At 38.0% G+C, this 72,089-nt stretch overlaps 2 protein-coding genes, 2 long non-coding RNA genes and 1 pseudogene across 4 annotated transcripts; 4 read left to right on the plus strand and 1 right to left on the minus strand.

Moving 5' to 3' along the window:
- The first annotated feature begins 1,115 nt into the window (after positions 1-1,115).
- LOC107780655 (uncharacterized) lies at positions 1,116-14,163 on the plus strand. The gene is made up of 2 exons (XR_001646875.2): positions 1,116-1,812; positions 13,861-14,163. It is a non-coding gene; the product is annotated as an uncharacterized LOC107780655 (long non-coding RNA).
- A 14,588-nt stretch (positions 14,164-28,751) lies between these two features.
- On the minus strand, positions 28,752-29,499 carry LOC107811274 (non-specific lipid-transfer protein 1-like). Its single transcript, XM_016636173.2, has 2 exons — positions 29,072-29,499; positions 28,752-28,963 (listed from the first exon to the last, which is right to left on the minus strand). The coding sequence occupies exons 1-2, from the start codon at positions 29,407-29,409 to the stop codon at positions 28,954-28,956; spliced, it is 348 nt and encodes a 115-aa protein (XP_016491659.1). The 5' UTR covers positions 29,410-29,499; the 3' UTR covers positions 28,752-28,953.
- A 1,820-nt stretch (positions 29,500-31,319) lies between these two features.
- LOC142182556 (uncharacterized) lies at positions 31,320-31,836 on the plus strand. Its single transcript, XR_012711364.1, has 2 exons — positions 31,320-31,595; positions 31,669-31,836. It is a non-coding gene; the product is annotated as an uncharacterized LOC142182556 (long non-coding RNA).
- Positions 31,837-34,173: 2,337 nt separating this feature from the next.
- On the plus strand, positions 34,174-34,922 carry LOC107811267 (non-specific lipid-transfer protein 1-like). Its single transcript, XM_016636164.2, has 2 exons — positions 34,174-34,597; positions 34,706-34,922. The coding sequence occupies exons 1-2, from the start codon at positions 34,260-34,262 to the stop codon at positions 34,713-34,715; spliced, it is 348 nt and encodes a 115-aa protein (XP_016491650.1). The 5' UTR covers positions 34,174-34,259; the 3' UTR covers positions 34,716-34,922.
- A 13,238-nt stretch (positions 34,923-48,160) lies between these two features.
- On the plus strand, positions 48,161-48,676 carry LOC107823300 (non-specific lipid-transfer protein 1-like; annotated as a pseudogene).
- The last annotated feature ends 23,413 nt before the right edge of the window (positions 48,677-72,089 follow it).

Raw genomic sequence — 72,089 nt, forward strand, 5'->3', positions numbered from 1 at the left:
AGTATAGAGCTTTGTGACAAATAACTCACGAATTTTTTCTAGTGAAAACGGGGGCAGAAAACTTAGTTCATTTTGTTTTAGTGTCTGAGCAGGTTTTACCTCGAGGCACAAGATTCGAGATAATCAAAAGAAGAAATCTCAATTCACAATAAAGAAAAGAAAAAGAAAAAGAAGTGAATCCAAAATGCAGAAGCGGATGAAAAGATGTGGACTGCTCAAGATATGACTGAAGTCACGACCATTGCATATCTTGTTTTGATAAGAAGAAGCCATAGAAGGATTAATTAGCACCTGCAGCTAGCAAGTATCAAGATTTAGATCATAGTTTGTGTGAGGAACAAGTCAAGACTCAAGATCAAGTTTTAGAAGACTTATAGATAGGAATCTTGTAACTCATAGCTGATAAGCTTGTTTAGTTTCTTTTGATTTTGATGTAATAACAGGACCATGGACCGGAGCCTCGGCGAAACTTCAGTCGACTCTCCAACTCATCATTTTATCATTCTCCTTGAACTACACATAATCTGATTCCCTTTTGAATAATGTTATGGCCAAAAATTAGTCATATCACTCACTTTATCTTTGCCCAAAAAAATTTCATGTTTCCGAGCAAAGAGGGGCAGTTGTGAGCACATAATTTTTGCCCAATAATATGAAATTACTCCTAAAAAACTTCAAAAATAGCTTTAATTATTTTATATAATTTTAAGAATTTTTCTATACCTTATTTGATTTGTTTTATGCATATTTGTGTTTGGTATATTTTTAGTAGCATTTTAAATCCTAGAAAAAAAAATATTTTAATCTTTACATTTTAGATTTTAATTGCATAATTAATTGCATTTGTAAAAATACTAAAATATGAAAAATACATTAGTCGCTTTGTCGTTATTTTGCTTTCTTGGAATTAATTATTTAGGTAATTAGTTAGTTAGTCAATCACTAAACAAGCTAACTTTGCAATAAGCTTTTAAATGTCATGTAGTTAATTAGTCAAAATCAAGAAGAGAGGAAAGGGTCGTCTGCCCCATATTCTGAATTGGGCCAAGTGCAGCGGCCCAATTATCCTTGCGACCGAAGCCCTAGACCCTCACTCTTTAAAAGGGGGATCTGAAAAAGCAGAGGGAGAGATTAAAAAAACTAGAGCTCTACTACTAAAAAAACGTTGTGAATCAATTTCTTCCTCTAAGAACAAAAACAACGCAGTTGCTCCTTCTTCCTCAAAAACGATAGCAGTATCTAACTATTTTACAACCATGAAAGAATCACTAAACTCATCCCAAAATAGTCCATAAACCAGCCATTTTTCCACACCAAAACCCTAGCGAAAATCAGTCCAAAATATAAGCTAAAAAGCAACCAAAACCCAGCTGTGAAATCACCCTCATATACCCCAAATTCCAACTCCAAATTACCCCAAAAACATAGAGAAATCACCCCAAAACAGCCCTAAATGTAGCTGAAAAACGCCACCCATCTCCAGCCCATTTTCAGACATGAAAAGCTAAAACTTCAGCTATAAAAAATAGCGACTGAAATCGTTAGAACTCCCATCAAAAAGCAGCTGCAACCTCAACCATTTTTATCCCAAAAACCACCTCGGAACACAATTGAAAAACATCACAAAAACTAGCAGAAAAATCTCATTCTCGGTTGTTAAAAATCTGAGTGAAAATAGTCCTGGAAAAGTCCTCAACAAAGTATTGGTTCGAGATTCCGGCGTACGATCAGATGTCGATAACCATCTCAGATTCGTTCGAGACTTTGTTCAAAGTTGGTTTCCAAATAATAAAGAAAGTTTGCTACATAAAGGTTCATTCTCTTTTACTTTATTGTTAATAATGTTATGTTAATAGTGTGTGAAGTCATTTCTTGTTGTTTTGTGCCTCTAGTTCATTATTCTTTCAGTTGAAATAAACATTGGTTGTTTTGCTATTGTTAGTTCAATTTACGGACTCTTAGAGAATTAATGAGTACGCATTTCTTAATCAAAGCTAAATGGACTGCATGACAAGTTTTAGAATTAATTTTACTTTTTGTTCTATTTTAGATAATAATCTGCTCACAATTAAAATATTTTATTAATCTTTCTAGATGCAAGGTTTTGTTTTGAGTTGATTTAACCAAATAATGAGTTTATTGAATCACTGTAACGTTGGACTGCTTATTACTTTTATTCATGAGATTGTGATGTAATTTTGTTTAAGAAAAAATGTACATAATATGGGATATTGGATTGGATTTGGTTGAGCCATGATTTGGTTCTGACTTATGAGGAGAGTTGGTCTTTGGGATATAAGAAAAGAAAGAATTTGGGCAAAAAAAAATTATTCTCATCTGGCCATAAATAACATAGTTGGATCATCTTTCTTTAAGCTAACTACTTTTCTATACACAAAGATTCTTTCCCTCCATAACAATTCCATAATACTCTTTGTCTTACAATAATCTCAAAGATTAGGAAAATAATTCATATGTGTAGAATGCTTTAGGCGCATTCTAATCTATTATTGTGATTGTGTACAGGTTTATGTGACATAATTATGATTCTCAAAATAAATCAAAGTACGTGATCGCGCGACTTTGACCAAACAATTATAATAATTAATAATGTATTATTTATTGTGTATATGTACGCGTAATATAATTTTAATGCACTTAATAAAAACGGAATTACACGCATATGATCTGTTTCAAAGGTTAAATCCATAACGCTGTAATTAAAATAAGCAAGATGTAAAATACACATAGGTTCTAAAATGCGTAATGAAACAATTAATTAAGCCAAGTTATGATTAAAGCAACCTTGCTAAAATCACGGAACTCAGGAGCAGTATTTTAAAAGGTGGGGGCGTAAAGCGAGGCATTTTACATATGTCTTAGCGAGGCATAATCCCCGAGGCACAGGGCGTAAGCCCCATAGGTATTTAATTTTTGTTAAAATAATATAATTACACTAAATATTTATAAACAGGTAAAATTACATAAAAATTGAAGAAAATTAAAAATATGTAATATATATATATATATATATATATATATATATATATATATATATATATATATATATCTGTGTGTGTGTGTGTGTGTGTGTGTGTGTGTGTATATTAATGAAAACAATCTATTATATGCTACTTAAAGTACAAGTAACTTAAGTGTGATGATCCGGCCAGTCGTCTCATGAGTTACCATTCTATTTCCTACAATTTCTGCTTCTTTATGCTTCGTTATCCGTGTTTTATGGTATCGGTTTGGTCGGATCGAGTCCGGAATTATTTCGGTAAGGTTTGAGACAATTAGTCTCTTTTAAGGGAGTTTAAGTTGGAAAAAGGTCAACCGGATGTTGACTTATGTGTTAGAGGGCTTGGATGTGAGTTCCGATGGTTCGGTTAGCTTCGGTAGGTGATTTGTGGTTTAGGAGTGCGATCGGAATGAATTTTGGAAGTCCGTAGTGGATGTAGGCTTGAATTGGCGAAGTTGATATTTTGGTGATTCCGGTTGATAGGCCAGATTTTGATATAGGGGTTGGAATGGAATTCTGATAGTTGCAGTAGCTCTGTCGTGTCATTTGGGATGTGTATGTAAATTTTCAGGTCATGCAGACGTGATTTAGTTGGGTTTTGATCAAAAACGGAATTCGGAAGATTTTAGAAACTCAGGCTTGAATCCGAGATGTTTTAATTGATTTGATGTTGTTTGAAGTGTTTTGATGATTGAAACAAGTTTGTATAAGGTATTAGGTTATGTTTGGGCTTTTGGTTGAGGTTCCGGGGGCCTCGGGGTGATTTCGAAAGGTTAACGGGAAGGTTTGAGACTTGTGAAAGTGCAATACTTTGCTGCTTCTGGTGTTTTCGCACCTGCGGTTTGGGGGACCACAGGTGCAGCGCTGCACGTGCGGAAGAGAAGACGCAGATGCGGTTTTTCAAGGGATTTGTCAGGAGCCGCAGGTGCGGGAGATGAACCGCAGAAGCGGGGTGTTGAGATTTTTCCAGGAACCGCAGATGCGGTGTGGGATCGCACCTGTAGAGTCGCAGGTGCGGATGGACTATCGCAGATGAGATTTTGAGACTTTAAGTGATTTCCGCAGAAGCGGAGGCATGACCACAAATACGGTACCGTAGAAGCGGTTGGAGAGTCGCAGATGCGAAAATGCCTGGGCAGAACATATAAATTATTCCATTTCGCGAAATTGAGTTATTTCACCATTTTTGGACTTCGGCTTGGAGCTTTTTGGGCGATTTGGAAGAGGGATTTCAAGGGAACTTTGTAAGGTAAGGATGTTTGGACCTAAAACACATCTCTATGGTAGTATCTCATGTATTAAGGCTGTAATTAAGGGAATTAAAGGGGCTAAAAATGGAGGATTAGGGTTTGAGTTTAAGAGGCCTTAAATTGAGGATTTGAGAGGTCATTTGGACTCCGATTTTAGAGTTCTTGATATGCATAGACTCGTGGAGAGACGAGGAATCTATTGATGTAAAAATTTATGAATTTTGAGACATGGGCCCGGGGTCGGGTTTTGGTAATTTCGGGATTTTTGTTACTTTTCGATGTTTTCGCTAGGGCTTTGTTCCCTTAGCATATTTTGATGTCATGATTCTGATTTTGACTAGATTCGACGCGAGTTGAGGCCGATTCGAGGGGCAAAGGCATCGCGGAGTAGTATTTTCACTGGTTTGAGATAAGTAACCATTGTAAATATGGAAATGAGGGTACGAAACCCCGGCATTTGACTTGTTTTTGATAAATGCGGTAGCGCACATGCTAGGTGATGAGCGGGTGGGAGTGCACCAGTAGGGATTGTGACTTGGTCCGTCCCGTAGTGACTATTAAGCCGCGTATTTGATTTGGAAATATTATGTTATTCTGTATTTTGGATATTTATACCGTATTATGGATTGTATGTCATGTTTGGGGCCTTGTGCCGATCTGTAGCAACCCTTACGGGCATTTTGACCATTTTTCCTCACTTTACTTGCTAAAAGCATATCCTCAGTCATGTTTTACCTGTTTAAATGTTAAAAACTGGTTTTATCACTTTACTCTTATTTTTGAGGATTGTTCGGGTTGAGATCCCTAATTTCTATTGATGTGCCCGAGAGGTTGTGAGGTTAAGGACTTAGAGAGGTTGAGAACCCAATTGTGAGGATACTTATATATTTATATGTGAGGAATGGATCGGGCTGCACGCCATAGCAACACTTATATGGATCAGGTTGTATGTCGCAATGATATATATATTACATCGGGTTGTACGCCGCAGCGATATGATGCTTGGGCTGTAGGTGCCCCTCCAGAGTCTACACACCCCCAGTGAGCGTAGTCGACTATCATATATGGATCAGGCTGCACGCCGCAGCGGTTACTATGATTTCTATTATTTTGAGATACTAATGAGCCGAATGCTTAGAGTGAGTACTGTGTGACGAGAGTTGAGTCATGAGTGACTGAGAGACTGCCCGAGGGGCCATATTCTGAGTGATTCCTTTCCTGAGGGGCCCTGTTATGATGTTCCCACTGTTTTCACTCTTCTTTTAAATTAGCCTATGTTGGATATATTGCTAAGTAACTGATTTCAATGTTTTAAACTAGAAATGATGATTTTGTGACAGAATTAATTTTAAAGTTATATATTTTTTGAACTGCTCGCCACGGCTTTTAGTCCATTATTTACTTTAGTTACTTACTGAGTTGGCGTACTCACGTTACTCCCTGCACCTTGCGTGCAGATCAAGGTGCTTGAGCGGCCAAGTGAGAATCTTCAACTAATTCAGTTTCTATCGGGGATTTCTAGGTAGCTGCATGGCGTTCGCAGCCCTGTTTTCTCCCTTCTATCATGTTAGTTTTTGCATTTTCTAGATTATTGATGTATTAGGTATTCAGACTTGTATTAGAGGCTCTAGACTTGTGATACCAGATTGTTGGGGTTGTGTAGTTTATCTTTATTTAGACTTCTGCATATTTTCTATCGTTTTAAACGTTTATTATGAAATCAGTATTTAAAACCTGTGTTGAAAATGGTTTATTACTAAAGGAAATAGGTTGTGGTTAGTTGATTGGTTGGCTTGCCTAGTGATGTGATAGGCGTCATCACGACCGGTACTTGGGGTTGTGATAAGTTGGTCGTGACAAGTTGGTATTAGAGCCTAGGTTACATAGGTCTCGGGAGTCATGAGCTGGTTTAGTAGAGTCTCGCGGATCGGTACGGAGACATTTGTATTTATCCTCGAGAGGCTACAGAACCTTTAGGAAAAGCTTCATATTCCTGAAATTCTTGTCGTGCGGATCTGTTTGTTTGAGTACTAAACTTCTGTTATTTCATTCTCTCACAGATGGTGAGGACACATGCTACCGGATAGGGGGGAAACTGCCAGTACCACCCACTGGGGCCACCAGAGGTCGAGGTTGCAGTCGGGGCCGTGGCAGGGGCAGAGCAGCTAGAGTAGCACCGACAGATCCACCAGTTGCCCCAGTTCTGGACCAGGTCCCAGTTGTAGACGCTATAGCAGCACCAGTTCAGGCACCAGTTGTGCCTATTGTGATTCCAGGTCTTCTGGAGGCTTTAGCTTAGATCTTATTAGTGTGTACCGATTTGTCTCAGGCGGTCTCAGCTACTACGGCCGCAGCTACTTCCCAAATTAGGAAAGGCACCCAGACTTCCGTTGCTCGCACACCTGAGCAGGTTGTGTAGGGACTCCAAACACCGAGGGAACCTCCAGCCCAGCCGATTGTACCAGCTCAGGAGTTTGTGGTACCAGTTATGTTGGATGATGAGCAGTGTCGACTTGAGAGGTTTGGTAGACTCTAGCCTCCATCATTCAGCAGTACAGAGGGCGAGGATGTCCAGGGTTTCTTGGATAAGTGCCAGCGGATGCTTCGTACAACAGGGATTCTTGAGACTAGTGGTGTGGCATTTAACACCTTTTAGTTTTTTGAGGCTTCCTTCAGGCGTATGAGAGGCGTAGGCATGTTGGTGCAGCGCCCCTTACTTGGCAGCAGTTCTCTATTCTCTTCCTGGAGAAGTATGTACCGCGGTCGCGCCGAGAGGAGCTGCGCAGGCAGTTTGAGCAGCTGCGTCAGGGGGAGATGACTGTGACGTAGTATGAGATGTAGTTCTCTGAGTTAGCTCGTCATGTGATTTGGATGGTTCCCACAGATCGAGAGAGGATTAGGAGGTTTGTTGATGGCCTCACATACCAGCTTCGGATTCTCATGACTAGGGAGAGGGTGACAGGTGCTACCTTCGAGGAGGTTGTTGATATCGCCCGTGAGATTGAGTTGGTTCAACGTCATGAGCGAGAGGAGAGGGAGGCCAAGAGGCCTCGGGGATCTGGTAGCTTTAGCAGTGCTCCCTCGGGGGTTCAATTCCAGAAGGGCGGAGGTCGTTCATTCAAGCAGGCCCATTCAGCTTGCCCATGTTACCGTGGAGCATCATCAGGTCATGGTTTTCATAGTTCTCATTTGGTCCACTCATCACTTATAGCCCTTCCAGCTTAGAGCTCATCTTGTGCTCTATCAGTCCAGGGTTCTTCCATGTCAGGTCATTCTACTGGTCATTCCGATGTCAGGGGTTCCCTTCAGTCCCCATCTCCAGCACCGAGGAGTTGTTATGAGTGTGGAGAGTTTGGACATATGAGAAGGCAGTGTGCACATCTTTATGATAGTCAATCTTAGTAGAGGGGTCAGCCCTCGACTTTTGTTCCAGTTACTTCACCACCCATCCAGCCAGCTAGGGGTGGAGGTCAGGCAGCCAGGGGTCTCCCTAGAGGGGGAGGTCGATCAGGTAGTGGTCAGGCTCATTTCTATGCCATCCCAGGTAGACTAGATGTTACTGCTTCAGATGCCATGATTTCAGGTATTGTTTCAGTCTGCCACAGAGATACCTCTGTATTATTTGAGCTCGGTTCCACCTTTTCTTATGTGTCATCATACTTTTCCCTTTATTTGGATATGCCCCGTGAGTCTCTTGTTTCACCTGTTCATGTATCTACTCCAGTGGGCGATAATATTGTTGTAGACTGTGTGTACCGGTCGTGTGTGGTGACTATTGGGGGTCTAGATACCCGAGTGGACCTTTTACTATTATGTATGGTAGATTTTGATATCATTTAGGTCATGGATTGGCTATCTCTGTATCGTGCTATTCTGGACTGTCATGCTAAGATAGTCACATTGGCTATTCCGAGTGTGCCACGGATACAGTAGCGAGGCTTGACTAATTATGTTCTTAGTAGATGGATCTCTTTCTTGAAGGTCCAACGTATGGTTGGGAAGGGTTGTATTTCATATCTAACGTTTGTGAGGGATGTCGGAGCTAAGACTCCCAGTATTGATTTTGTTCCAGTTGTGAGGGATTTTCCCGATGTGTTTCCCGTAGACCTGCCGGGCATACCATCGAACAGGGACATTGATTTTGGTATTGACCTGGTGTCGGACACTCAGCCCATTTCTATTCCTCCGTATCGTATGGCACCAGCAGAGTTGAAGGAGTTAAAAGAGCAGCTTCAGGAACTCCTTGATAAGGGGTTCATTCGGTCTAGTGTGTTACCTTGGGGTGCGCCGGTTCTTTGTAAAGAAGAAGGATGGCACAATGAGGATGTGTATTGATTATAAGCAATTGAACAAGGTAACAATTAAGAACAAATATCCTTTGACTCGCATTGATGATTTATTCGACCAGCTTCAGGGAGCGAGAGTTCTCTCCAAGATTGATCTTCGTTCAGGCTATCACCAGTTGAAGATCAGGGATTCGGATATTCTTAAGACGACTTTCAGGACCCGTTATGGTCACTATGAGTTCTTGGTGATGTCCTTTGGGCTGACCAATGCCCCAGCAGTGTTCATGCATTTGATGAACAGCGTGTTCTGGCCTTATCTTGATTTGTTTGTCATAGTCTTCATTGATGATATTCTGGTGTATTCACGTAGTCAGGAGGAGCACACGGAGCATTTGAGAGTTGTATTGCATATATTGAGAGAGGAGAAGCTTTATGCAAAATTCTCCAAGTGTGAGTTTTGGCTCGGTTTAGTAGCCTTCTTGGGGCATGTAGTGTCCAGCGAGGGTATTTGGGTTGATCCGAAGAAGATAGAGGCGGTTCAGAGTTGGCCCAAACCATCCTCAGCCACAGAGATTTGCAGCTTTATTGGCTTGGCAGGCTATTATCGCCGGTTTGTTCAGGGATTCTCATCCATTGCATCGCCCTTGACCAAGTTGACTTAGAAGGGTGTTTCATTTGTATGGTCGGACGAGTGTGAGGAGAGCTTTCAGAAGCTCAAGACAGCTTTGACCACAGCTCCAGTGTTGGTTTTTCCATCAGCTTCAGGTTCATATATATTGTGATGCTTCGGGAGTTGGGATTGGTTTTATGTTGATGCATGAGGGTAGAGTTATTGCTTATGCTTCTCTTCAGTTGAAGCCCCATGAGAGGAACTACCCCGTTCATAATTTGGAGTTGGATGTCATAGTTCACGTATTGAAGATTTGGAGGCATTACTTGTATGGCATATCTTGTGAGGTGTTCACTAATCATCGCAGTCTTCAGCATTTGTTCAAGCAAAATGATCTTAATTTGAGGCAGCGTAGATGGTTGGAGTTGCTTAAGGATTATGATATCACTATATTGTACCATTCGGGAAAGGCGAATGTGGTAGCTGATGCTTTGGCCGAAAGGCAGTGAGTATGGGGAGTTTGGCATATATTCCAGTTGGGGAGAGACCTTTTGTAGTTGATGTTCAGGCCTTGGCCAATCGGTTCGTGAGGTTAGATATTTCGGAGCCCAGTCGGGTATTGGCTTGTGTGGTTTCTCAGTTTTCCTTATATGATCGCATCAGAGAGCGCCAGTATGATGATCCGTATTTGCTTATCCTTAGAGACAGAGTTCAGCATGATGATGCTAGGGATGTGACCATTGGTAATGATGGGGTGTTTGTGATGCAGGGCTGGATTTGCATGCCCAATGTGGAGGGACTTCGGGAGTTGATTCTGGAGGAGGCCCATAGCTCACGGTATTCCATTCATCCGGGTGCCGCGAAGATGTATTAGGATTTGAGGCAGCACTATTTGTGGAGAAGGATGAAGAAAGATATTGTGGGATTTGTAGCTCGGTGTCTCAATTGTCAGCAGGTGAAATATGAGCATCAGAGACCTGGTGGCTTGCTTCAGTAGATGGATATTCTAGAGTGGAAGTGGGAGAGAGTCACAATGGATTTTGTAGTCGGACTTCCACGGACTTTGAAGAAGTTCGATGCTATTTGGGTGATTGTGGATCGGCTGATCAAGTCCATGCACTTCATTCCTGTGTGTGCTACCTATTCTTCAGAGCGGTTGGCAGGGATATATATCAGGGAGATTGTTCGTTTGCATGGTATCCCAGTTTCCATCATTTCAGATAGAGGTACTCGGTTTACTTCGCAGTTTTTGAGGGCCATGCAGAGAGAGTTGGGTAAGCACTATTCAGATATTGGAGGACATGTTGCGTGCTTGTGTCATTGATTTCGGAGGATCATGGGATGAGTTCCCACCACTTGCAGAGTTTGCTTATAACAACAGCTACGAGTCGAGTATTTAGATGGCTCCATATGAGGCTTTATATGGGAGGCGGTGTAGATCTCCAGTTGGTTGGTTCGAGCCCGGTGAGGCTAGGCTATTGGGGACTGATTTGGTACAGGATGCCTTGGAAAAGGAGAAAGTGATTCGGGAGAGGCTTCGTACAGCACAATCGAGGCAAAAGAGTTATGTTGATAGGAAGGTTCGAGATGTGTCCTACATGGTTGGAGAGAAGGTTCTGTTGAAGGTTTCACCCATGAAGGGTGTTATGAGATTTGGAAAGAAAGGGAAATTGAGTACGCGGTTTATTGGGCCTTTTGAGGTGCTTCGAAGGATTGGGGAGGTGGCTTGTGAGCTTGCTTTGCCGCCCAGCTTGTCGAGTGTGCACCCGGTATTTCAAGTTTCTATGCTCCGAAAGTATATTAGGGATCTGTCTTATGTTCTAGATTTCAGCACGGTCCAATTGGACGGTGATTTGACCTATGATGTGGAGCCAGTAGCTATTTTGGGTCGGCAGGTTCGAAAGTTAAGGTCAAAGGATATAGCTTCAGTGAAAGTACAGTGGAGAGGTCGGCCCATGGAGGAGGCTACCTGGGAGACCGAGCGGGAGATGCGGAGCAGATATCCTCACCTGTTTGAGGCTTCAGGTATGTTTCTTAATTCATTCGCGGACGAATGTTGAAACATAAGTTGGGGAGGATGTGATGACCCGGCCAGTCGTCTCATGAGTTACCACTTTGTTTCCCCCAATTTTTGCTTCTTTATGCTTCTTTATCCATGTTTTATGGTATCGGGTTGGTCGGATCGAATTCGGAATGATTTTGGTAAGGTTTGAGACACTTAGTCTCTTCTAAGGGAGTTTAAATTGGAAAAATGTCAACCGGATGTTGACTTATGTGTTAAAGGGCTCGAATGTGAGTTCTGGTGGTTCAGTCCACTTCGGGAGGTGATTTGTGTCTTAGGAGCGTGATCGGAATGAATTTTCGATGTATGTAGTAGATTTAGGCTTGAATTGGCGAAGTTGATATTTTGGCGATTTCCGGTTGATAGGCAAGATTTTGATATAGGGGTCGGAATGGAATTCTGAGAGTTGCAGTAGCTCCGTCGTGTCATTTGGGATGTGTGTGTAAATTTTCAGGTCATTGGGATGTGGTTTGGTTGGATTTTGATCAAAAACAGAATTTGGAAGATTTTAGAAACTTAGGCTTGAATACGAGGTGTTTTAATTGATTTGACGTAGTTTGAAGAGTTTTGATGATTAGAACAAGTTTGTATAAGGTATTGGGTTATGTTTGTGCTTTTGGTTGAGGTCTCGGGGGCCTCGAGGTGATTTCGGAAGGTTAACGGGAAGGTTTGAGACTTGTGAATGTGCAAAACTTTGTTGCTTCTAGTGTTTTCGCACCTGCGGTTTGGGCGACCGCAGGTGCGGTGCCTCACGTGCGGAAGAGGAGCTGCAGAAGCGGTTTTTCAAGGGATTCGTCAGGAGCCACAGATGCGGTTGATGGTCCGCATCTGCGAAGCTGCATGTGCGGGAGATGAACCGCCGAAGCGGGGTGTTGTGACTTTACCAGGAACCGCAGATGCGGTGTGGGACCGCACCTGCAGAGTCACAGGTGCGGATGGACTATCGCAGATGCGATTTTAAGACTTTAAGTGATTTCCGCAGAAGCAGAGGCATGACCGCAAATACGGTACCGCAGAAGCGGTTGGAGAGTCGCAGATGCGAAAATGCCGAGGCAAAACATATAAGTTATTCCATTTCGCGAAATTGAGTTATTTCACCATTTTTGTGCATCGGCTTGGAGCTTTTTGGGCGATTTGGAAGAGGGATTTCAAGGTAACTTCGTAAGGTAAGGATGTTTGGACCTAAAACATATTTCTATGGTAGTATCTCATGGATTAAGGTTGTAATTAAAGGAATTAAAGGGGCTAAAAATGGAGGATTAGGGCTTGAGTTTAAGAGGCCTTAAATTGAGGATTTGAGGGGTCATTTGGACTCCGATTTTATTGTTCTTGATATGCATAGACTCGTGGGGAGACGAGGAATCTATTGATGTAAAAATTTCTGAATTTCGAGATGTGGGACCGGGGGTTGGGTTTTGGTAATTTCGGGATTTTTGGTACTTTTCGATTGTTTTCGCTTGGGCTTCGTTCCCTTAGCATATTTTGATGTCGTGATTCTGATTTTGACTAGATTCGACGTGATTGTAGGCTGATTCGAGGGGCAAAGGCATCGCGGAGTATTATTTTCACCGGTTTGAGGTAAGTAACCATTATAAATCTGGAACTGAGGGTATGAAACCCTAGTATTTGACTTATTTTTGATAAATGTGGTGGCGCACATGCTAGGTGACTAGTGTGTGGGCGTGCACCGGTAGAGATTGTGACTTGGTCCATCCCGTAACGACTATTAAGCCACGTATTTGATTTGAAAATATTATGTTATTTCGTATTTTGGATATTTATACCGTATTATGGGTTGTATACCATGTTTGGGGCCTTGTGCCGACCTGTAGCAACCCTTAGGGGCATTTTGACCGTTTTTCCTCGCTTTACTTGCTAAAAGAATATCCTTAATCATGTTTTACCTATTTAAATGTTAAAAACTGGTTTTATCACTTTACTCTTAATTGTGAGGATTGTTCGGGCTAAGATCCCTAATTTCTATTAATGTGCCCGAGAGGCTATGAGGTTAAGGACTTAGAGAGGTTGAGAACCCAATTGTGAGGATACTTATATATTTATATGTGAGGTATGGATCGGGTTGCACGCCATAGCAACACTTATATGGATCGGGTTGTATGTCGCAGCGATATATATATATTATATCGGGTTGTACGCTGCAGCGATATGATGCTTGGGCTGTAGGTGCCCCTCCAGAGGTCTACACACCCCCAGTGAGCGTAGTCGACTATCATATATGGATCAGGCTGCACGCCGCAGCGGTTACTATGATTTCTATTATTATGAGATACTAATGAGCCGAGTGCTAAGAGTGAGTACCGTGTGACGAGAGTTGAGTCACGAGTAACTGAGAGGCTGTCCGAGGGGCCATATATTTAGTGATTCCTTACCCAAGGGGCCCTGTTATGATGTTCCCACTGTTTTCACTCTTCTTTTAAATAAGCCTATGTTGGATATATTGCTAAGTAACTGATTTCAATGTTTAAAACTAGAAATGATGATTTTGTGACAGAACTGATTTTAAAGTTATATAATTTTTTGAACTGCTCGTCACTGCTTTCAGTCCATTATTTATTTTAGTTACTTACTGAGTTGGCGTACTCACGTTACTCCTTGCACCTTGTGTGCAGATCCAGGTGCCCGAGCGGCCGAGTGAGCATCTTCAGCTGATTCTGTTTCTGTCGGGGATTTCGAGGTAGCTGCATGGCATTCGCAGCCCTGTCTTCTCCCTTCTATCATGTTATTTTCTGCATTTTCTAGACTATTCATGTATTAGGTATTCAGACTTGTATTAGAGGCTCTAGACTCGTGACACCAGATTGTTGGGACTTGTAGTTTATCATTATTTAGACTTCCGCATATTTTCTGTCGTTTTAAACATTTATTATGAAACTAGTATTTAAAATCTATGTGGAAAATGGTTTATTACTAAAGGAAATGGGTTGTGGTTAGTTGATTGGTTGGCTTGCCTAGTAATGTGATAGGCGTCATCACGGCCGGTACTTGGGGTCATGACATTGTGTCTAAAAGAATAAAGTTTTTTACATGGAGGAACAAAAAGGATGATTAACCTGCAATTTGAACTTTGAACTTGTTGATATGAAGTAGAGTGTAATTCTCTTTGTCTTTGTAAAAAAAATATCTGTTGCTTTTGGGAGATATTAGCAGACTAGCAGACAATATAAAGAATTGTAAAATACCATGAATTAGGGCTTCAATCAATAAAAAAAATTGACTTTTAAATTTAATATATTTCAGTTCTTTTTTAAAACTTGTGAGTAATTATCAAGCTGACTTTTGAGAATTTGGGTATTATATGAAGGACTTATTCAACAAATTTTGTTTAATTTGAAAAAGTCTTTGGGGCTTATGCCTCACTAAAAAAACACGCCTCGAACGCCCGGGCGTACGCCCCGAACACCCGACTATACGCCCCGAAGACCCGGGCGTAGGCCTCTTGAGAATTTCGCCCCACACCATTGCCTCAGGGGTTTTTGGTGCGCCTCGCCCCAGGGCTCGCCCCGAAAATGCTTTTTAAAACACTGCTCGGGAGTGCCTCACACTTTCTCCCAGGTTACAGAATTCCTTATCCGGTCTTTTATATTTTACGGACTGTAAAATAGAGTCAAATTTTTTCGATTTGGGATTTTAAAATAAACCGGTGACTTGAGACACCATAAAATCATTCCAAGTGGAGACTCTAATTAAATAAATAATCTCATTTCGAATAATGTCACTTTAATTGAAAAAACTCCCTATTCTTTGAAAAAAGGAGGTGTGACTCTTACATGTATTAATCTACCATCACCTGCTTTATTTAACATTGTTAATACTTGTTCCACCTATTACTTGTTAATTGCTCTCATATGCTTTAGTTGAAGTTATTGTCTTGTTACTTCTTTAATTGTTCAATTATTTACTTAAAGTTGTTGATTTCATGAAATATTTTCTTGTTGAGTTATTGATGTTGAAGTTGTAAAAGTCGTGATCACATTGAGGCTAGGTTGTTATTTGTTGAATAACCATTCTTGTTGAGTTATTCACTTTCAGTTGCTATTATTGAGATTCTTATATATATTGTGGTTGAGTCATGGGTTATTTGTTATGGAAATTTATATTGTTGATTCTTTTGGCAAGTTATGGCATTTGGGCACTTGAGGTGCGAGTTGTGATATGTTGTGATATTAATATACATGTAGTGGTATAAGGCAAGGGGTTGATACGCATGCGGTGAGATAATGTGGGCTTGATACGCGTGTTTGTAGTAGAGGAACTACTTGAAACCACGTGGTGTGATAAGGTTGGCTAAACGAGGGTAGCTATTTTGGGAAAAATAATTTTCAAAACTAAATGTAAGACTCCCGCGGTGATATAAGGAAAGACTATGATTGTGATTGTGACATGAGATTACGAGGCAGTACCCCGATTGTGATTCTTGTTGTTATCTATCATTTAACTCACTTGTATTTGTACGCATTGTTTTCTTGATGTTCTTATTATGTGTTCCTTCCTTGTTGTCTTTATTGCTTTAAATTCAGGTGTAGCTTATCTTGTTGTAGTTATTTATTGCCTTATTTTTCTCTTTTCCATTATTATATTGTACTATACTTGTTCAGCTTATTTTCTTATCCTAGTATGGGTCTCGACCTGGCCTCGTTACTACTCTACCGAGATTAGACTTGATACTTAGTGGGTACCGTTGTGGTGTACTTATATTAATCTTCTGCACGTTTTTGTGCAGATTCAAGTACCTCGACCCAAGCTAGGCACCAGTGAGTTGAGATTTAGTTCAGAGACTTCAAGGTATACCTGCCCGGCGTTTGCAGGTCTGGGAGTCACCCTCTATCTTTATTTATCTACTGCTTACTCTTTATTTAGACAATGATGTATTAGGGATTTTACGATACATTCGTGTAGAGCTTATGACTCAGTTTCACCAGATTTTGGGAATTATTGCCAGCGGTATTGTTGAGTCCTTTTATGATAGCTAGATGGTTTAAAATTGAAGTTATTATTATTTCTGTTATTTTTCCATTCACGTTGGGCTTACTTAATCTTAGAAACTAGGTGTTATTCTTCGGTGGGGAATTGGGGTCGTGACACTCTCCTTAATTATCAAGCTGGAAGAGCTTTTCATTTAGCAAAGTTACGTTGTTTCATCAGAAAATCCTAGCCCACAATTCGATGTTTGTTAATGAGAGTGTCGTTTCGTAAATATATTCTTCTTCTTATTTTTTAAAATTTCATTGAACCATTCACAATCTTTTGATTTCTCTTGGCAGGTGTTGATTATAACAGGGCTTATTCACATAAGCAGAAGTAATCAGTGATGGAGGTAGGATTTTCGCTAAGGGTTATTCAGGGGACCGGGGAGGTCGACGAGGATGTCACACATCATATAGGGGTAGGGTGGATGAAGTGGAGGTTAGCAACGGGAGTCTTTTGTGACAAGAAAGTGTCACTGTTACTAAAAGGTAAGTTTTACAGAGCAGTGGTTAGGCCTGCTATATTGTATGGGATCGAGTGTTGGCCGATTAAAAATTCACACATCCAGAAGATGAAAGTAGCAGAGATGAGGATGCTGAGGTGGATCTGCGGGCATACAAGGATGGACAAGATTAGGAATGAAGTTATTCGAGATAAGGTGGGTGGGGCCCCCATGGAGGACAAGATGCGGGAAGCAAGACTCATATGGTTCGGACACATTCAGAGGAGGAGCACTGATGCGCTAGTGAGGAGGTGTGAGCGACTGGCTGTGGTGGGCATGAGGAGAGGTAGAGGGAGACCTAAGAAGTATTGGGGGGAGGTGATTAGGCAGGACCTAGCACGACTTAGGATTTCTGAGGACATGGCCCTTGACAGGGAATTGTGGAGGTCGAGCATTAAGGTTGTAGGTTAGGGGGAAGTCTGTGAGTATTACTACAACGCACTAGAGTAACACTAGCCATTTAGGAGTTAGTCTTAGGAGGCTACTGATCAGCTACGGATGTAGGGCTTGTGTCGGTTGGATATTAGTATACCTTACATCCTTCTCTCCATCCTTTTTCGTATTTCCTATATTTCTTATATTGTTGTTATTCTGTTATTTTATATTATGTATTTTATGTTATTTATTATGACTCTATTGATAGTACTAATATATTGTCTCTTTGTTGCTCTCTTGAGCCAAGGGTCTCCTGGAAACAGCCTCTCTGCCCTTCTGGGTAGGGGTAAGGTCTGCGTACATACTACCCTCCCCAGACCCCACTGGTGGAATTATACTGGGATGTTGTTGTTGTTGTTGTTCATAAAAAAATTATAGCTAGTGAGAATTGAATCAACAATCTAACAAAGGTTTGAACCCCTTTGATCACTGAGCAGTGGCGAAGCCACATGGTCACAAGGGTAGTTAACTGACCATCCTTTATCAAAAAATTACACTGTGTATACAGGTAAAATATTACGTTTTAGAAGTATATAACACATATTGAACATCCATTGTCGGAATTTTTTTTTCATTTCTTTCAAATTTAAATTCCCTTGAAAAAATTCCTAACTTTGCTACTGCCATTGAGCTATGCTTTTGAGTAATATCGAGGGGATTCCAAATATAATATATAGAGGTACAAATCAAATTTTACCTTATACGTACAATATAATTTTCCGGTGAAGCGGATTCGGATGAATCCCTTCCGCCCTGGCATTAGTAGTGTACTAGTTTTAGAAGGGGTAAGTGCTAACAGCTACGTGCTTCTTTCCCATCAACCAGCGGGCTGGTTAAGAGTGTACTGTGGGCCGGGCCTAAACCGGACCGGACCGGGCACGCGGTCCTAACGGGCCTGGTGAGTCGGGCCTAGTGGGCCGGTCTTAACGGTCTTTAAAGCCCGTGGTGGGCCGGTTCATCCTAGAAAGCACACGAGCCCGGGACCGCTAAGCCCGGGACCGGCTGTTGGGCCTGGGTCGGGCCTAACGGCTAGTTTCTATTAAAAACAATTAAAAATTCCAACGGTCAAAATTTAAAAAGTAGTCGTTTGGGCTGCAATTTTGACCGTTTGGATGTTTAGAAAATAGTCATTTGGCCCCCAAACTTTATATAATTATACTTTCTCAATTCTCAACTATAAATACCCCCTCATTCTTTCATTTTTACTCACCAATTCATCAATCTCTCTCAATCTCTCTACTATAATTGCTTATTTTATTGCTGAAATTTCGTGAAAAATTGTGAAGTTGGTGAATTGAAATATTCAAGTTTTCAACGATTTTTAATTTTTAAGAAGTTGTTCGGCAATTCGGTAAACGCGTTCCAACTCTAAGTTTTAATATTATAGTTTTGTTAGTTTTATTTAGTATAATTAGAATTAATATGGCTTTTTCTTTGAAAAATATTTTTGGTGGTAAGGGTAAAGCTAAAATTGGTGAATGTAGTGGCCAACCTACTACCCTTCCCCCGGCTCCCCGACCCAGACCTGGTAGACGTCCTGCTGCTCCTATTATTCTTGATAGTGATAACCCTTCTTTTCAATTTTCCGATAGTAAATTTTGCCATAATGTTGCACCAGGTCAAAATCTAGATGATGAAACTATGAATGCTCTTTATCCTAATGAAACTATCTTTGAAAATGATGAGGAAAATGAGGATGAAGATGAAACCCAACCGGATTTAGATGATACACCTACTAGTCCTGTTAATAACCCAACTGATGTACCGTCCGACCCACCTGTAGAAACCCCTAGTTTTAATAGACAACCTTCTAAACGCCTAGAAACGTCATTAGTTTGGATTTTTTTTACTCAAGTAAGAGAACAAAATAAGGCTAAGTGTAAAACATGTGGGAAGTTACTAGCGCATAAATATACTGGAGAACGTAGCGGCACGGGTAGTTTGACTAGGCACATAAAAACACACCCTAGAGATAAAGCTAGATATTTGCAAATGAAAGCGCAACTAGAGGGAACACATGTAGATTCTGATGTTAACCCTAGTATAGGTTCAAATCTAGTTCAACCAGGAATTAATATTGTGACCGGAGGTATTTTATATTACGATCCAAATAGAGATCGTGAAGAATTAGCAAAGATGGTTACCGTTATGTGTTTACCCTATTCTTTTCCCTCTAATCCTAGTTGGGTGCATTATATTATAAGAGTTTTTAATCCTACTTATAAAGGTTGGCCTCACGCAACAGTTAAGAACGATATTTATAAATATAAACATGCATATGAACAATATTTGCGATATTTATTTACTCAGATAAGTAATCGGATTTCTATTACTACTGATATTGGTAGAAGTGGTAATGATTGTGATTATCTAACTGTTACAAGTCATTGGATAGATGAGGAGTGGACAATGCAAAAACGCATTATTGCGTATAGAATAATTAATTCATGTCACACAGGTAAGTTTATAGCTAACACTGTTGCAGATATTTGTAGATATTTTTGCTTTAGAGATAAAATAATGTCAATTTCTATGGATAATGCTTCTAGTAACACTAGTGCTATAGGCATACTTACAACACCACTAAATCCCGCATTTAGAAATATATTCCATGTTAGATGTATTTGTCATATTTATCATTTAATTGTCTGTGATCGTATGCGAATTTTAAATTTAGAAATTGAAAAGGTTAAAATGGCTCTTAATTGGCTTTTTTATTCAAACCGTAGAAGTAGACTAAGAGAATATTTTAAAAAATGGGATGAATATGGCCTTAGAGAAAGAAAGGTTCCTAAACCTTGCCCGACTAGATGGAATTATATGTACGAAAGTTTAGTAGTTGCATATGAATATAGAAACCCAATTAATGCAACGTTTAATGCTCGGGTAGGTGGTGAGGATGATGATGAAATGCTTACTACTCAAGATTGGACGAATGTTAAAATTCTTATAGATTTTTTAGAACATTTTCAAATTGCTACAAATGCATTTTCTAGGCAATATTATCCTACTATTTCAAACTGTTTAGTTTATATTGCAGCACTATGTGATTTGTTTGTTGAATTTTCGGAGGGTGGGGAAATTTATCAACTTGCTATAAATGCAATGAAAGAAAAGTTTAAAAAATATTTTTTCCCTATCCCTCCTATTTATGGTGTTGCTGCAATGTTAAATCCTACAATGAAATTAGGAGGTCCTCATTTTTGGTACTCAAATATTTATAAGGCTTTAGATCTTTCAAATGAGGAATTTGCTACACTTGCAGATGCGAAAGCCTCAATTAAAATTAATGCTCAAACAATTTATAATGATTATCAACTTGCCTTAGAGCATGCTAGGCCAAATTTTCCAACCCCTACTTCGTCTAGTTCACAATCGTCCAAAAGAGCTGCGGGCTTAAAAACACTTAAATCTTGGACGGAGTTCAGGGGTTCTCAAGGTGATAATTATGATGAAACTTCACATCTAAATGAGCTTCAAGTGTATTTGTCGCAGGGACTTGAAAAGGAAAATCCATACGGCACTTTTGATCTTTTGGAATGGTGGAAGGCAAGGGAAAAACATTTTTCGATTCTTGCAAGGATGGCTCGGGATATTTTATCTATTCAAGCTTCAATTGTTGCATCAGAGAGCGCTTTCAGTCAAGCAAGACTTCAAATAGGTGATCATAGAGCGTCAATGAGGGAGAGCTTGGAAAAACCTGTACTGTTCAGAGATTGGATCCGCTCGGAAAGAAGAAACTTTGGAATTGCGGAATCACAACCGGCGATAAATGAAGCTTATGAAGAAATGATGGCGGAAATTGCGGAGGATGCTGCTTCGCCCGGAAGTGGTGATGAACAAGCTTCTTTTCCACCACCACCAACGCAACCTCCTCCGAACCTTGAAGGATTTATGAAATTTGTTAGAGATACAATGTAGATTATGGTGTACCTTGTACTTTGGCATATCTTCTTTTAGTTTTTTTCCCTTTTAATGGTGGTATTAGTACCTTGTTGTGCTCATTCCATTGGGGGGAGGAAGACTAAGAAAGATATGCCATTTTTGGTAATAAAAATTATAAGACATGCCCTTGAATATCTTTTTGCAATATTTTTTTGTCTTTAACTTGCAATTATTTATAAGCTATAATATATATACATAACATACAATATATACTACAAGAAAATATATAAGGGAATATATATACATAACATACAATATATACTACAAGAAAATATATAAGGGAATATATATACATAACATACAATATATACTACAAGAAAATATATAAGGTAATATATATACATAACATACAATATATACTACAAGAAAATATATAAGGGAATATATATATATATATATATATATATATATATATATATATATATATATATATATATATTATATACTATACTAGTATACTATATATACTACAAAACAAGATTTTTCAAAATTCAAAATGAGGGCCCCACCTCCAATGACCACCAACGGCCATATTGCACAAATAGCTATTTTTTTTTTCAATTTACAAAACTAACCTTCTCTAACACTATAAATACCCCCCTCCCTCTTCTTCATTTCAATACTCAATACTCATTTCTCAATCTAAATTTCTCTCAATCTCTCAATCTCCAATTTTCAAGACTTCAAGTCTCAATCTTAATTTTCAAGTTACATCATGCCTCGTTCGGAAAGAGTGCGCTTATTTGTTTCGCACTACTATGAAGTGCTTGAAGAAAATGAAGAAGGCCAAATATTAAAATGCAAGAACTGTGGAAGAGTCTTAAATTTTCGTTCAGGGTGTACCACAAGCATTTTAAGGAGGCATATAACGTATTGTGTTGATGGTATTTATCCGCAAATTCGTCTTTAAGATATTTCAAAAATTTGTGTTATTTTAAAATTATTAGAAGTATTTATGCTTCATGTTGTACTTTCTTATTAATTTATTATGTATGGCAATTTAGTTTTACTATTGTTTTGTTATTTTACTTTTTCGTCAAGCACTTTAATAATTTGATTTCTACATATATATTACATATATATTATTTATATAGCCATGATATGGTTTGCAAGAAATTGCCTTAAAAAAACCCGAAAATCAAAAAGCCCGTTAGGCCCGCTAAGCCCACGAGCCCGGCCCGTTTAGCCAAGGACCATATGGGCTTAGGCCCGTCACGGGCTGGTTCCACCCGTTGAGCCCACGAAGCCCGGGACCGCTAAGCCCAGGCCCGTTAAGTTCGGCCCGTTTGGCCCATTTAGGCCCGGGCCCAGAATACAGCACTAGGGCTAGTCGAATATGACGGCGTGACCGGTCCAACTGGATGGATTATGTGGGAATAATCCCCAATTTAAAAAATTCAATTAATAGAACATATACTAATAATGACAAAGATGTACCTTATTATCTTAAACCAGTCAAAATTTTATTTTCATTATATTAGCCACACCATATAAGACAGTAATTAGTCATACATTTGTAACGATCCGACCGGTCGTTTTGAGCTCCGGCGCGTCATTCAGCAGTTTGAGGCCATGAGTAGCTTCATCTCAGGTATATTGACTTGTGTGTATGGTCAGAATTAAAATTCAGGAAGTTTGGAGTTAAATCTAAATGAAAATTCTCATTTTAAAAGCTTAAAATTGAAGAAATGAACTAGGATTGGAATTTTGAGTAAACGACCTCGGAATCGAGATCTGAAAGTTCCAGCAGGTTCGTATGATGATTTTGGACTTGGGCATATGTCCGTATTTGGTTTTGGATAACCCGTGAGCATTTCGGCGTATATTGTGGAAGTTAGTATTTTAGAAGAATTTCATAAATTTGGGTTGGAAGGCATTTCAGTGTTATAGATGTCCGTTTGGGATTCCGAGTCTAGGAATATCTCCGTATGGTGATTTTGGAGTTGGGAGCGCGATCGAAAGTCAATTCGGATGTTCGGGGGTCATTTTGAAGTCATTTCGCTAAATATAGAAATTTGAAGGTTTTTGAGAAAATTCAACCGGAAGTGAAAATTTTGATATCGGGGTCGGAATGCGATTCCGAAAGTTGGGGCAAGTCTGTAATGTCGAATGTGACTTGTGTGCAAAATTTGAAGTCATTCCGGAATGATTTTGGTAAGGTTTGAGACACTTAGTCTCTTTTAAGGAAGCTTAAGTTGGAAAAGTCAACCGGATATTGCTTATGTGTTAGAGGGCTCGAAATGCGAATTTTATGGTTCGGATAGCTTCTTTAGGTGATTTGATACTTAGAAGTGTGTCCGGAATATTTTTGTGATTACCAGTGTAGAATTAAGCTTGAATTGGCAAAGTTAGTATTTCGGCGAATTCCGGTTGATAGGTGAGATTTTGATCCGAGGGTCGGAATGGAATTTCGAGAGTTTCTGTAGCTTCGTTATGTCATTTTGGACTTGTCTGCAAAATTTGAGGTCATTCGGACGTGGTTTGGTTGGGTTTTTGATCAAAAATGGAATTTGAAGTTTCAAAGTTCATAGGCTTGAATCTGTGGTGAATTTAGTATTTTTGCGTTGTTTTTGGTGATTCGAAGGAACAATTAAGTTTGTGTCATATTATGGGACTTGTTAGTATACTTTGTTGGGATCCCATGAGGCTCGGACAAATTTTGGAAGAGTTTTTGGAAGATTTTTGCCGTTTTGAGCATAAATGTAATGATCTAAAAGTTCATTTTTAGTTCTAGAGATCCAAATTTGATTCCGAGACTTTCGGAATTTTGATTATGAATTATAGGACTGATCTGAAAATTTTGGTCTAATTTCATCAAGTCGCAATTAGGTTTTTGACGCGAAACATGAGTAATTGTTAACGAGCGAAATGGATATCGCACTGGGAAAATGAGCTCCGAATTGAGTTTCGATTGAAGGGTTGTGTTCGTATTATTATTTGTGACTCATAGGAATAAAAATCGTCTAATTCCGAGTTCGTATGATGGAGTTAGAGTCATTTTAGTGAAAAATGGCTGTGCTGCAATTTAAATTGGCTGCTGGTGCATTTTTTAGCAGCAGTGAACAGTAACCCGCGCGTGAACAGTACCGCGCGGGTGAACAGTAATTGCGAAAAATCTGGGCAGTGAGTTTATATCCGATTTTGGGTCATTTTTCCACCATTTTCAGTCATTTTGAGAGCTTTTGGACGGGGATTGAAGGGAGTTTCAACTGAGATCGATTGGAGGTAAGTTTTATGAGTTAAATACATGATTTTATTGAAGAATCATCCTTGAAATCTATGAAAACATAGCCAAATTATAAGAAATTAGGGCTTGAGATTGAAATTCTAAAATGAAGATTTGAGGGGCCATTTGAACTCCGATTTTGGTAAATTTTATATGTACGGACTCGTGGCGAGACGAGGAATCCGGTGATGTAACTTTCGTAATTTTTCGAGAAGTGGGCCCGGGGCTCGGGTTTTGCAAATTTCGTGATTTTCGATATTTTTCGAGTCTTTTCGATTGAGTTATATTCCCTTAGCCTATTGTAATATATTCCTTGTGGTTTTGGCAAGATTCGAAGCGCGAGGAGGTCGATTCGAAAGGAAAGGGCATCACGGAGTAGATTTTTGGCCGTCTTAAGTTGAGTAATAGATGTAAATGCTGTTCTAAGGGTTTGAAACCCCATACTTTCACATCGTAACGCTATATTGAGGCGTGACACGTACTCCATGGCGAGTGCGGGGTCGGATACTATTGGGGATTGTGACTTGGTCCATCCCGTGTGATGTTTATACTATACTGGTAATTGATACACATACTTCATTGATATTACGGGGCTTGATGCCATGTTTGGGGCCTTGTGCCAATTTGTAAAATCCTTCGAGGATTGATATTACTGCTTAGCATGATTTGCATATCATTTAATTTCAGTCCAAGGTTTTAAATGTTGTTTTGCAAACTCAGCCATAATTCTATGTATTGAAAACTTAAATGATATTTTTAAATGTATTCCGGGCTGGGAACTTCTGTTTTGTAAATGCCCAAGGGGCTTATTATATTATTTCTGGACTGATTATAAAGTGACTTGAAACAGTGGTAACAATGACACTGTGTGATATACTTGAAACAGTGGTAACAATGACACTGTGTGATATACTTGAAATAGTGGTAACAATGACACTGGATGATATACTTGAACAGTGGTAACAATGGCACTGTATGATATAAATTGGTCAGGTAACAATGGCTGACCGGTCAGGTAACAATGACTGACCAAGATATTGCGCTTGGGCTGTAGGAGCCCCTCCGGAGTCTGTACACACCCCCAGTGAGCGCCGTCGACGATAAATAAATATGGATGGCTCGGACTGCACGCCGCAGTGGGTACTGGAATGTACCATCATATGCATTGCATTGCATTCATGTATTTGTATTTATACTGGTATTTAGCTGCTCAGTTCCATATGTTGCTGTATATTCGGATTGTAGCTTACTTTGTGTATTTACTGGATTTTCTTATCTTCGGACTGTAGTTACTTTTATTACTCACTGGGTCGGAGTACTCACTTTACTCCCTGCACCTTGTGTGCAGATCTAGGGCAGTCTCAGGCTCAGTAGATCCAGTTGATCAGCAGATCCAGCTTCTGGGAGTATCGAGGTAGCTGCACGGCGTTCGCAGCCATTGATCTTCTCCCTCCTATCCTATCTCTTTATTTCCGCATTATCAGACTTTGGATATACCATGTATTAGGATGATATTCTGTATTCTAGAGGCTCAGATTCGTGACACCGGGTCCTAGTGAGATTATATTGTGTATTTTGTTAAATTCTTCAGTACTTTAATCTTGCTTAATTGATATTTCTTTCCGTTATTTTTGATAAATTGGGTTAAGTGTTGAATAATGGTCGGGCTTGCCTAGTAGTGTGTTGGGCGCCATCACGACCGAGATTTGGGTAGTGACAACATTGGGTACTATTTTAACGATAATTTAATTTCACTTTCAGTTTATTTTATTTTCATTATATTAGCCACACCATATAAGACAGTAATTAGTCATACATTGGGTACTATTTTACCCCACATGTGAAATTATACTGGGTCGTTATTCTTGTTATTGTTTCAATTTATTTTAATGTCTTCAGCACGTGTGGCATAAAGCACAAATATTTATTAAACGAAGAACAAACTTTTTTATGTTGTAGTTAATCTCTAACATGCTTTTGGAAGAAGCTGGATGGATTAGATAATGTTAACACCAAATTTTGGACATGAACCTAAGCCGAATTCGAAGTGATTTCCACCTAAATAGGTCATGACCTATCGGTTGTAGTCTTCTTGACATAACAAGTCAAGAAGGCGAGGTTCCTAGCAATGGGAAAGGGGAGTGAGCAAGCAGACTCTTTTCACTTAGTTAGGAGTAGGGGTGTACAAAGAAAATCGAAAAATCGCACCAAACCGATAATTCGAGTTAAACCGGAAAAAAAAATTCGATTATGGTTTGATTTGGTTTGGTGTTAGGAAAAAAAATCCGACCATAATTGGTTTAATTTGATTTTAACTAAAAAAAGTCAAATCGAAACCAAACCAACCCGACATTACATGTATACAAGTTTTAAAATATTTTATACATAAAAATAACTATTGTAATGTAATTTATAAATATTTTTTAACATTTTTCATAGTTCTCTCCTATTATTTCAAGCTTTGACATAGAACTTTTGAATGGTCAAATATGTTTTATAGCCCATAAAAGTTAGTGACTCAAATAAATTTCAAAGCAAAATCAAATCAATAAAAGTGCTAACAAAAAAATTCAATTCAATACTAGGAAAGACAATGGTATTGGATATTTATTTTCTTAGTTTTTCATTACTTTAGATAGTGAAAATACTTTAATAACTTACTTTTAATATTATTTAGTCATGTAATTAATACTTAGTAATTATTAGTCATACTTATTTTAACACGATTTAGTACTTTTAGATTATGTTTATTTTTATTATGGCTTATTAATTAGCAATATTTATTTTGTGCGATTTGTTGACTATTTTGGTATAATCATGACTCATCTCATATTATTTTGTATTATTTTATTGGATAAAGTTTTATCCTACTAGGACCTAAGAAATATTAGAGCAAAAATTATAAATTTTATGCTATGAAGATTTTGTCGGAAAAAATCCGAGAAAACCGAAAAACCTGAGAAAAATCGAGATTGAATAACCCGACTTTTGTTGGTTTGATTCGGTTTATAGATTTAAAAATCCGAGACAATTGGTTTGGTTTGGTAATTGAAAAATTCGAACTAACCCGGTTCATGTACACCCCTATTAAGGAATGATCTATTTTCACACATAATTTAGGTCATCGTTTAAACAAAGCTTAATTACGTAATTATTCGCCTTCATTTACTATTTACTAGACTTAAAAACCTTCTTGTAGCTTAGCATCTCTCTCAATTCTTTTTTATCCTCCGATCGTCTCTTCAGAAGTTAAAGTTCCACCCAACTGCAGCTCAGTGTTCTTTTTATACTTTTTCTGAGAAGTTTATATTAATTGGTAGGCTTAAGTATAGCAGAGTAAAGATATTGTAATTTTGTACACGAAATTTCACTTACGTATGATTTTCCAATTTGGGCTAATAACATTTACCGAGGGATCTATCAGTCACAATTTTCTCACCAAAATGATAGCTACAATTGCTCCCTCACTAAATTTAGAGACGGACATTAGCTAATCTTTGCACATTTCAGCTCTTCCTGTTATTATATTCTTGTCTAACTTCATGAAGTCAAATGGTTAATTTTGTGGGTCTTTACAAATTTGTTTTTAGTTTTATGACCCTATCTATATTTTTACACCTAAGAAATTTATTTTTATATGTATGAAATCTGTCTTTTATACATAAAAAATTTAAAACGATCATCTTCTTAATTTTAAAATTATAAAGGGACACGATGCCCTACTTATCATCCCTTTAAGACTGAATAATAGGAAAATTTAGACTGACACGGAAGAAACTAATAACTTATTGGTTACATACTGCTATCAATTTTGATATATTTATTGAAAATTACGATACAGAGTAATACTTCTACCTGATTGATTAATGTTCTGAAGTTGGAGTTCTCTATTTTATTTTATTCTTTTCAAGAAGTTGCTTTCTCCAGTTTTCTCATTTTAACTTGCCTACCTCAGCGAAGCTCCAAAAAAACTTTAAACCTTCCTTGTAAGACTAACCGAAGCCAGAAAATTCAATTTGAACACTCTTTGTCAGTGGGCTATACAAGGGTGTTCAAAGTCTGTTTTTAATCAATAACAAGTAATATTTTACCTTATACGTAGTATAATTTTTCGGCAGAGGGTGGTCAGCTAACATAGCTTCGCCCCTGAGACTAATAATAATATGTTGCTCAACTAGGAGGAAGAAATGGCTTCAACAATTTTATGCAGTTTGATTGCAAGTACCAAAGGTTGATATACTTGATACTGATCCAGTGATCCTGTCCAACAAAGTCTACATTATTGCATAGTGGAAGCTTAGTGCACCGGGCTATCTCTATTGCATTCCAAGTCCGTGATCCTTTAAGAATGTACGGTGAAGAGTATTATAGAACATGAATAGAGTAAATAATCAATCTCAGGAAAGAGTATGGAACAAAAGCAAACATATCAAAACGTCTATATCGCAGTTCATTATATTTGGAAGTGCTTAAATGCTACAAGCTGTCAACCTTGGCAAGGCTTTAATTTGATCATTACAAGCAGTAGTTCTCTCATCACTTGGACTATTATTTGAAAAAAGATAGAACAAAATATGAAGTCATCCTCTCTTTATTCCTTCCACACTGTCATCATCAATGACCTCAATCTCAGCTGATCCTGCAAATGGTTGATAATAATATAACCAGTCAGGACTCAAAAGTGAATGTAGTTGAAGAATTACATGAAAAGTGAAAATTATCTTGAAAAGCAGAAAACAAATCTTACAGGTCACAGTTGACGCTCTTAGAAACAGTAATGTCCAATGTTACACCACACTTGGTAGGGAGAGCCTGGGCAGCGTCTTCCTTCAAGTTTGCATACCGGTTGGCAGCAGCCTTGACACAATTACATGCAGCCCTCTTGTCAGCAGTGTTTTGAGCCATACCTTTCAATGCCGTCACACCAATACAGCAAGCTGCATTTGGATCACCACCCTGAGTAAGGTAAGGGATACAAGATGCTAAAGAAGCATCCACTTGACCACAAGTAAGAGCCAGTCCTGGCTCAACCATGAGCTGAATCATGGCCAATATTGAAATTGCTGAAATGATGATTCCCTTCATCTTTCTTGTCTGTGGAAGATATATTGAGTTACAAAATTCAAGTTGTATGTTTTTCTAAACTCTCTGAATTGCTACGACGTTTGAAGCAGGCTGTGGTAGGCATATATAGGACTCTCCTGATTGAGTGCAAACAAATAAGTAAACAGAATGCTGTTTGGGGATAGGTCAGAGCTGTTACACTAATTTGGCTTTTTCTTGATCATGGTATGTCATTTATAGGGAAACAATTATCCAAATCAGTTTCTTTCTGCCTTCTGGTGGGAGAAACTAATGTAATTGAACATTATTTTATTTCAATTGAGGACACTATATATGATCCTGTTCATGTAAGCTGGAGCAGAAATCATCTTAAAGTTAATGGTTTAAAAATATTCTTCACAATTTGGTTTTGATTAGATTCATTGGAATTTCATTAGGCATAATAAATACAATTGAATAGTTTTGTCAATGGATATGTATATTTATTTCCAGTAACTAGCCAAAGACTACGAAACCTAGTCCGAATTGACAACTTAACTCTTGTGAGAGCTTCAACAAGGAAAAGAAATGGCAATAGGTTAATCTGTGTAATCCTTTTGGGATCTCTAAATATACATAATGAGTCATTGACCTAACTGTAAAAACGTAACCGCACCACTTAAGCATACACTATTCTAACTTGCTATATACCTTTGTACACGGATTGTTTCTAACACAACCAGTATCAAGGAGTGCAGTCTAAAATGAACACTTAAATTATCAGAGACCTTACATAAAAAAATATTGATGGGTATGGCAGGTTCAGCATTTCTATCCTGGAAAAAATGTTTCTTTGTTTAAGGCCACTCTGTAAACAGGGTCGGAGGCACAAGCCGGCCTACGGGTTCGGCCGAACCCAATAGCTTTTGCTCAAACAGTGTATTTGATAATTTGAATTCATGAAATATGTATAAATACTAAATCTAGAACTCAGTCATTAACACGTGAAGTCGTGGTCCCAAAATCTAGAACCCATAAGATTGAAATCCTGGCTACGCCTCTGTCTGTAAATAATGATCTCGCCTGATAAAGCTAACATTAATTTTTGATATACTTTGGTGTTTCTGGTCATGTAATATAAGAATTGATGAAATGAACAGAAACCATCTATTTTTATCTCTGTACTGATTCATACATCTTGTTATCTATGCACATTTCAACAGTCTCTGTTACATTTTATTGTTATAGTTGACCCCAACTTACTTGGGATTGAGGAGTTGTAGTTACTGTTGCCGCTAATCCTTCTTTGAAGGAATCTTTTAGCTGATAGGGCACCTATTATTGACCAATTTCATTAGTCCAAAAATGGGTATGAGTAAACGAAAAAGAGATTTATTCACTAAGTTCAGTTCGTGAACTCGATATATTAGTGGAACAAGCAGAGAATTGACAGGTTCAGTTTTGATAAACGTTTTCAGAACTCCAAACACAATTTGAGTCTTTCAGTGTACCACCAGAGTAGAACTTCACATATTGCAAAAGTATTTCTTTGCACTTTGTATTTCCTAAAAGTAAAGAGTTTTGATTCACCAAGAAATCAATAGAACTGATGGAACCACCAACAAGTTGATAAATGAATGGAACAGTAACAGTTTCAACGGCTTGCACTAAACAGTGTGTGGCAGACATGCATTAAAAAAAGCAAAAGAAACAAAAGGAGCCAAAATAAAATAACAGATCCTACTTAAGCAAGAAACCACTCAAAACAGTGAAGCAATCATAACTACTACTATAAATACACCCTCTGTGCTTTCCTTTTAACATCCCAAAAAAAACAAGGAGCTAAAGAAGCAAACAAGCTTAACCTTGAAATATTCCCTACACAAGAAAGATGAAAGATATCATCATTTCAGTGATTGCAGTGTTGGTCATGATTCAGCTCATGGTTGAGCCAGGACAGGCTCTTACCTGTGGTCAAGTGGATGCTTCTTTAGCACCTTGTGTCCCTTACCTTACTCAGGGTGGCGAACCTGGAACTGCATGTTGTAACGGAGTGAAAGCCTTGAAAGTTATGGCTCAATCTATAGTTGACAGAAGGGCAGCCTCAATTGTGTCAAGGCTGCTGCCAACAGATATGCAAATCTGAAGGATGATGATGCTCAGGCTCTCCCTAGCAAATGTGGCGTTACAATGGATATTCCCGTCTCTCGTACCATCAACTGTGGCATGTAAGATTATCATCATATAATTATACATCTCAATTAGAGTAATTGCACATTCTGACTTGTTTCTTTTTTGCAGAATCAACTGAAGTGATTCAATGCAGCCAGAAATTTGCCAGGCTGATCATGCTAGAAATACATGGAACCAAGTTTTACATTACCTACTTATTTTGATGTATAAGAAGCTTTGAGATATTATAATAATACAATACTCTCTTTTGTCCTTCTCTCTGGACAATTATGCCAATGCGCATTTCATATTGCAGAGTCAATAAAAGCATATACGACTGTATGAACTACATATATAACTTTGGAAAGACAAAAGTTGTGCAATATCGACAGGCATCTAGTTCAATGCCTTAAGTTTAACTTCTATACACTTACAGTGTAAAAGGAACTACAGGTGACAGTTCATAATAAATAGGATTATTTACCTGAAAAATAAGGCAGGTTACTTGCTATGAGAGACATCTAGCTCAATGCTGATGCACTAGCCTTCTTTCTCTTGTGGGTCATAGAGGTTGGGATTCAAGACATTAATGAGCAAAAAAAACACTAAACCAACTTAAAGAATTTACGAACTGCTCTCCAATCCCATTTGGCACATCAAGGAAACGTCATTTGATCAACTTTTAAGTTGCAAGAAGCTCCTGTCTATAAAGACCATCCAATCCAATATATTCCAAGTAAGATCAGTTGCTAAAGAATGTATATTTGCCAAGTGATGCATTTTTGAATATGATCAAAATCTATCAGCAGTTACTGCAAATCTCATCATCTAATGCAGTTAGTTAAATCACATTTTTTTTCCATAACCAAGATTTGGCTTTGACACTATACTAATCCTTTAAGTTCGTCCATTGTACTTGTAGACAAAGCAGCCTAAGGCTCTCAGCCAGACAAACTGCAACTAATGAAGATAAGGTGTTCCGGAATTCATTTATATCACTCAGAAATATACAAATGCCACTGGAAACATCTATATGATTGACATGTAAATGAAATGGAAATTCCAAACTAATATAACAGTCTTCCTTAATCACAAAAACATCACCGAGCTAAACAGCTAGCATCAGATTCAACCGTTTTAGTCGTCCACTTATTATCTCATAAACGTCAACTAAATGTAGAGGAGGAAAAGAACAGAATGAGGTATCGGTCACAAATGGTCTCAGAACAATTTCTTTCTAAAATCGCACTATTTCACGAATTAATAATTTATTATATGGACACTACTAATTTTTTAGTTCTCATCACTAATTTGTAATGCTTATTGTCTCTAACAATAAGGAATTCCAGTTTCAGCCTAATAATAAACTAACCAAAATCAATGCTAAGTTTCCTAAATAATGTTATTATTTCAATATCAAACTATCTAATCCACAATGGTTAAAATGATTTCCCTTCAATACTATATATATATATATATATATATATATAAATAAATAAATAAATAAAAAAAATTGACAAGACACCTGAAAGTAAACCTTGAACCTGCCAGAGCATCTCTACAGACACCGTCCTAATGTCAAATTATATATTTCACATATTTGTATTTCTATACATAATCTATACAAACAGTAGTTTTTCTTATTAAGTGAATTCAATTGGACTCTCTTTGCACAATGTGGATCCGTCGAAGTTAATCTTTTTTCTATGTAATCTAATTCCATTTATCTAGATGAATATCTGATTAGCACATTTGTAATGGAAACGATGAAGACCTGTTATTCTAGCATGTTTTCGCAAGTCCACAAAGTTGACCTGGAAATATAAAGCTTCAAAGAGGAATCCCATTACAAGAAGGCCAAACATAGCAATTTTGTAAAGGAGCTCAAAACTATACCAAAAAGTTTGAACAGGGAGAATATCAGGAAAAATAATAGGAGTAACAATAAGAAAGGGTGAGAGGAGATCTAACGGCATCTCCTCGTACTACTCCGACATTAGAGAATGTTACATCTATCCTCTCTGCTGTCGTAATGGTTTCCAAAGGGGTTTAAAAGGACTTGGGTGCTCCGCCTTATTGCCTTAAGGTTTTGGGTCAGATGCTCAGATTCCTTATTAGATAATCCCCTCCCCCAGATAAATAACATATACGACTTGTTCAGTAAGATTATCATAATCAGTAATCATTATTACATTAGACCATATTCGGGCCATGTTACTTTCAACTATGATGTACAGACTACAGAGTTAGGACAACATTCCTTATGTCTAATTGTTGAGACTGGCGATTTGAAATAGGTATCTTAACCAGTCAAATTTTGGAGAATAGATGCATCCTATTAATATCAACCTAACATTTTTTTTATTAAGGAAATGCCTGGAAGTGTAATTTTCTGCAATCAATGAGGATAAGATTCTTCAGTTCATATACTTGTCCAGAACACAGCACAACACATGCAGGAAACATCATAGCTGCAAGGGAAACTGTTTTGATCCCATCACTTTCTTCTTCTAATTGTTTATCAATGACATAAGAAAGGGAAAATGCCAAAATCGTGTAACAAATTTTACATAAGCCATTAACTGACCTTTCTTTTATTAGCCATCTTGAGAATACTATATATATCCCCTTCTACGCCTTCAACTATACCAGTCCACAGGGAGAACCAAGAAAAGAAAACTAGTAATCCAAAAACTTCAAGTTTTCAACAGAAAGCGAATATGAAGGGAATCATCATTTCAGCAATTGCAGTGTTAGCCATGATTCAGTTCATGGTTGAGCCAGGACAGGCTCTTACTTGTGGTCAAGTGGATGCTTCTTTAGCACCTTGTATTCCTTACCTTACTCAGGGCGGGGATCCGGGAGCAGCTTGCTGTAATGGTGTGAGAGCGTTGAAAGGTATGGCTCAAAACACCGCTGACAAGAGGGCTGCATGTAATTGTGTCAAGGCTGCTGCCAACCGGTATGCAAACTTGAAGGAAGACGCTGCCCAGGCTCTCCCAACCAAGTGTGGTGTAACATTGGACATTACTGTTTCTAAGAGCGTCAACTGTGACCTGTAAGATTTGTTTTCTGCTTTTCAAGATAATTTTCACTTTTCATGTAATTCTTCAACTACATTCACTTTTGAGTCCTGACTGGTTATATTATTATCAACCATTTGCAGGATCAGCTGAGATTGAGGTCATTGATGATGACAGTGTGGAAGGAATAAAGAGAGGATGACTTCATATTTTGTTCTATCTTTTTTCAAATAATAGTCCAAGTGATGAGAGAACTACTGCTTGTAATGATCAAAGCTTTACTGAGCATAAAGTGTTTCTGAAATTTCCCAAGATTATTGAGCTGTGACATGGACAATTTGATAGTTTATTTTGGCTTCATCATCTTTCAAAAGATTGATCATTTACTCTATCTATGTCCCTCATCTTATGAAATATTCATCCTTAAAAAGGAAGCACTAACCTGGAATCTTCTATTGCATTTAGTAAAATTGGAACATGATCTGTATGAACTCTGGTACATGCAATCAAATAGCATAAAATTGTTCAAGCCAGAAATGGATGTCTTCCTCCTAGTTAAGCTAGTATCATTCAGGCTCCATTTGCAGAAATTTAAGAACAAGATAGTCCATTTATTTTGGTTAAAAGAGAGAAAAAGAAAAAACTCCTGATCAGTTGCAATTCAATTTATGGAATATAACCTTAACTTAGCAACTTTTATCCTCAATAATTCTGGTGCTACATATCATCAAGAGTACAATGCTAGGAAATATCCGTCAAAGTGGATCTAGAGAACCTTAAGTGCCTTTTTTATTGGAAGGGGTGGCAAAAAGACTAACCTCACACTCCATATTCTTATCAAGATATCTCCTATTTATTCCTCCTATTCTAACTTGTATTTTGCTTCCAAAGCTGAACTGTCAGGGCCCTATGGACTTTCAGTTGGACCATTCATTTTCTTGGATCGCCAAGATTCATGAGCTTCTATAAAAGGGCTGATTCCAAATTCCATTTTCCTTTACATCATCCATCTTTTCTGAGAAAACTAACAGTACGAAAGTAGTAGGGATGCAACATTACATCATACATAAATTACTGAATTACCTCTCTGTTCCCCTTCCCTTTCCCGGGGATTTGCAAGCTGCAGTGACCAGTATTAATGATGAAATGAATTATTGTGAGAACATCAATTGTACCTCTTTTTAGAATTCTTGGGGATAAGTATAAAGGGATAGAATATTCATCATAGCTAAAGGATGAAAAAGAAACATCATTTCAGTTCGATTTCAATTAAAGTTTCTTTGTAATCCGTATACTTAACAATTAACTAGTTGAATAAACTGATATATCATCAGATGATTGGATTATCTTAGCCCCATGAATTTCCCCTAGAACGATAAGTGATCCAAGAACTCAAAAACATTAGTGCAAATTACCAGTATATGCCAGCAGTAGATTCTATTATTTAACTTCCATTAGATTTTGATGACATAAAATGTATTAAGATGACATTGGCATTGTTGCGGAAGCCAAATGTATATAGTGTGAATAAGTCACAACTACTATACCAAAAATTATGACAGCCACCAAATAATAAATAAGACAATAAAACAACAATAAAGGAAACACCAGAATTTACGAGGTTCGGCTAATTTTGTCTACTCCTCGGACACAACCAATATTTTATTCCACTCCAAAATACAAGTGAAATAATACTAAAGAGAGAAGATACAAATGCCTTAAACAGATGAGAAGGCAAATGAGAGGTGTATTTCAATCCTAAACATTAGGCCTTCTTTTATAGGGGAAAAATCCCCCCCAAACTTAACTCCCAACCAATGTGGGACTTTGGCATTTTGCCAAACTTCAACAAATCTCCACCTTGGCAAAATTCCACATTTTCAATTCTCTCTCAATAACAAATTTTGGTTGTGTCTTCATCTTCAATCTTCAGTGTCCAACAATATTGATCAAATCCAAACAATGTTGAAACTTGATCGCAGTCACCACCTTAGTTAGCATATCAGCAGGATTCTCCGTAGTATGAATTTTCTTCACTGTGACTCCTCCTTCTTCTATGATTTCTCGTACGAAATGATACCGAACATCAATATGCTTCGTCCTTGCATGATAAACTTGGTTCTTCGCTAATTGAATAGCACTTTGACTATCACAAAAAATTGTGATACCTTTTTGTTCAACATCAAGCTCTTTTAGCAATCGTTGAAGCCAAATTGCCTCCTTCACAGCCTCTGTAATAGCCATGTACTCTGCCTCTGTTGTAGACAAAGCAACTGTTGACTGCAAAGTAGACTTCCAACTAACTGGTGCTTTTGCAAAAGTAAACACATAACCAGTAGTTGATCTTCGTTTGTCCAGATCACCCGCAAAATCTGAGTCACAATATCCAACTACAGACTGATTGTATTCCTGCTCAAAAACTAACCCGACATCTACAGTATTATGAATATACCGTAGAATCCACTTCACAGCTTGCCAATGCTCCTTCCCTGGATTGTGCATATATCTGCTAATAATTCCAACAGCTTGTGAAATGTCAGGCTTTGTGCAAACCATTGCATACATCAAGCTACCAACAGCATTTGCGTATGGTACCTTTGACATATACTCTCGTTCAGCTTCATCCATTGGCGACATAATAGTACTTAGTTTAAAATGGGAAGCAAGTGGAGTACTAACTGGCTTAGTCTTGTCATCTATGCCAAAACGTTGAAGTACTCTCTTCAAATATTCCTTTTGAGATAAACAGAGTTTCTTTGAACGTCTATCTCTAATTATCTCCATGCCAAGAATTTTTTTTGCCTCACCCAAATCCTTCATCTCGAACTCCTTCTTCAGTTGAATCTTCAACTTATCAATTTCTTCCAAATTCTTGGAAGCTATCAACATATCATCAACATATAGGAGAAGATATACAAAGGAACCATCTTTAAGCTTGTGCAAATACACACAATGATCGTATTTGCTTCTCTTGTACCCTTGCCGCAACATAAACTCGTCAAATTGCTTGTACCATTGTCTAGAAGATTGTTTCAAACCGTACAACGATTTTTCAAGTTTGCACACCATATTTTCTTTTCCAGCAACTTTGAATCCTTCTGGCTGAGTCATGTAGATTTCCTCCTCCAAGTTTCCATGTAAAAACGCAGTTTTTACATCCATCTGAACTAGTTCCAAATCCAATTGTGCTACCAAAGCCAACATAATTCTAATGGAGGAATGTTTTACAACTGGAGAAAACACTTCATTGTAATCAATTCCCTCCTTTTGAGCATATCCTTTGGCCACCAATCTTGCTTTGTAGCGAACATCTACTTGGTTAGGAAATCCTTCCTTCTTTGCAAATACCCATTTGCACCCAATTGCTTGTTTTCCCTTCGGGAGATTGGCCAATCTCCATGTATGATTCTGATGAAGGGACTGTATTTCATCATTCATGGCAATCCTCCACTTATCTTCTTCTGAACTTTGGACAGCGTCTTTATAAGTAGTAGGAACATCATCAGCTACAATTGAGGTTGCACAAGCAACCGTCTCTATGAGACGAACAGGTTTCGTTATTGTTCTTTTTGGCCTGCTGGTTGCTATTGATTCAAGTTGTTGTTGAGGTTCCTGAGTTGGAATCTCCTCTACTGGCTCTCCTTCCAGAGGGTAATCTTCATTTGTTTCCTCTTCTGCTTCTTGTGTAGGAAAAATAAATTTTCCCTCAAACTCCACCTGCTTAGAAGCACCTTTATTTTGTTTGGTGTCTTCTGTTACCTTATTTACCATAGCAGATTCATCAAAGGTAACATCTCTGCTGAATATTACTTTCTTTGTCATAGGACACCATAAGCGATATCCTTTGACTCCAGAAGTAATTCCCATAAAAATAGCCTTCTTTGCCCTTGGATCCAATTTTGACTCCGTCACATGATAATATGAAGTTGAGCCAAACACGTGCAAAGAGTTATAATTTACAGCAGGTTTTCCGTACCATTTTTCAAATGGTGTCTTGCCATCAATAGCAGCAGATGGTAGACGATTAATGAGGTGACATGCATATGTAATTGCCTCAGCCCAAAATTCTTTGCCCAAGCCAGCATTGGACAACATACACCGTACCTTCTCCAGGAAGGTCCGGTTCATACGTTCTGCCACTCCATTCTGTTGTGGTGTATGTCTAACAGTGAAGTGTCGGACGATGCCATCATTTTCACAGACCTTATTGAAATGATCATTTTTGTATTCACCTCTATTGTCTGTGCGAATACACTTGATCCTCCTGCCTGTCTGATTCTCCACCATCGTCTTCCATTTGAGAAAAATTCCCAACACTTCATCTTTGCTCTTCATTGTATACACCCATACTCTTCGGGAAAAATCATCAACAAAGGTTACAAAATAGTGCTTCCCACCCAATGAAGGTGTTTTGGAAGGACCCCAAACATCAGAGTGTACATAATCCAAAATGCCTTTAGTATTATGGATCGCTGTACCAAATTTAACCCTTGTCTGTTTCCCTTTGACACAATGCTCACAAAACTCCAAGTTGCAAGCCTTTACTCCTTTTAACAATCCTTGATCTGATAGAGTTTTCAAGGATTTTCCTCCAGCATGTCCCAAGCGCATGTGCCATAGCTTGGTTGTTTCTGCTTCTTTGTCATCACTGGATGCCACTGTCGCTGTCCCAATAACTGTACTGCCACGATAGCGGTACATATTATTATTCTTCCGATTAGCCTTCATTACCACTAGTGCACCGGAGCATACTCTCATCACTCCATTTTCTGCAATGATTTTGAACTCTTTTGATTCTAGGGCTCCCACAAAGATGAGATTCTTCTTCAAATCCGGTACATATCGAACATCTGTCAATGTTCTGATCATTCCATCATGGTTCCTTAATCGTATTGAACCAATGTCATATGAGGTAAGAGGGCTGTTATCCGCTGTGTGGACGACTCCATATTCTCCTTCTTGAAATTCCACGAACCAGTCCCTGTTGGGACACATATGATAGCTACAAGCCGAGTCCATCAACCATATGTCTGATGATGTTGATGACTCTGTTGTAACTAATGAGAAGTCTGAATCATCACAATCAGCTACATTTGAATCCATAATAGCCTTTCCATTGTTATGTTTGGCCTTATTCTTCAACTTCGGACAGTCTTTCTTCCAGTGCCCTTTTTCTCGACAAAAGGCACATTCATCTTTGCTGGGTCTGGATCTTGACTTGGATCTTCCCTTCTTTGTCCTTGTTTGATTTTGAGGACGACCCCTCACAAACAGTGCTTCTCCTTCTCCGCCCTTCTGTTTTTCTCGCTTTCTTTGTTCATAGCTGTACAAAGCCGAACAAACTTTTCTGAGAGAAACTTCGTCATTTCCATGGAGTAGAGTAGTTTCAAGGTGCTCGTACTCATCAGGAAGTGACGCCAACAACATCAAGGCCAAGTCACCATTATCATAAGTTGTATCCATATTTTGCAAATCTGTGACCAACTTATTGAAACTGGTGATATGTTCATTCATCGTGGTACCAGGAACATAGGTGAAGTTAAACAGTCTCTTCTTCATGTACAATTTATTTTGACTATTTTTCTTCAAAAATTTATCCTCCAGTGCTTTCCATAATTTACTTGCAGAAGTTTCCTTTGTGTATGGATATTTCTGCTCTCTAGCAAGGAAGGATCGAATGGTACCGCAAGCAACACGGTTGAGAATCTTCCAATCTTCTTCTCCAATAACATCTGGTTTCTTTTCTTCAATGGCCAGATCTAGCCCTTGTTGAAAAAGGACATCTAGAACCTCGTCTTGCCACATCCCAAAATGTCCGGACCCGTCAAATATTTCTACCGCAAATTTCGCATTTGACACAATTCTTGTCATAAGCGAAGATGTCAATGATGACGTATTGTTGACACTTGATGTAGATTCTTCTTGTTTATTGTCTCCCATCTTTGACACAAATATTATTTAATAGCTGACGACACAAATCAAGATTATTTCCTTTCTGGTGTGGAAGATCAGACTAAGCTGCAACCACAGAGCATACTCAGATAGAACCTTGACTCAGTTACCAAGATAATTTCTGATGTGGAAGATCAGACTATGCTGCAACCACAGAGCATACTTAGACAGTACCTTGGCTCTGATACCAATTGTTGCGGAAGCCAAATGTATATAGTGTGAATAAGTCACAACTACTATACCAAAAATTATGACAGCCACCAAATAATAAATAAGACAATAAAACAACAATAAAGGAAACACCAGAATTTACGAGGTTCGGCTAATTTTGCCTACTCCTCGGACACAACCAATATTTTATTCCACTCCAAAATACAAGTGAAATAATACTAAAGAGAGAAGATACAAATGCCTTAAACACATGAGAAGGCAAATGAGAGGTGTATTTCAATCCTAAACATTAGGCCTTCTTTTATAGGGGAAAAATCTCCCCCAAACTTAACTCCCAACTAATGTGGGACTTTGGCATTTTGCCAAACTTCAACAGGCATCATATACTTAATTAGTAGGTATCTTTATGAGTTTCTCTTCAGGATTAATAGTAATAATGGATACGTATTTCTGAATACTGAATTTTGCTAGTGATGCCAAAGAAATTGTAGTCAAGTCCTTATGCCGGTGTGCATGATCATCAAGATCTCTTTTTTTCCCCTCATTCAAGAGTGATTATCAAATTCTTGAGTATTTCTCTCTTACAGATATCTTCATGTAATTCACACCTAGCAACATAAAGCAGAGATTTTAGCACCCATAGCAGAATTTACTCATTTGGTCAGACTTTACTCCAAGTCGACCAACTCCTGAGGGTAAAGAAAATATTGACTGGACTTGCATACATAAGTATGTTGAAAGTCTGAATAAACATGTGTTGACAAAAGAAGATAGGAAAACAACTATCCACCCTAGGACCTATAGTCAGATAACAGCAAACTTGCACTGTTTGTTCTAAACTAAGGAAACAATGTAGTACTAGTCAAAACACAAATAGCACCAGATAAGTTTTCAAAAATATCCACTTATACAGTTTTCTTTCTCAATCTGTTTGTACAACTATGTTAAAGGGACTGGTTTTGCTTTAAGTAGGAAAAGAAACAGTATCATTAACACAGAGAAATGACAATTATCCATGTTCATTTTTTCAGTGGCACTGAAACACCATCTCTCTTATATCAGTTTTCATCACTACCAAAAATTCCCACTTGAGTGACTGAGTGGTTGTAAGCTGTATGGGAGATTTGTTTAAAAAGGACTAATTTTTCTAGTTCTTTTTCCTTTTGTTTAAAGAGGACTAATAGTCTTTTGATTCACCCGGGTGTGGGGAGGGGGCAATAGTTCCCATGCCGACCCCTTGAATCAGAACAATCGCTGATCAACTAAGTCGTTTTTATCATTAGATGTCTTAATTTTGCTCCTATGTTATCAAAAATTCTGCTCCAATGTTGTCACTGCTATATGTTCTACTCATGCATCAAAGTGTGATCATCTGCTTGGGAAAAACAATTATATTCTTTTACAAATCATTTTGGGAGCTTTCTTGTTTCTTTACAAATGATATGCTAAGAAAACCAGCCAAGTGATGCACAAATTATTGAAGCTCGAGGACATATTCCACCGAATACGTTGGTTTGCTTTAAAGTCTGATCCAAGCTAACTAATTTAAGGCTCAAATGCATTAAATGAATTTGAGTTCATCTAATCCAATTCAAAGACTTAGTTTGTATACAAAAGCTCACAAGGAAATGATGATCAAAATAGCTACTTGATGCAGTCAGTAAAAAATATAAGGAATAAATTGATACATCAATTTGTAAGTTATATTAAACAACATGCATGGTTTACCTTTTCTTTCATACTGGCACACAAAACAGAGATGTGTATTTCGCTGCTGACCGTTAAGGCTGGAAAGAAAGAAAGTGGTTTCTGATGCAAAAGAGATAAGGTTTGTTGAATTCATTTATCTCTAAGCACCACTAGTTGATTTTGTTGGCTTTCAATGTTTTCTTGATACTTTTTGATTTTATAATTTTATGGCTATTTTTGTTGTGATTCTCGGATCAATATGAAGATTATTTGGGAGGAAAAACAACTCTATTTCACAAGAATAGAATTATAGAGAATTTACACCAAGAATTTCTCTCTACAAAAAACCTCACCAAACTCTCTTTTTGTTCTCACAATCTCTTCCTGGATTGTATTTCAATCTCTCTGGATTGATGTTTCTGTGTAAAACATAAGGCTCTATTTATAGCCTTAAAGAAGGTGGTTGGTGGTTGAATTCTTCATTCAACAATGGTGGCTTCTAGAATGAGTTGGTGGCTTCAACAATGGTGGGCTTCTAGAATTGGTAGTTGGCAGCAGCTGAACTTATCAATTCTCCCCCTTCAGCTGCATTCCAACGCAGCTACTATTTGAAAGTTATTCCAACTATGTCTCTGCACAGCTCTAACTTTTCTTGATTGACCACCTTTGTTAACATGTCTGCTGGATTCTCCTTCGTATGGATCTTCACTAGTTTCAACAGTTGTTGATTCATCACCTCGCGTATCCAGTGATAGCGAATGTCGATGTGCTTCGTCCGAGAATGATACATTGAGTTTTTGCTTAAATCAATTGCACTTTGACTATCACAATGTATCTTATACTCTGTTTGATTTATCCCTAGTTCTTGGAGAAACCGCTTTAGCCACAACATTTCTTTTCCAGCTTCCGCTACAGCAATATACTCTGCTTCAGTTGTGGATAGTGCAACACACTTCTGCAATCTTGACTGCCATGACACAGCTCCCCCTGCAAAAGTATAAACATATCCTGAGGTTGATTTTCTTCCATCAGGATCTCCGGCCATATCTGAATCTGTATAGCCTTCCAAGACTGGATCAGCTCCCCCAAAGCACAGACTTGATTTTGAAGTACCTTTAAGATACCTGAAAATCCATTTAACTGCCTCCCAATGTTTCTTTCCAGGGTTAGAAAGAAAACAACTTACCACACCTACCGCATGTGCGATATCTGGCCTCGTGCAAACCATGGCATACATCAGGCTTCCAACTGCTGAAGAATATGGAATTGTAGACATCTCCTCAATCTCTTTCTTGGATGAGGGGTACAAACTCTTGCTCAACTTGAAGTGATTTGCCAAAGGGACACCTACCGGTTTGGCATTACTCATATTGAACCGTTTGATCACCCGTTCAATGTAATTTTCTTGAGATAGCCATAACTTCTTGTTTCTCCTATCTCGAGTTATCTGCAATCCCAAAATATGTTGAGCTGGACCTAAGTCTTTCATTTCAAAGGACTTAGAGAGTTCTTTCTTCAACTGTCTAATTTTTGTTGCATCTTGTCCGACGATCAACATGTCGTCTACATAAAGTAGAAGTACAACAAAATTGCCATCCAAAAATCTCTGAATGTAAACACACTGATCTGCAGCAGTCTTTTTATATCCTTGACTTACCATAAATGAGTCAAACCTTTTGTACCACTGCCTCGGTGCTTGCTTTAGGCCATATAAACTTTTCGTAAGCTTATAGACGAGGTTTTCTTTTCCTGAAACCTCAAAACCTTCCGGCTGTTCCATATAGATTTCTTCATTTAGATCACCATGAAGAAATGCTGTCTTGACATCCATTTGTTCAAGCTCCAAATTCAAACTGGCTACCAATCCAAGGATGATGCGGATTGAAGTCAATTTTACAACTGGTGAAAATATTTCATCAAAGTCAATTCCCTTTTTCTGTAGGAATCCTTTGACTACTAACCGGGCTTTGTGCTTCACCACCTTTCCGCTGCCATCTTTCTTCAGCTTGAATACCCATTTACTCTTCAGTACCTTCTTTCCTTGTGGAAGTTTCACAATCTCATAAGTGTTGTTTTTCTGTAAAGAGTTCATCTCTTCGGTCATTGCTTGCAGCCATTTTTCTTTATCCGTATGAGATATAGCTTCATGGAAACTCTCTGGTTCTCCATCTTCAGAAAGTAGAATATACTCGGTTTCTGGGTATCGAGTTGATGGAATCTGACCTCGTTCAGATCGACGAGGTTGTTGATTATTAGCTTCAAGATGTGTACCATCATCGTTCCCCTGTGATGGTTCTGTAGTTTCCTGAGGGGTTTGTGCCTCCCCCTGCCAAACATCCTCCTGTTCTGCTTCTGGTACTGCTTCATGCTCCCCCATGCTATTTGTGTCAAACTGCAATGGTAGTGGATCTGGACCAACTTTTTGGGCACTGGAACCTCTTTCATAAGATATTGTGGGCTTTTCAATGTCTTCAATTATCTGGTTTTCGTGGAATACAACATCCCTACTTCTGATCACCGTCTTCTGTATTGGATCCCATAATCTATACCCAAATTCTTCATCTCCATAGCCTATGAAGATACATGGTATAGTTCTACCATCAAGCTTCTTCCTGAGCTCCTTGGATACATGTGCATGTGCTAAACAACCGAATACCCTTAAGTGAGAATATGAGGGATTCTTACCCGACCATATTTTCTCTGGAACCTCAAAATTCAACGGGGCTGATGGTGACCGGTTGATTAGGTAGCAAGCGGTGCGAACAGCTTCTCCCCAGAATGGCTTAGGCAGTTTTGCCATACTGATCATACTTCTGACTCTTTCCATAATTGTCCGGTTCATTCTCTCGGCTACTCCATTGTGTTGTGGGGTTCGTGGGACCGTCTTTTCATGTTGAATCCCTTGTCTCTTGCAATAGGAATCGAACTCCTTGGAAGTATACTCGCCTCCATTATCTGAGAGAAGGCATTTTAATTTCTTTCTCGTTTCACGCTCTACCATGGCATGAAATATCTTGAAATAATCAAAAGCCTGGTCATTTGTCTTTAAGAAGTACACCCACACCTTTCGAGAAGCATCATCAATGAAAGTCAGAAAAAATACCTATTGCCGCCAAGTGACTTCTCCTCCATGGGACAACAAATATCAGAGTGTACCAGACTGAGTAACTCTGATTTTCTGGTTGAAGAAAATGTAAAAGAGACTCTATGTTGCTTTCCGAATAAGCAATGATTACAAGGGTCTAAAGCAGCATTCTTGTCTATTCTGATAAGCTACTTTTTCGTTAGAATTGATATCCCCTTTTCACTCATGTGACCGAGTCTCTGGTGCCACAGGTTTTGAGACGCCTCTTTTTCCATAACATTGAGGTTGTCTGAACATACCTTCACATGAGTTTTATATAAGTTGCCACAAATATGTCCTCGAGCGAGAATCATAACCCCTTTCAGCAATTTCCATGTGCCTTTTCTGAAATAACTTTCATAGCCCTGTTTGTCAAGAGCTATACCTGATATTAGGTTTAGACGAAGTTCTGGCACATGACGGACATCCTTCAATATCATTGTACTCCCGATATTTGTTTGTATTTTGATATCACCAATTCCAACTATCTCACAGGAAGAAGTGTTCCCCATCTTCACTACTCCAAAGTCTCCTGCTTTGTATGTTGTGAAGAAATCTTTTCGGGATGTGGCATGGTATGATGTTGCAGTATCTACCACCCATTCGTTTTCTTCTTGACTTGAGACGTGAAGGCATGCCTCTTCTTGGATGGAACAAATGGCTACCTCTCCGTGGGTAGTGACTAATGCATCTCCATCCTTTTGCTTCAACTGCTCCTTCTCCTTATGCAATTTTCTGCAGTTCTTCTTTAAATGGCCCTTTATTCCACAGTGGTAGCACGCATATGATGACTTCCTACCATCCGTGGATTTTCCCCTACTCTTGCTTCTGCCTCTCCTCTTATCTTGACTTCTTTCTTGTTGTCTCCCTCTTTCTGTAATAAGGGCATGCGACTCACCATGATCGATGTCCTTTCTTCTGGCTTCTTCATTAAATAAGGCATCTTTAACCATAGACATGGTCAGATTTCCACTAGGAGCTAAATTACTGAGAGAGACTACCAGCGTCTCCCAACTATCAGGAAGAGAACTAAGAAGTAGTAGGGCTTGCATCTCATCCCCGAGCGGCATGTCAACAGACGATAATTGATTTATCAAGCTCTGAAACTCACTGGTATGCTCGGCAACTGAAGTTCCGTGCTTTAACTTCAAATTTACCAAACGCCTCATCAACAAGGCTTTGTTCCTAGCGGTCTTGGCTTGATACATCCCTTCTAACTTCACCCAGAGGGCATACGCATCTGTCTCTTGTGCAACATGATGAAAAACGCTATCGTCAATCCATTGTCGAATTTGACCGATAGTTTTTCTGTTTAATTTCTTCCACTCTGCTTCTTTGGTGGAATCGGGGTTCCTACCCTTTGCTTCTATGGGATCAAACAAATCTTTACAACTGAGGAGATCTTCCATCCGAGGTCTCCACAATGTGTAATTTGTGGCAGTAAGCTTTATCATAGCTCCAGATGATGATGACTCTTCCATTATGTCTTTAAAATGGCTTGGTCAAAATTTTGGAGCAGAATCTCACCAAACGGAACTCACCAACACGTCCGGAATGGTGAAAAATGGTAGGATTGACTCTTCTTGGGTCAAAATAGGGCCTCCAGAAAATTTTCAAAATTTACACCAAACTTTTGGGGTTAAATCGAAAATATACTGAACTTGTGGGGCAAATTTATAATTTCAGTAACTTCAGGGGTTATTTCATAAATTTTTAAAAATTTTATGATGACTGGATGCTGACGTGGCGATGACCGGATGCTGACGTGGCGCTGACTAGATGCTGACGTGGCTCTGACTGGATGATGATGTGACGCTGACTGGATGCTGATGTGGCGCTGACTGGGCAGTTACTATTCATCATCTTCTTCCTTGGGCAGAAGAAAAAAAAAATGCCATAACTTCTTCGTTTTAGCTTTGTTTGGCCTCCGGAAAATTGCGTTGAATTCGTATCGACGCAAGGAATCTAATGAAATGATCAAAACACACCGAAGATCACGTTTTCGAAAAACGTAAATCCGGGTTGAAATTTTCAGTGTTCCGATATTTCTCGATGAACACAGAATCGAAGGCTCTGATACCACTTGTTGTGATTCTCGGATCAATGTGAAGATTATTTGGGAGGAAAAACAACTCTATTTCACAAGAATAGAATTATAGAGAATTTACACCAAGAATTTCTCTCTACAAAAAACCTCACCAAACTCTCTTTTTGTTCTCACAATCTCTTCCTGGATTGTATTTCAATCTCTCTGGATTGATGTTTCTGTGTAAAACATAAGGCTTTATTTATAGCCTTAAAGAAGGTGGTTGGTGGTTGAATTCTTCATTCAACAATGGACGCTTCAACAATGGTGGCTTCTAGAATGGGTTGGTGGCTTCAACAATGGTGGGCTTCTAGAATTGGTAGTTGGCAGCAGCTGAACTTATCATTTGTTCCTTTCTTCTGCAACAAATCAGGAAATGACATAACAAGGAAACAAAAATCCAAAAAGAGATAACTGATATTACTACAACAAAGAACAATTTTACTTTTCTTAGCACTTATCATATTCCTATATATACCCTCCTAAGACACTGGCTAGTCATCAACAAGGCCAATCAAGAATCCAGAGAAAAACACCTGCCTTAAAACTATCCTTTTTCTTACACAAAAACTGAAAAGATGAAGGGAATCATCATTGCCATTGCAGTGCTGGCCATGATTCAGCTCATGTTTGAGCCAGGACAAGCTCTTACCTGTGGTCAAGTGGACGCTTCTTTAGCACCATGTATCCCTTACCTTACTCAGGGTGGTGATCCAAGTTCAGCTTGCTGCAGTGGGTGAAAAGCCTAAAAGAATTGACTCAAACCACAGCTGACAAAAGGGCAGCTTGCAATTGTGTCAAGGCTGCTGCTAATAGGTACGCGAACCTTAAAGACGATGCAGCTCAAGCTCTTCCCACCAAGTGTGGAGTCACTATGGATACCCCTATCTCCAGAACTGTTAACTGTGATATGTAAGTTACTCTTTTTATGCATTTAGATTTGAGATAAAAGTTTAATTCACTATTAAAAAGTTTCTTCTCTGACTTAAAATCTTTTTCCGCTTTTTCTTTTCCTTTCTGTGGACAGCATCAATTAAAAGACAGGAGGAAAACAAAGAGCATCTGCAAGAAAATAAAGAAGGATGACTTCTTAGTGAATCCTTATATTTCTTTTTGCCTATATTGTACTTCTTCTCTTGTAGCGTAAATAATGGTTTTGGACTCAGTGACATTGGAGTAAGAGTGTACTGTGGGCCGGGCCCGAACAGGATCGGACCGGGCCCGCGGTCCTAACGGGCCTGGTGGGCCGGTCTTAACGGTTCTCTAAAGCCCGTGGCGGGCCGGTTCTTCCTAGAAAGCACACGAGCCCGGGACCGCTAAGTCCGGGACCGGCTGGCAGGCCTGGGCATGTCCTAATGGGCCTCGCGGGCCTAACGGCTAGTTTCTATTTAAAAAATAAAAAATAAAAAATTCCAACGGTCAAAATTTGAAAAGTAGCCGTTTGGGCTGCAATTTTGACCGTTTGGATGTTTAGAAAATAGCCATTTGGCCCCCAAACTTTATATAATTACACTTTTTTCCAATTCTCAACTATAAATACCCCTTCATTCTTTCATTTTTACTCACCAATTCATCAATCTCTCTCAATCTCTCTACTATAATTGCTTATTTTATTGTTGAAATTTCGTGAAAAATTGTGAAGTTGGTGAATTGAAGTATTCAAGTCTTCAACGATTTTCAATTTTCAAGAAGTTGTTCGGCAATTCGGTAAATGCATTCCAACTCTTAAGTTTTAATATTATAGTTTTGTTAGTTTTATTTAGTATAATTAGAATTAATATGGCTTTTTCTTTGAAAAATATTTTTGGTGGTAAGGGTAAAGCTAAAATTGGTGAAAGTAGTGGCCAACCTACTACCCTTCCCCCGGCTCCCCGACCCAGACCTGGTAGACGTCATGCTGCTCCTATTATTCTTGATAGTGATAACCCCTGTTTTCAATTTTCCGATAGTCAATTTTGCCATAATGCTGCACCAGGTCAAAATCTAGATGATGAAACTATGAATGCTCTTTATCTTAATGAAACTATCTTTGAAAATGATGAGGAAAATGAGGATGAAGATGAAACCCAACCGGATTTAGATGATACACCTACTAGTCCTGTTAATAACCCAACTGATGTACCGTCCGACCCACCTGTAGAAACCCCTAGTTTTAAAAAATGTGATGAATATGGCCTTAGAGAAAGAAAGGTTCCTAAACCTTGCCCGACTAGATGGAATTATATGTACGAAAGTTTAGTAGTTGCATATGAATATGGAAACCCAATTAATGCAACGTTTAATGCTCGGGTAGGTGGTGAGGATGATGATGAAATGCTTACTATAATATATATACATAACATACAATATATACTACAAGAAAATATATAAGGGAATATATATACATAACATACAATATATGCTACAAGAAAATATATATATATATATATACACACATAACATACAATATATACTAGAAGAAAATATATAAGGTAATATATACACATAACATACAATATATACTACAAGAAAATTTATAAGATAATATATATACATAACATACAATATATACTACAAGAAAATTTATATATATATATATATATATATATATATATATATATATATTATATACTATACTAGTATACTATATATACTACAAAACAAGATTTTTCAAAATTCAAAATGAGGGCTCCACCCCCAATGACCACCAACGGCCATATAGCACAAATAGCCATTTTTTTTCAATTTACAAAACTAACCTTCTCTAACACTATAAATACCCCTCCCTCTTCTTCATTTCAATACTCAATACTCATTTCTCAATCTAAATTTCTCTCAATCTCCCAATCTCCATTTTCAAGACTTCAAGTCTCAATCTTAATTTTCAAGTTACATCATGCCTCGTTCGGAAAGAGTGCGCTTATTTGTTTCGCACTACTATGAAGTGCTTGAAGAAAATGAAGAAGGCCAAATATTAAAATGCAAGAACTGTGGAAGAGTCTTAAATTTTCGTTCAGGATTTACCACAGGCATTTTAAGGAGGCATATACCATATTGTGTTGATGGTATTTATCCGCAAATTCGTCTTTAAGATATTTCAACTATTTGTGTTATTTTAAAATTATTAGACGTATTTATGCTTCATGTTGTACTTTCTTATTAATTTATTATGCATGGCAATTTAGTTTTACTATTGTTTTGTTATTTTACTTTTTCGTCAAGCACTTTAATAATTTGATTTCTACATATATATTACATATATATTATTTATATAGCCATGATATGGTTTACAAGAAATTGCCTTTAAAAAAAACCCGGAAATAAAAAAGCCTGTTAGGCCTGCTAAGCCCACGAGCCCGACCCGTTTAGCCCAGGACCATATGGGCTTAGGCCCGTCACGGGCTGGTTCCACCCGTTGAGCCCACGAAGCCCGGGACCGCCAGATCCCGGGACCGCTAAGCCCAGGCTCGTTTGGCCCATTTAGGCCCGGGCCCGGCACTACATTGGAGAACCATTTTTCAGTACTCTAAGCTTTATCAAGTTATTCAAGCTTTCTGATGCCAACACCGAGTATAGTAAGAGCAATTTAATTTTCACGCTTTTTATGCTTCCTTTTCGACTAGTCATCACTTTAAAGCGCAAAAATGGAAAACCAATGACCCGCGTTAAGACGCAAGAATGCACATCTTGATATACACCAAAAAGAAAGAAAAATAACTAAAAGAAAACAAGAAAAGAAGTCCCCAGCAAACTAACGGAGACCAGAGTTCAACTTGTGATGAATAACCGCCAACTATTTCTTCATGTCCAACTAATGAAGTCCAGTGGCGAGCCAGAAATTTTTCCAAGGATGTAAAACTTGAAAGAAGTTAAAAAAAAAAGTTTCCTGACAAATGGTGTTCAAAATATGTTATATACCTCTAAAACTTAATATATAGTTACCTATATATACAATATAATTTTTCGATTAAGCAAGAGTGTAGCTTTGCCCTGATGAAGTCATTAGTAGAATCTCAAGAGGTCAGAGATAATCTTAACCGTTATTCTATTGCAGATAATTTATCCCCAAAGGAGCACAATGAACAAACTTGTTTAACCAAAAATCTGAGTCTTTGGTCAAAGCTAAAAAGAAATTCGGGTTGCTGATAATCAGGAGACAAAATAAAATACTTTTGAGAATGATGGTAAAAAAGCAAATAGTTGTGTATTTCAATGAATTCTCAATAGTATTCCGTGTCCAAACAAATGATGATACTTCTTCCTTTTATAGATAATTCTAGGTAAAGGAATGAAGGCTCAGCTTTAATGATATAATTATGAGTAATAAATGACATTAAATAAGTCGTTATACAATCATTCCTATTAAATACCAATTTTGTAACGTATCAAGTATTTAATAATGAATTTGGACTCCTTTCTGTCATCAGATCTTTGTCTTCAATGCCTTTTAATCCGTTGGCTGCAAATAATTTAAATTGGTACGAGACTCGTATCTATACGTCGTCTCGTGCCTATTTAAATTCTTCTTCCCGTGGCTGTCTCCATCCGTGCCTCTTAGTCAATTGTTGCGCTTTGACCATTTAACTAATCCACGTGTCATGCCACATCATCTTTAATATAAATTCAGTTTTTTCCCAATACAGATAGTCCCCCCACTTTCCATTTATTTATCAATAAAATAATTGGGAAGTGGATCTTCATGAAAAAGGAATTTTTGCCATAATTAATGCTCATGACAGTATTAACGCCTCAGTAGTCTTTTCAATTTAATGTTCTGCCCATGTGTCATTTTCTAATTGATTCCGCTATTCACACCCTTTTTCGAGACTTCTTCATTCTCACTATTTACGAAGTGATAACTGCCTTTATTATAGGCTTTCCATCATTACACTTCTAAGGTTGACGGTTCTCATTTTACACATAACTTTTTCTTCCTTTGTCTTCTTCACAAATCTTCAGCACACACTTCCTTCTTAACAATGTCTTCTTCAAACCCTAACCGTAAAAAAGTTCCAATTCTAGATCAATTCCCTAACGTCCCTGTTAGACACAGAAGAGGCGGAGGAGGTAGGCTTCGAACAGGGTTAGAATCTACTCGAGGCGGCTCCTCTGGTTCTTCTTCAAGAAGTTCTATCCCAAAGGCCCCTTCTTCTAAAAGTAGGTAAATTCTTGATTCTTCTCAAGAACCCTCAGTTGATGAAATAGTTCCCAGCGATTTGTCTTTTGAAAGTGACAAAACGTCTCTTCAAAAACAAATTGCAAATTTAGAAAAGGCCGATACTTACCCCACAATAGTAACCGAGCTTACAATCCCCACCATAAGAAAAGATTGTAACTGGAAGGATAGTCTCCGAATGTCAATTCCTTCCCCAAATCAAAGAATTTCCTCTTTTAGAAGTGGGTATTCTTCTGTTTATACTTACCCCTTCACTTTAGGTTTTAATCCTCCGATTGACCCAGTTATTCTCGATTTTTGTCGTTTCTTTACAATTTGTTTGGCCCAAATCAGTCCATTAGTGTGGAGAACAGTGGCTTGTTTGAGATATTTATCCTCCAAAGCCAATGTCAATTTCACATTTTCTCACCTTATTCATCTGTACCATCCTAACTTAATACGCCATGGGGTTTTTACCTTAACTGCAAGGAGCAAAAAAGTTTTGGTAAATCCTGAAGATGACAAAGATCGTGGATGGTATATCCGTTACGTTGATGTTCGTACGGTGGACTTGATTGGCGAAACAAATATTCCCTTCCCTGAGAAGTGGAATTTTGAACGTATGTTTCCTTTTATTTACCGTACCTACTTTTGAGAATTTCAAAAGATATTTTGTTTTTAACCTTGCCTCTTCTTGGTTTTTTGTAGCAACCATGGGAGATGTGGAACCTATTCCCAACTTCCGTGGTTGGGTAGCCTCACTTTTGAAGATTGCTTCTAGGGAGCAAAGAACTTGGAAATCAATTTCTTCCTTACATGGCTGAAAGGTCAAAACACATGGTATCCCCCTTTTTATATGTTTTTTTTTTACATGTTAAGCATTTTTTCCTCAACTTTGATCATGTATATCCATCCTTTAATCAGGATTTGGCATTAGAGGAATGACGGCTGAAGTAACTATGGCCATTCGCATGTCTGCGAATGCTGCTCTTGATTTGGATAAGGCTCGAGCCTTGCTGCCAAAAAGGAAAGCTATAAAGGAAAGTTCTAAAGAAGAAGAGGAGGGTACCTCCCTAATTACCAGGCCAAGGGTCAGGAGGCGAATAATCATTGATGATGAAATTGAAAACACTCCTGCTCGAACCTCCACCACCGAGCCTGTTTTGATTCATTCTGACGAGGACACCGAACCAAGAGATAATAATGAGTCAATTCAGCATCTTTTTGACAGTGGTTTCGGGAGTGGCGAGCTCGGCCCTGTTTTTGATGAAGCTCATCTTTCCTCATTTGTTCCTATTTCCTCCATTCCTCTGCCAACCGTAAGTATTTCTTTACCAGTTTTGACGACTTCCGTTCTTTTGCCAGTTTCTACCGCTCTTATGTCCGTTCCCTTGGCAGTTTCTACTGCACCTGCTTCTGCTCCTGCGTTGGTTTCTATATCTTCTCCTTCCATTCCTGTTTCTTCATCTTCTCCTTCCATTCCTTCCATTGCTCCTCTTCCCTCTATTCATCGTACAGAGACGGGTTCTAGTAGTGGAAGTATGACTATGAGAAGTGTTACTCTGGAAGTACCTGCCAATCATAGCCTGTTGAGGAAGACTGGTAGAGCCGATGTTTGGCTCGAGCCCCTAATTGGAGATATCGAGAAGAAGAAGATAGAGAGCCATAGCTGCTTAACTCTGATGAATGACATAGTTCATTCTACTTTGAAGGTATTTTCTCTTCTTACCAACAAGTTTTTTTTTTTAATTATCTTCAATCTCTCATTTCTATGAGTTGTCTCTGTAGGCTAACCTTATTGGCACGGAATTAATGGGAAGAATTTCCCTTCTGGAAAGAAAAGCTCGTGAGTCTGAAAAGACTGTCCACGAGGCCGAATAAATAGCTAGGGGAGCCCATCTTGAAGCAACCAATTGGAAGGAACAGTTTGAGAATGCTCAAGGGACCATAGAGGAGTTGCAAGAAAATAAAAATCTCATGGAGCAGCAAAACTGTGGTTTAACTTCTGAACTGGAAACTGCCAAAGCTTCTTCAAGCCAATTGAAAAGAGACAAAGAGCTTTTGGAATGCTCTTTGTCAGAACAATTATCCAAGGCTAGTGAAGAAGTTAGGGAGCTGAAGGCACTTTTGGCTAAGAAGGAAGAGTATACAGGAGAGTTAGTGCAAAGCTTGACTCAAGCTCAGGCTGACTTACAGACCTCTTCTGACGAGATTCATGCCTTGAAGAGTTCTCATGCCTCTCTTGAAGCTTCCCTTGATTCCCATTTAGTTGAGCACCAAATCTTAAAAAACGATCTTGCTATGTGGGAAAAGGAATATGGACTTCTGGAGGAAAACTTCAACATAGAGGTGAGTTGGGCTTTCCTGAAATCTCGTCGTGATGCTTTGACGGAAGCTGCTCAAGAAGGTTTTGACTTGCAGTCTGAACTGGCCAAAGTCGTAGATACCATCGAGAAAAGCCAACAGTCTACTGATACTCCTTCTCCTGCACTTGAAGTTCCTGGAACAGAAGAACTTTTAAATGAAGAAGTGACTACTGCAGCAATTGGGATTACAATTCCTGCTTCAACTGAAACTGTTCATGTTGTTGCTTCTTCAGAAGTTGCCACCGTGCCTTGTTGTAAAGGATCTTTTGATGAAGTCCCCAGTTAACATAATGGGGCATTTGTAAAAATAAAAAACAAATGCTTAGTTGACTAAGTTTGTACTTAGTTTTTTGTTTAAAAAAGAAGTTTTATCGGTACTTCTGCATATTCTATTCTTGCCTATTTATCTAGGACTCATGGAATAGCTTAGCATTTTTATCCTTTTAAAATGCTTTACAATTCTTCTCATGGAATATCAACATGAGGCTTATAAAAGAGGACCCTTTTATTTTATCGACACTTAATGAAGAAGACGTCTCAACTTCATAATGGTGTTATAATACGATGAAAGAAATAGGAAAACACACGTTTTGTATGAAACAACTTTGGCAAGTTTTTATTCATAAACTTTTAACAAGTGTTTGACTGTTACATGTATTACAATACATCTACAACTTTCTCGTAACTGTTTTTCTTGTAACAGATTTGTACATAACATAAAATAAACAAGGTTTTTCTTCATAACCTGTTTCAGTACATAGTCATGACCCTATCTTTACATATTAAGAAGGGTTTGAGAGGTGACTTTGTTTATGAGTTTGAGAGATGACTCTGTTGTTCTCATGAATGCTGAAGACTTCATAATTTTTTCTCAACACTTGACTTCTATCGTTCGATATTCGTATATGCGTATCTACATTTCTACACGTGTCTGTGTACAGTATTGTATTCCCCCAAGTGTTTGAGCGGTGAAGTATGAAGCCTCGAGCACTTGTTTATTTCTTTTACTTTGGCCCTTTTTCCTGAAACAGAAAGATATGCGGGACCCGAAGGTGCGATTGTAGATGAAGACCGCCTAACTCGTGTGTATTTCCATCAGATTAATTGTAACCCTGGGCTAGGAATTTAAGAATACTCCATTTTGCCTTGCAGGTTGTGACTCATCATTTGGCACGAGTTAGGATATTTTGCCTAGCATCTAAAATCGTTAGTAAAATATTAATAAACCAAGAGAGAAATTTTAACATGATGATACCTGACCGTAGGTACTTTCTCAAAAGTAATATCTTTTTAAGTGGACAACATTCCAATGTGAGGGTAAAACTTTACCATCCATTGTCTCCAACTGGTATGCTCTTTTTCCCTCAATGCCACGGACTTTGTACGGTCCTTCCCATGTTGGACTTAGCTTTCCTGAGTTAGCAGCCTTTGCAGATTGGAACACCTTTTTAAGCACGAAGTCCCCAATTTTGAAAAATTTGAGGCGTGCTTTCCTATTGTAATATCGTTCTATTACTTGCTTTTGTGTTGTCATCCTTATCAAAGCAGCTTCTCTTCTCCCTTCAAGTAAATCTAGGCTAACCCGCATCTCTTCATTATTAGATTCCTCCGTTGCCTGATCGTATCGTGTGCTTGGCTCACCTATTTCAACTGGAATTAAGGCTTCCGTACCATAAACCATTGAAAATGGTGTTTCTCCAGTGCCTGTTTTGGTCGTTGTACGATAAGCCCATAATACTCCAGGTAACACCTCAGGCCAATTACCTTTTGAATCTTGTAACCTCTTTTTCAAGTTATTGATAATGACTTTGTTAGTAGATTCTGCTTGTCCATTCCCTACTGGATGATATGGCGTAGACGTTATTCTTTTGATCTGCCAACTTCGAAGAAATTCTGTGATTTGAGCTCCAATGAATTGTGGTCCATTGTCACACACGATCTCCTTTGGTACTCCAAAGCGGCATATTATATTTCGCCATATGAAGTCTTTAACTTCTTTTTCTCGTACCTGTTTAAATGCCCCTGCTTCTACCCATTTAGTGAAATAATCTGTAAGTACAAGTAGAAATTTTACATGACCTTTTGCTTGTGAAAGTGGACCTACGATATCCATTCCCCATTTCATAAAGGGTCATGGGGCTATAACAGGATGTAGTAACTCAGCTGGTCTGTGCATATTATTGCCGTACCTTTGACATTTATCACATTTGGACACGAAACTGGTTGCCTCTTCTTCCATCTTAGGCCAATAATATCCTGTGCGAATTAACGTTCTTACCAGTGACCGTCCTCCTGCATGATTCCCACAATGTCCTTCATGTACTTCTCTCATGACATATTCGGTTTGAGAGGGTCCGAGACACCTTGCTAGTGGTCCGTCGAACATCTTTCGATAAAGATTTCCTTGATATAAACAATATCGTGCAGCTTTTTTGCGAAGCGCGTGAGCCTTTCCTTTGTCATTAGGCACGGTACCGTGCTGTAAAAAGGCAACAATTTCGTTTCTCCAATCCCATGTTAGATGATTAAAATTTACCTCGTTTTTATCAGATTCAAGAACGGAATGAAATAGACGTATGACTGAAGCATCTGTATTATTTGCCACGTCTGCTGCGGATGCGAGATTTGCTAAAGCATCTGCCTCTACATTCTCATCTCTTGGGATGTGCACTACTTTCCAAGTTTGGAATTGCTTTATTAATTCTCGTACCTTTGCGATGTATTCTTGCATTCGTGACTCTCTGGCTGTATAAGTCCCCAGCATCTAATTAACCACGAGTTGAGAATCACTCTTGATTATAATCTGTGTTATGCCGAGTTCTCGTGCCAATTCTAAACCTGCAATTACAGCCTCATACTCTGCTTCATTGTTAGTTATAGAATGACATTTTATAGCATGTCTAATGGTCTCACCCGCAGGTGGTACGAGGACTATTCCTAGGCATGCCCCTTTTACATTAGATGAACCGTTAGTGAATAAAACCCAAGTCCCCGGGTTCGCACCATTAAAAACTAGTAATTCTTTTTCTGCTTCTAAATGCATCCCCTGGCTAAAATCAGCCACGAAATCAGCTAGTACTTTAGACTTTATAGCGGTCCTGGGTTGATAAATAACTTCATATTCACTTAGTTCTATAGCCCATTTTGCTAATCTTCCTTAAAGTTCGTGTTTATGCAAAATATTTCGAAGCGGAAAAGCAGTAACTACAACAATGGGATGACATTGAAAATAAAGTCTTAATTTTCTAGATGCCATGATCAAAGCTAATGCTAATTTTTCTAGCTGTGGGTATCGTGTCTCAGCTTCCAATAAGGACTTACTTACATAATAAATAGGAGATTGTTTACCTTGGTCCTCGCGGACTAAAACAGCACTCACTGCGACTTCAGATACGGCCAGATAAATGAGAAGTTTTTCCCCCACCTTTGGTTTTGCCAACAACGGTGGTTTTGACAAATAAGCTTACAAATTTCTAAGGGCTTGTTGACAATCTCCATTCCATTCAAAATGATCTTGCTTTTTAAGTGCAGAGAAAAACTTAAAACACCTTTCTGAGGATTTGGAAATAAATCTCCCCAAAGCTGCAATTCTTCCCGTTAATCTTTGTACTTCCTTTTTATTAGTAAGGATATCAAGGATTTCTTCTATTGATTTGATCTGAGAAGGATTCACTTCAATACCACGATTAGAAACAAGAAAACCCAAAATCTTACCTGATGCAACTCCAAATGCACATTTTTCTGGGTTGAGTTTCATATTAAATTTTCGCAAAATTTCAAAAGTAACAGATAGATGAGAAATATGATCATGAGATTGCTGGGTTTTGACGAGCATATCGTCTATATATACCTCCATTGTTTTCCTTAAATGTTCTTGGAACATTTTGGTGACCAACCTTTGATAGGTTGCCCCAGCATTTTTGAGGCCAAAAGACATTACTTTATAACAGTAAGTCCCCCTGTCTGTGATGAAAGAAGTTTTTTCTTCATCACCAGGATCCATTTTAATTTGATTATATCCTGAATATGCATCTAAAAAACTTAAAAGTTCATGACCTGCGGTTGCATCAATTAGTTGGTCTATATGCTGTAAGGGAAAGGAATCTTTTGGACAGGCTTTATTTAAACCGGTATAATCTACACAAACACGCCACTTACCATTTTTCTTGGGTACAACCACCGTGTTAGCTAACCAAGTAGGATATTTTACCTCACGGATTGATCCGATTTTTAATAATTTTTGGACTTCATCCTGAATCACCTGGTTCTTGAAGGCACCTTGCTTCCGTTTCTTTTGCTTTATTGGTGTGAAAGAAGGGTCCTCATTGAGTTTGTGAGTCATCGCATTTGGTGGTATCCCTGTCATATCAGCGTGGGACCAAGCAAAGCAGTCTAAGTTAGCTTTTAAAAATTCGATTATCATACCTCGCATGTTCGTGCTTAAATTGTCCCCGACATAAACCTTCCGTTCAGGCCATTGATCAAATAACATCACTGCCTCAAGCTCTTCAATTGTCGTTTTGATGCTTTCATTTTCTTCAGGTTCTTGAATTGTGTCAGGTCTTGAGTCCAAATCCGTCTTTTCCTGTTCAGTTGAAGTTTGATCTTTTTTACCTTCAAATGTTTCCTGTAATTGCTATTTTTCTTTATTTGCGGTGCTCGTACTTGTTATAGCGTTGACACTTCTAGCCATCTGCTGATCCCCACGAATTTGGCAAATTCCCCATGGTGATGGGAATTTAATAACCTGATGTAGAGTTGATGGGACAGCATCCATATCGTGTATCCATGGTCTCCCCATGATCATATTGTAGGCCATTTCCATATCAACTACCTGAAATTTAGTTTCCTTCACAACACCCATAGCAAAGGTTGTTAGAAATACCTCACCTTTTGTTACTACACTTGAATTGTCGAAGCCTGACAAGGTGTGCGCCTTGGGTATCATTTTGTCTTCAGCTTGCATTTCCCGTAGTACCCTTAGTAATATAATATTTATTGAACTCCCTGGATCAATCAAAACTCATTTTACATTAGTATCATGTACAAGTAAAGATATTACCATTGCGTCATTATGTGGAGTTGTCACCCATTCGGTATCTGCGTCATCGAACAAAATACTTTCATTTTCAAGGACCTGCCGCACCCGTTTCCCGTGTGTAATCGTTACCTTAGAAACCTTATTGGAGGCTGTGTAGGTTATGTCGTGAATATCTTCTCCCCCGCTTATGACATTCACTGTCCTCTTGGGTGAAGGAGGTTGTGGTGGCTCTTGTCTGTTTTTCATATAAGCTTGTTTTCCTTTCTCACTAAATAACTTAGTGAGGTACCCTTGCTTCAATAAATGATCCACTTCACTCTGCAGGAATCAACATTCTGAAGTCTTGTGCGCGTGATCGTTGTGAAATTCGCACCAATGATCCGGATTGCGTCTACTTGGATTTGACCGCATCTCTTTTGGCCACCGTACCTTATCTCCCATGCTTCTTAAAACAGCTACGAGCTCGGAGGTAGAGACATTAAAATTATATCCGCCGAATCGTGCCTTTAAACTCCTGTCATCATCTCGTGATTCTTGTCTGTTCCGATCATTCCTGAACTTTGAAGAAGAGCCAGAATCCCGGTTCCTCGATTTTTGATCATATTGCTGGCTATCTTGTTTCGACCGTGGGTCTTTTCCAGCAGGTCCCATATATGGATCATACCTATTTTTACCTGATCTTTTTTCGGTTTCTGACCTTCGGGTACCGCCCCTTTCTTCATGATGAAGCTTAGGTACGGTATCTCCTTCAATTCGCAGCTTCGTGCTATACCTGTTGTAAACATCATTCCATGTGGTTGCAGGAAATTCTCGAAGGCTTTCTTTGAGTCGTCTCGTGGCTTCAGAACTTTTGTCATTTAAATTACTTGCAAAGGCTATAGCAGCCCAATTGTCAGGCACACGAGGTAGAGTCATTTTTTCATGCTGGAATCTATCAACAAAGTTTCTAAGCAGCTCTGAATCCCCTTGTTTGATTTTGAAAATATCTTCCATTCTTTTCTTAACCTTTTGTGCTCCCGAATGTTCTTTAATAAAAGAATCTGCAAGCTCAGCAAAAGAATTAATAGAATTTTCAGATAAAAGAGAATACCAGGTTAATGCACCCTTGGTGAGTGTTTCTCCAAATTTCTTGACCATTACTGATACAATTTCTTGTTTGGTCAAGTCGTTGCCTTTTACGACTGTTGTAAATGCAGTCACGTGGTCACGTGGGTCTGTAGTACCATCATATTTCGGGATGTCAGGCATTTTGAACTTTTTCGGAATTGGAAGGGGAGCAGCACTAGGTTTCCATGGTTGTTGTGAGTATTTGTCCATGTCTACTCCTTTTATTATAGGTGGAACTCCAGGGATTTGTTCAATACGCTTGTTCCTTAAGCTGTTTCTGCAAGGTTAGTACTAAATTTTGCAAATACGAATTATTTAAATTACCTGGTCCCCCTTCCTGTGGTTCACTGGGGGTTGCTCCGTTTCCAGAATTATCAAAACCAGAACGGGGATTCTCCAATGTATTATTATTAGGAGTTGGTGTGGGTGGCGCAGCAGGCAATCGACTAACAAGTGCCTGAAGAGCTTTGCCGACCTGTGCATCAATTAGCTTTTGCAAAGATTCAGTTGTAACTCCTTCAAAATGTTCAGATTGCTCTTGTTGATCAGCACGGGATTCAGTAACAGGAGTGCCTTCACGAGATTGACGTGGTGAATTTAGAGGAGAGGGAACTACGTCATCTTGATTTTGATGTATTTGATTCTCATGGTTTCCCAATGTGTTATTACTGTTGTTGTTGGTGTTGTTGTTTGACATGGTGACGACAATATAGATAAGATATAGTTTAAAAGAAAAGATTATCAGATTCCCGGTAACGGAACAAATTTGTTTAACCAAAAATCTGAGTCTTTGGTCAAAGCTAAAAAGAAATTCGGGTTGCTGATAATCAGGAGACAAAATAAAATACTTTTGAGAATGATGGTAAAAAAGCAAATAGTTGTGTATTTCAATGAATTCTCAATAGTATTCCGTGTCCATACAAATGATGATACTTCTTCCTTTTATAGATAATTCTAGGTAAAGGAATGAAGCCTCAGCTTTAATGATATAATTATGAGTAATAAATGACATTAAATAAGCTGTTATACAATCATTCCTATTAAATACCAATTTTGTAACGTATCAAGTATTTAATAATGAATTTGGATTCCTTTCTGTCATCAGATCTTTGTCTTCAATGCCTTCTAATCCGTTGGCTGCAAATAATTTAAATTGGTACGAGACTCATATCTATACGTCGTCTCGTGCCTATTTAAATTCTTCTTCCCGTGGCTGTCTCCATCCGTGCCTCTTAGTCAATTGTTGCGTTTTGACCATTTAACTAATCCACGTGTCATGCCACATCATCTTTAATATAAATTCAGTTTTTTCCCAATACAAAACTGAACAAGAACTGGTTGGAGCAAGAAACAAAGGAAAAATCACAACTTGATGATCAATAACTTATATTATCAGAAAGCGCTCAATTTTTGTGAGTCCAATATCACACATTTCTATATTTTGCTAAATTATAATGTTTGAAATAACCAACTGCAAGTCGATAAATAAGTGAGGAAGATTACCAAGCACAGAAGCACTTGTCGCCATTGCTGAGGTTACTTCGCCACCTTTGTTTGTAACCATGTTCTAGAATTCAGTCTGATGTAAGCGTCCTCTAAACATCAAAATACTGGAAGTTGTTACTTAATTAATTTCTGAATCCCTCTAATTGGGTGGGCAACGGCCGATTTTTTCTAGCAAATCCGTAAAAATTACGTAAAAATTGCAAACCTGTACCCATTTTTTTTTTTAAATTTTAACTTGTAACAAATTTTTAAACAAATTCGGCCCCTTCCTCCTTCTCTTTTCTTCTCTTCTCTTCTCTTCTCTTCTCTTCTCCTCCTCCTTCTTCTTCTCCTATTAACAACCTAACACTCTATTCTGTTTTTAACATTGTATTGGTAGAATTTTTACATTAGGTGAATGCAATGGTTGCAGCAGTAGAAGGAACATCTTTGAATTATTAGTGTTTTGTGTAACATGTGTGGGATATTGATAAATTTATGAAATGTTTCGGTGCTGATTCAATTTTTACAAATAGAACTTAAGCTTTGCCATTTATATTTCACTCTTCCCCGACTTTGGCTTATAAAGTGCTTAAGTTTTTACAAATAAACTAAATAATTTCAGCATTTTCTGCTAAAGTTTCTAAAAAAGCTTTATGACAAAACTAATGAATCCAGGACGAAAAAAAACTTCAGCTATTTTAGTGCTTAAATTTTTACAAATGAACTAAATAACTTCAGCATCTTATCCAGGTAAACTTCAGCACTGTCTTTGCTACTTCAGGCGCGTCTACTAGAATGCTGAAGTTTTGCGTGATTGTCTTTGCTACTTCAGTCCCGTATGCTGAAGTTACGCAAAAAAGTGGGTACACTTGCAATTTTTTCTGAAAAGCGGGCACAAGTTAAACATGACCCAAAAGGCGGGTATAGATGCAAATCCCCCAAAAATTACAAGGTCGAGATGCAGGGAATATCACTCGAATAGTAGTCAGTTTAAGTTTAAGAATGTGTTAAATATTAATGGAAGAATTACGCAATACACCACTCCATAAGCGGACCTTGCACTATTAGCCCAGTTATAAGTTTGCAAATGTATAGTCAAATATCAATAAACTTATATCCGATTTTTTTTTTTTTTTTTTTATTCTCCAGACCTTCCGGCGTGAAAGATCCTTGAGTTTTCATTCTCTTTTTTTCCTCAAGTTTATACATACATATCTCATCTACAAAAATGCAAAAACAGACGTGAGAAACCTAAAATCTCTTCTTCTTCAATGCCAATCTTGTTAAATTTTAAATATGATTTTATGAGAAATTTGGAGTGGGTATTGTTTGAACTTATTAGAAATAGTCTAAGTAGGTTGTATATAAAGTTTGAAGTCATTTAATGGAGTAGACTAATTTTGGACAAGAATTGCAAGTGAAATCGTATAAGAAGTTCGTCAGAGATGTTTATACACTTTTATACGACATTATACACTTTTATACAAAGATTATATTATGTATATAGTTGTATAAAAGTGTATAAAGATGAATAAGCACAGTAAAAAAATATTCGTGATACCTATGTATATACGTGTAGAAGAAGAAGAATATGTGAGAAATTTACCAAATACATGTGAATAATATATTATTGTGTATGAGAGTTGTTTATACACTATTATATGCTATTTATACAATTGTATACATTGTTATACAGATGAATCCTATCAATGGAACTTCACATGTTCTTTTCTTTCTTGGGGATTTTCTGAAATTTAACTCAAATCTAGATTAAATCTACTCCAAATCACTTCATATTTAAGTTTTGAACTCCTCTTGATGAATCCAATCAATTAGGACAACACCAAATCCAAACAACTAACAAATCAGAAAATGCAATTTCTGAAATCGAAGATTTGAAATACCTTTAATGGTGACTTCTATTTTCCAAGTCAACCAATGGAATTAGAATTACACGTGGAATGAGGATAAGATTGAGACCATACCAATACCTTCTTTCTAGTTTGGTGATCCAACAACCTGCTAAGTGAACCTTTTAGTGCAAACACAGTTCTTTCCACTCTATTGAAGGAAGTGATCTTCATATGACTCCAAAAATTGATTCTTTTATGTATTATTTTTTCTTCTTCATCCAAATAGTGATTATCGGATTTGAATCTGGAGGAGCGTTGATGGAGAATAACAATGATGGAGAAAGTTTGGGATGCAAAGTTGGGACACGAGGAGAAGAAGAACAGAGAAAAGAATAAAAATTAAAAGGAGTGGGCTAATGGGTGAAAAGTAATGTTTACGTTATATACAACCTAGGCCATACTAGGTAAGGGCCTCAAACGTGGGTCATTTTTTGATGGGCTATTGAGCCAAGTGATAAGGAGTGTAATTCTCCCTAAATTAATTACTTTTCTTTTTTCTGCTAAATAGGAAATAGTTGGACATTGCGATGGCTTCAATGTCCCTCACTCTTTTTATCCTTTAAAATTGAGTCCATATTGTACAGCAGTAATAGCAAATCGAGTAATTTCCTACAAGTAGATATTAGACAAAATAGTTATTTTACTATTTTTCTAAATATTTAGGAATAGTCATTTATATATAAATTCCTAATATATAGGAATTTAATCTTTTCCTTCCTTCTTTCAACTAATATTAATCCTTACTATAATTAAACTAGGATCCTTCAACAATAGCGTTTAAAAACTTCGTTTCTCATCACTAATATTTAGTGTACTTATTTAGGAACACAGTTTGCTTTCTTCTTGAGAAATGAGTAGACTTTGCCTTTCAAATGATTAGCTAAACGAGTGAGTATAGGCAAATGGGTTTAAAATCAAAACCCACAAGCCACATTCAAATATAAATTATTAGCTTAAATTTACATACAAAAATATAAATGCCTATTCAAATAAATATTATATTATAGCTATAAGTTTCTAATATCTATGGTTATTATAATCTTTGGCACATCATCAAATTCTAGAAATATTATCGAAATGATACGTTAATTGCATAAAAAATATATATTATTTATACTAATATTTAAATAAATTTTATATTCGTCGATATGGGTACACGCGCAAAGCGCGTACTCTAAAACTAATGAAGCATAATAAGTTTAGTTATTACATAACATAGGGGTAGATCGCATAGCGATTTTCCCCGATTTGTCTTTATTAAAAATATGTAAAACAAAGTTCAGAGAAGTTTCCCAGAATATTGTATTGCATCCTTCTGATGTTGGTGGTTGCTTGGAACATCTAAACTTTGCTAAAGCGTCAACCACATACTTGTTTTCCCGATATATATGTGTTATTGCTTCCAATCCAACAGCATCAAGAAGAAAACGGTAAAAACTTTGCTTCTAATAAATCTTGTACATAATATTTAGTAACAAAAATTCGTAGCTGCATAATTAGCTTCCCTAAACAAATGACCTATATTAAGATCTCCCGGCAGCAACGATGGACCTTTTGAATCGATATTTGACTAAATTCAATACAACAATAACAATAAACCCCGTATAGGTTAGGAAGTACGTAATATTATCTTTACCTTATGCAGGTAGAGAGACTATTTGAATTCAATATAACTATGTATATTATCAGAGGTGGACCTAGGATTTGAGCACGACGGGGGCACCATTGTGTGCTTATCTAGCGATAAAATTCGGCGTGCAACTCTTGAAAAACTTAATGATTATAATGACTTATTATCCAAGTATAAACAAAAGGAAGTTCTAAAGAAAAAGAAAGAACCAAACAGAGAGAGAAATTTCTTCGCAAAATAGGTGCTATGGAATGAGAAGGTGTTTAATTAAGCATGTTTCACCGTTTAAAATTTCTAGTTTTTAATTAAAAAAAAAGAAGGTCGGTGATGAAAAGAGCTTTCAAACTTTAAATTAGCAAAAACTTACTAAAGAAATTAAGATTAAGTGTATGTTAATAGTCAAAGAATTGAAGAAGAGTCTCAAACTCTGTCAATATCGAGTAAGTGTCAAAGTAACTATTGAAAAAGGTTGTGCCAGAACCATTCATATTTTTTTATTTGTGAAGCGATACATTGCAATTTAAGGCTTTTAAATTTAAGATAGGGATTTGAAAACAAATAAAATAAATTAAATTGACTATTATGTTTTAGTAATAAACTATAATTGTATTAAAAAAAAGATAAAAATAAAAAATAAAGTAGTTTGCTATTAAATATAAATTATGTTTTATTCAAAGAACTAAAATAGAAAGTAGGAGAAAAAATAACTTAAATAAAAAGGAGGAGAAAAAAGAACTAAAATGAAAAGGAGGAGAAAAAAGAACTAAAATAGAAAAGAGGAGAAAAAAGAACTAAAATGAAAAGGAGGAGAAGAAGCTGAAGTTGTGTCTCGAACCCTCGTCATCCGACAATGAATGGAACTGAAGGCCCTGATCAACTACTTCTGCCACTTGCTTTTCTAGTTTCTGGGGTCACAACTAAAATATTTAAGGGGTCCCATATATATATATATATATATATATAGCCAAAATTTAAAGTATGGGTTCTGAACTTACCATCAAAATCCATAGCTCATTATAATTAGTGAGCTCACAATTAAATATTTACACATATTTAATAAATTTCTTAATACAAATATAAAATCTAAGCAAAAGTTATTGGGTGTGACGACCCGGCCAGTCATCTCACGAGTTACCGGTCCGTTTTCTCCATTTCTGCTTCTTTATGCTTCGTTATCCGTGTTTTCTGGTACGGGTTGGTCGGATCGAGTCCGGAATGAGTTTGGTGAAGTTTGAGACACTTAGTCTCTTTTAAGGAAGTTTAAGTTGAAAAAGTCAACTGGATATTGACTTATATGTAAGAGGGCTCGGATGTGAGTTCTGATGATTCGGTTAGCTTCGGGAGGTGATTTGTGACTTAGGAGCGCGATCGGAATGAATTTTGGAGGTTCGTAGTAGATTTAGGCTTGAATTGGCGAAGTTGATATTTTGGCGATTTTCGGTTGGTAGGCGAGATTTTGATATAGGGGTCAGAATGGAACTCCGAGAGTTGCAGTAGTTCCGTTGTGTCATTTGGGATGTGTGTGCAAAATTTCAGGTCATTCGGACGTGGTTTGGTTTGATTTTTGATCAAAAGCGTAATTCGGAAGATTTTAGAAAGTTTGGCTTGAATCCGATGTGTTTTGGGTGATTTGATGTTGTTTGAAGTGTTTTGGTGATTGGAACAAGTTTGAATAAGGTTTAAGAATATGTTGGTGCCTTTGGTTGAGATCCCAGGGGCCTCGGGTGAGTTTCGGATGGTCAATCGGATCATTTTGAAGTTAGAAAAATTGCAGAAGTTGCAGGTTCAGTTGTTGCAGGCTTTTACTCTTCGCGTTTGCGAGTGGACCCTCGCATTCGCGAAGAGTCAGTAGGGGTCAGTGGAAGTTTAGCCTTCGCGTTCGCGAGGGAGGCTCCGCGTTCGCGAAGGGCTGTAGGCTCGTGCATTGCGTTCGCGTAGGGTCTTTTTGGTCAGCTAGTCCGAGGTCGTGTTTGTTCTTCGCATTGGCGAGAGAGGAGTGTGTTCACGAAGGGTAAGGTTGAGGAACCATCACGTTCGCGATGGCCAGGTCGCGATTGCGAAGAAGAATTTTGGGTCAACGGAATTTTTGTGTTTCGCGAACGCGAGGCGTTGACCGCGTTCGCGAAGAAGGAAATAAGGCCTGGGCAGAATGTTTTTAAACTCGTCTTGTCCGCGAGGATTGAGTATATTTCCTCCATAGTTGGTCATTTTGGGAGATCTTTTGAAGGAGATTGAAGAGAGATTCAAGGGGAATCGTTGGGAGGTAAGATTTTTGGACTAAAAACTCGATTATTATGTGAATTTCACCTAGAAAATCATGGAATCTAAGACTAAAAATTGAAGAACTAGGGCTTGAAATTGGAGACCAAACATTTGGAACTTGAAGGGCCATTTGTGGATGGATTTTGATGTTCTTGGTATGTATGAACTCGTTGGGAGATAAGAAATCCGTTGAGGTAAAAATTTCTGAATTTCGAGACGTGGGCTCGGGGGTCGGGTTTTGATAATTGCGGGATTTGTACCCTTTATTGATTGTTTTCGCTTGGGCTTCATTCCCTTAGCATATTTTGACGTCCTCGTTCTGGTTTTGGATAGATTTGATGCGTGTGGAGGCCGATTTGAGGGGCAAAGGCGTCGCGAGCTAGAGATTTAGCCGGTTCGAGGTGAGTAATGATTGTAAATGATGTTTTGAGGGTTTGAAACCCCGGATTGCACATCGTAGTGCTATATTGAGGTGAGACACACGCTTGATGCCGAGCGTGGGGTCGTGCACTAATGGGAATTGTGACTTGGTCTGTCCCGATTGACGATTTTACTACATATTTGACTGAAAACTATTTGCTATCATCATTATTTGGGCTGAATGTCATATTTGGGCCTAGTGCCAACTATTTGAACCCTTTGTAGATTTTATTGATATTTCCTCACTGTTTTGACTTTATACTTGAACTCAGTCCTGTTATTTTTCACTATTTTCATACTTAGCCATGTTTACTTAGTTTTAAGACTTAAATAATATTTTAAATGATGTTTGGGTTGAGAAACACTGTTTTACTATTGCCCGAGAGGCTTGTGAGTATTTTTGACTGAGTAAGGTCGAGGACCTAGTTGTGAGGAAAACACTGATATTGATTTGAGGCCAAGGGCCTGAGATATATATATATATGCCACGAGGTGGCTTGATTGATATAAGGTTGAGGGCCTAGTTTTGATGTCACGAGATGGCTTATTATAGCGCTTGGGCCGTAAGGGGCCCCTCCAGGAGTCTGCACACCCCAAGTGAGCGCGGGTACCTATTGTGATGTGAGATTAAGCCTGAGGAGCTGTTATTGTTCTGAGATGTTGTCCGAGGGGAGGATGTGGTGATACTGTGCCCGAGGGGCGAACCTTTATGTGTTTACCTTTCATAATTGACTGTCAATTACTTGTTTACTTGTTGAAAGAGGATTTTTTTTGACTTTTCATTGTTTTACTATTTTAAACGATTTTACTGCTTCATTATGGAATGCTTTGTGCCTTACATATTTTCTTACTTTCAGTCGTTATTTACATTTGTTACTCACTGAGTTGGAGTACTCACTTTACACCCTGCACCCCTGTGTGCAGATTCAGGCGTAGCTGGTTCCGCTCCGGAGTGCTGATTTCCTCCAGTTCCAGGCGGGCCTTTCGGAGATTACGAGGTAGTTGTCGACGTTCGCAGCCCTGTGTCTCTACTCCTCTATCATTTCTGTTCCTTTTCAAACACTTGTAGTAGTTTATGACTTTAGCAGACTTGTATTATGGCTATAGATGCTCGTGACTTGTGACACCCCAGTTAGGGCTGTGTCAGGTTGGATGTTCCGCATTTTTATCGATATTTCCCGCTATTCAGTATTATTAAATCATGTTTAGACTATTTTTGCGTTGATTAAGTGTTTTAAAAAGGCGAATTGGATTTAACTGGCTGACTTTATCTTCACGAAAGGCGCCATCACGACCGGATTCGGGGTCAGGGCCAAGACATTGGGTTCTTCCAAACCGTAACTTATACTCTCTCTTCGCCCATGATATTAGTGGGCACGAATATACATAGGGGGACACAAGTGGTAAATTAATTAGAGCAATACATCTACGTATAACCTTTGTCCCATTCGTGATCCAAACATTTGACTTCAAATTATTGTGAATATAGGTAAAACAAAGCTCGGTTGATAGTCTCTCAACAGTGCATACTTCACTGTAATTGGCGTATTTTTCAGGAAGGTAATAATATCGTGCTTAATTAAACAACATGGTTTGCCTTTCTTTAGTGTATAATTGACTCACATAGAACAGAGGTACGTATTTTGGAGATGACTAATTAAGAGAAATTTTCATAAAGCACTATCTTTAGTAATAATTAGTCATATATAGATATTATTTGCTATATTACGGATTATAGATACCTTTTTTGTGGTTATAAGATATATTTAATGTATTTAAGCTATTGTATTCATGAATACATTAGCAAAAATAATAGCAAAAATAGGTGTGAATCAAGGAAGTCCAGCTAATCAGTTATTGTATTCGAGTGTATTCGACTGTATTCACGACGTGAAATAGGGGATTACACTATTTTTAAAATAGAAAGTAAATCAATTAACATAATAGACTCCTAATATAACTCAACAAACTCAATTATAAATCTGAATACATAAATACATCTGAATACATAAATTATATTAATTAGAAAAAACAAATGAAGACATTCATGGAATATAGCGAGACAGTGAATATAATAAAATACATGGAATACAGGTGAGATATATTGAAATACAATGAAAAAAAAGACAATGAATAAAATGAAATACATAGAATACAACGAGATACCCTGAAATACAATGAAAAAAAGGTAATAGACTCTTCAACTTGCTCAGCCCTAAAATCCGTCGTCTTTGTTCAAGAATAACCCTAATGTCGTCTCATCGATAGCAGATTTTGAATCTCCATTGTCAGCCCCAATTTACCCTAAAAAATCCTTTCAAAAATACTTGACAATGAGTAATGGTCTTGCTTTTTGCAAAAATTACTCCTGTATTTGATGTACTCCGGCAACCATTTTCTGTATTTGTGTGATCTTTGAGTAATTACAACAAAGATTACTCCTTGATGTAATCTAATGGTCATGCTTTTTGAAAAAGTGATCCACAATGGCTCCTTTTGAATGACAGCGTGACGGAGGGTTCCCGGCTTAGGGTTGTTGCTGTCGTCGGAAAAGCGGTGACGACGTAAAATTGGCTGGCTTTGCTGCCGGTGGTCCCTTTACCAAAGCCCATTGCACAATCTGCTTAATTTTCATTGTCAACCCTAATTTATCTTTCAATAGCAGATTTCGAGCCTTATCTTTCTCTCTATGGCTTGATTTCGATACTGATTTAGAGCCCCTGGCCACTGACAATGAAAATTTAGTTCGACAATGAAGATGAATTAGTGGAGAATCATGGTTGTATTCATGAAAAAAAACAGGTGTTGAGAGAAAGGAAAAATGTATTTATTTAAAATAAATAAGGTATCAATTTTTATTATAGGTAATAAAAATTTTACTAATTAAGGCTGCCAAATAAAGTAGCTAGACGATAAAGTTTGTTGAATTCTTCCATCCCAATGCACCTGCACTAAAGAAAAGGTGAAAAATATACGTTCGTTGTCACATTAGCGTCACTTGAAAGCTGATTTTTCAATTTTTTTACTCTCAAACGCTTAATAGAGTGTACGTGCAGGGTTAAGGTTGTCAAACTGCCAAGTACAGAGAGTAATTAGGACTAAATAAAGTTCAGATGCGCGGCGAATAATTAATTCCAAGTTTAG

Source organism: Nicotiana tabacum, chromosome 7, assembly GCF_000715075.1.
Source record: "Nicotiana tabacum cultivar K326 chromosome 7, ASM71507v2, whole genome shotgun sequence".
NCBI lineage: Eukaryota > Viridiplantae > Streptophyta > Magnoliopsida > Solanales > Solanaceae > Nicotiana > Nicotiana tabacum.

Coding starts and splice junctions, on each gene's coding strand:
- LOC107811274 (XM_016636173.2), bottom strand. CDS start 29,409: ATGAAGGGAATCATCATTTCAGCAATTTCAATATTGGCCATGATTCAG.
- LOC107811267 (XM_016636164.2), top strand. CDS start 34,260: ATGAAGGGAATCATCATTTCAGCAATTGCAGTGTTAGCCATGATTCAG.